General features: G+C 36.7%; 3 protein-coding genes across 3 annotated transcripts; 1 reads left to right on the forward strand and 2 right to left on the reverse strand.

Moving 5' to 3' along the window:
- On the reverse strand, positions 962-11,471 carry LOC18792410 (probable E3 ubiquitin-protein ligase ARI7). Its single transcript, XM_007221935.2, has 15 exons — positions 10,970-11,471; positions 8,874-8,998; positions 8,441-8,546; positions 8,231-8,321; positions 7,683-7,855; positions 6,809-6,913; positions 6,627-6,715; positions 4,725-4,832; positions 4,434-4,524; positions 4,229-4,318; positions 3,709-3,756; positions 2,772-2,843; positions 2,529-2,628; positions 2,314-2,440; positions 962-1,554 (listed from the first exon to the last, which is right to left on the reverse strand). The coding sequence occupies exons 1-15, from the start codon at positions 11,141-11,143 to the stop codon at positions 1,290-1,292; spliced, it is 1,764 nt and encodes a 587-aa protein (XP_007221997.1). The 5' UTR covers positions 11,144-11,471; the 3' UTR covers positions 962-1,289.
- On the forward strand, positions 27,691-31,178 carry LOC109947641 (protein farnesyltransferase/geranylgeranyltransferase type-1 subunit alpha). The gene is made up of 5 exons (XM_020558293.1): positions 27,691-27,997; positions 28,530-28,639; positions 29,124-29,244; positions 29,428-29,523; positions 30,475-31,178. The coding sequence occupies exons 1-5, from the start codon at positions 27,764-27,766 to the stop codon at positions 30,907-30,909; spliced, it is 996 nt and encodes a 331-aa protein (XP_020413882.1). The 5' UTR covers positions 27,691-27,763; the 3' UTR covers positions 30,910-31,178.
- Positions 44,902-50,188, reverse strand: LOC18788521 (endonuclease III homolog 1, chloroplastic). Its single transcript, XM_020558103.1, has 10 exons — positions 49,952-50,188; positions 49,684-49,805; positions 48,997-49,060; positions 47,616-47,743; positions 47,202-47,268; positions 46,648-46,739; positions 46,185-46,322; positions 46,006-46,110; positions 45,779-45,862; positions 44,902-45,340 (listed from the first exon to the last, which is right to left on the reverse strand). The coding sequence occupies exons 1-10, from the start codon at positions 50,085-50,087 to the stop codon at positions 45,197-45,199; spliced, it is 1,080 nt and encodes a 359-aa protein (XP_020413692.1). The 5' UTR covers positions 50,088-50,188; the 3' UTR covers positions 44,902-45,196.

Below are 61,244 nucleotides of genomic sequence, written 5' to 3' on the forward strand. Positions count from 1 at the left end.
TCTGTCAACACTACTACTATATTCCCTTCTTCGGGTCGTGTTTTTGCACTCTCTCCCCCACCATGAGCCGAAAGTGGGAGAGAGGTTCATTTGACCCTCTCTTCCTACCGGTAGTTCCATTTACAAGATGGCATAGATCACCGTCGAGTTTGTCCCTAACCCTAATAGGGGGAGATTTTTGGGAAAAATCAAAGGTGGGTACAAAAATACCTGAGTTTTATAAATCCCCAGTCGGGACGGGGAAATATCAAAGTGACTTTTGAATCAGGAAAAGGCGAGGGCAGTCATGCTGATAAGAAGGGTTTAAACATTGGGGATGTTTCATAGTGACTAGGCCATAATTTTGAGTAATTAGAGTTCGATTGCTGTAGCATTAAGGCTGGATTTTATTTATGCTCCTCTTGTGGCAGTCATGGTGATATGCAGCTGTTAAATGAGAACAATTTTGAGGGCAGTTATGATGATGAGTTTGAGCATGAAAATACTGTAAGACGTTGAAGCCAGATAGGGCGATGATGATGACACGACTTTGGCGAATTATGAATCAGTTAGTCAACCTTACCTTGTTGATTTGGATTACTTTTTTCTTGATTCACTTGTATCATGTTACCATCTAAAGGTCAAGCAATTAAATCATCTGGTTTTCGACAATTTTGCTGAATTGGGACAGAGAAGAATTAAGGTTTCAAAGGGAATGCAGAGAGCTGGGTAGGTCGTTTTAGAGGACCATTTCAAAAATTACTTTCACCAGTTTCGTTTGGTTTTCTTGCCAAAACTAAAAAATAAAACAGAAAAAACCGCACCCAACCGGACTGGACAATAAGGTTCGGCTCGGTTTTCTGGTTTTGCAGTTCAAATTGTCCAACCCTACCTTCAAATAGACTGCCTTCACCTAGTGTGCCGCAAGGTTGGTTCAAGAATAGATCCAAACAAAAACATTATTAAATTCGATACTACAGTATGACAAATGAGCATATTTGCATTCACAATAGACAACTATAATATATGATAATCAAACAATAGGTAACAAAAGCAGGTCATAGAACCCCGAATTCGTAAGGACATCGATATTATATACAGTGAACAATAATCACATGTTTCCACCAAAACACAAGAATACCAAGAGGCAAACCTACTTTTTCCCCTAACAAATCTGTCTTCATTTTTTTCCTTTGATTTTACACCTTATCATTTTCATACCAAGAGAGCCACTTCCATTATACTCTTGTTCTCAACTTGCCTGCAGTTAATTTTAACTACAAGGACAGAGATCAGGAAGCAAAGAATATTCACCGTCGCTGGTGGTGGCACATGTGGCATGTGGTGGAATGCTTCGAATTTGCATACGTACAGTACTCACAGGTCCACATACCTGTGCTGTCTACATTTTTGCTGGAGCCACCAGCTCGACTAGTTCCCTTTCCCTTTCCACCTTTCGCTTTGCTGCTTCCTCCATTTTTTGAGCTTGATCCACTGCAAGTTGCTTGAGAGTCCACATCTGATAGGCCGTTCTCTAATGCGCTTACCAGGTTCTCAAAGTAATTTTTAGTCACCCTGTCACAGTAGAGCAAATGGATGAGAAGATTCAATCAGGCACTGCATTGAACTCAACTGACTCGAAGGCCCAGACTGGTTATTGCACATCACAAGAAAAGGGTATATGGATGAGCGTGTCTGTGAAACATTCCTAGTATAACATAATCACATTGCTAGAATGTCAATGGTGCAACACAATTACAGATCTATTCTAGAAAACTAAAAATCCCACAAATTAATACTTGATAAATAACCTGATTTACTATTTTGTCATCACAGGCTTACAGCCAAAAAGAATGTGCACTTTTAAGGTCAAGTCAGTAAAATACATTCTTCCACGCTTACTCCTGTCCTTTTCTCATCCCCCAAATGGAGACTTGTTTTCTTTGCAGTTCCTATACTAATGAACCATTCACTCTATTTTCCTTCACTGCATTTTCTTTACTTATCATTTTGCATTCAGTGGTAAAAGCAAACTTGGAAGTGATCAAGGAAACTTCACACACACACACACACACACACACACATATACACACAAACATACACAGGAAATATCAAGTGTGGAGTATGAGGCCTTTGCACTGCCTGGCGTCTGGCAGTGTCTGTGAGAGTCAACAAGCAGTGCAATACAGACACAGCCACACTGCAAAAGTTCATAGCACATGTGGGTACATATACATGTATATGTATGTATGTATATGTATATATATATAAATGGTTAACCACACGTGTGGTTAACTGTATCAGAGAGTTGCTCTATATTTATTAAGTGTTTACCCGGTCAGTCCAGCTAGCTTTGTGTGGAAATCAATAAATTCTTTCGATGGGCCATCCGCACTAAGGAATTGCTGTAGCTCCTTCTCTGCACACTGATGAAGCCTTTCCAAACCAGATTCAGCCTCACCTGAATAAAAAAGCAGAATTGCATATTTCTGAAAACACAAAAGACAATTCCTAACTAGTTGCCACTAATATACACACAGAGTTTATACCTTGCAAGTACTCAAAAAATTGCCTCTTTGCATGCTCATGCTCAGGCAGGTAATACCCATAAGCATAAGTCCATTTCAGCACTCTCCTACACTCAACAATCTACGAACACGGAAGACAGGCAAAACATAATTTGCCAGCATGTCATAGCAAAACAATAATTTGATGTTCACTAGAATAAGTCCTTCCATATCTTTCAAAGAAAATAAATCTTTATATATCTCATAAAAATTATAGTAGTTCACCTGCTGCCAGGCATCAGTTATGAACTTGAGCTGAGACTCAGGTTCACGCTGTATGTCACTAAGCTTCTCCATCTGAGAAAAAAATAGCCAGTATATCAATAAGGTAAATACAGAGCACTTCATACAATTCCATGATAGCCAGGAAAGTAACACAGGTACGATGAAAACAGACAATCCTACCAAACATCTTGTAGCAATCACACTATTTTTATTTCAATAACACAAACAATTTTTTTTTTTTTTTTTGGAACTGATGAAACACAAGAAGTAAAAGTTTCTTGGACAAGAAGTCCATAAAATAATCCACCCAAAACTTCCCCAAATCAAGATAAAGTACAACAAAAAGGGTTTAGGAATCCTAGTCAGATGAGGCTTGTAAGCCACAGCCTATTCTCTATTGATAAACAAAAAGAAGCACACGAGTAGATAGCCGAACGAGTGATAGAGATCTAAAACTAGGGCGTGTGGATTAGCATAGGGATTTATAAAATGATGCCTTTGCTAACTTCTTATAAAGACAAGTAACGGTATGCTGTTGATTTTTTGTGAGGGCAATTTTTTAATTGACTCCGTCAAGGCTATCATTTCACATGAAGGGGTTACCATACAACCACAACTACACCTCTATATTCTGAAATCTAAAGGTCAAAAGTGATAACACCTAAAACCTTTTGTTCATGTTGTTAACGCTAAACTAAAGTTAATTTGTAGCATTGCATCTATTTATAATATTCCAAATCTGCAAAAGTTTTAAATATGGTTTTAGTTCTACAATACAGTAGAAAGATGAGTACTAAGATCATATATGTTTTGAACACATTTGCTATCAGCAACTCCATTGAAGAATGAACATAGCAAACACATGAACCCGTCTCTATGTATAAAGAATATGTATGTACGTGAGCATGTACGAATTTCTGTAAGTACAGATACTTACATGCACAGTACGCATTTGATGCAAATCCGCAAGAGCTTTTTGCCTCGACTGCCAAGGAAGTACAAAAAGATTTTAGTGAATAATTAAAGAAGAATAATATAGCTCCACCAAAAGCAACATTAAGGCTTAGACAATTAAATCCAAGAAACAGAAGACCAATGCACAGAAAAATCTTGACTACAAATTCTGGAGGCTTCCAGCCTTTCTTTCGATGCAAACCATGCAAAAAGTCATGCACAGGTGTCGTCCACCTGCCTACTACTGTTTACACAACATATTCTATGAAAATTGTAATAAAGCCCAGCAAGTATTGAAAGAAATTGTCAAGAACTAAGCTTTCAGAAAATTAGGCTCTTCATTGGTCATTGCCCAGCCAGATATAAAGACACAAGATAAAGAGTTCACTGAAAAAAAAAAAAAATACATGCCAGGGAACTATAACAGTATGAAAAGAAATGCATGAATTCAAAGCATAGCAGAACAAACACAGAGGAAAATTTGAAAAGAGAATTCTGAATACCAATTGATTGCTAGCCCAACGTTCATAATAATGAGTGTATCTCTCCAGCGAATTCTTTGCCATTTCTCTTCTTCTCTCAGTTTCATCATACTACAAACAACAATACAAACTCTTAGAACAGAAGAAAAAGAAAACTAGTCTTCCAAAAGGCAAATAAGAAGAACAAATTCTCAGAATCAGCAAAAAGAAACAGTAAAATCCTTACAACTCCCTCTTGCTTAGCTGCTTCATAGCGGTTACAAGCATAGAAACCACCTGTCCTCTCACCATGATCTGACCATGCACCAAGGCACAGCCTGCATGATACATATAATTCATTTAGAACCAGATAACCAAACTTAACAGTATAAGAACATAAGCAAAAGAAAAGTTCCTCCAACAATATTTCTATTCTCAATCTGAATGATACAATGCTATTCTTCATTAATCAGATATGTTTTCAAACAGCTATCAATTTCCATGAAAGGAAATAAAAAAATGGAAGCAGAAAGCATACCAGCAAAATTCAAATTTGCAAGGTGGTGTGCACGTCATGTGCATGCACCCTTGGTTTTTTTCAATAGGCCGCTTACACTTTGGACATGGCTTGGAATTGGCTAGTATCCTGAGTGCCATCAACAAAAGTTAGGACAGAACAACAGATATATGAAGTAACAAGAATCCACTCAATTCCCATAAATATGTTAAGAAACGGTTGTCTTTAAAAGTGTATCACAAATTACTGGACACCAAGCATGCTTGCACTTTGCACCACTTGATTCAACATTATTCATGAATATACATTCGTATTTATGAATGCAATTTTTTTTTTTTAAAGCCACCAAGAAAAAGATTACTGGACACTGATCATGCTTGCACTTTGCACCACTCAATTCAACATTATTAATGAATATACATTCGTATTTTTTCATATACCCTATTAATGCAATTCAAAAAATATATATATATTCCACCAAGAAAAAGATTACTAATACTAATAAATAAAAATAACGATAATAATAAATCTGTTACTTTGAAAAAAAAATAAAAATATTAATATTAATATGAATAATAGCTAAAAAATGAGTACTCTAATTTCAAATCCTATTAACAAGCTAGTTTACTTTAATCTGCCGCAACCTGCCATAACCAAATAGTCAAAATTCTCTGGGGTAGTCTGATGCAGGCAGTGGTTTGGAACCTATGGCTGGAACGTAACAGGAGAATTTTTGAGGATTATAAGGGAGTGGGAGTGGCAGAATTATGGGATAGAGTGAAGTTTTGGGCTGCCCTTTGGGCATCAACTTCCCTTGCCTTTAAGGATGACCCTATCCTACCATTATGCGCAATCTGCTGGCCGTAGTATCTTAAGGGGTTGTTTTATGTTTGGTTGGTTAGATATGTGTTGAGTGGCCTTGTGTCTGTTTCACTGGCTAGTGTTTTTTCTTTTTATCTGCGTTCTAAATGCCCTTGTTTTGATCCTTACAATTTGAATAAAAATGTTTCTATTCAAAAAAAAAAAACATACTTCTCAGTGGCCTTTACATGCATATCCAATATTTCAAAAAAGAATCCAAATCTTCAAAATAAAATTTCAATGTAAACCTTAAAAAATGATGGAATCAGTCCACTGACTTCAGTCTGTTCAAAGACTCGACAAAAATAAATTATGTTCAAATGGGCCCCAATTCTCAACATGCAAACACTGCATGGATCGGTTTTACAAAGTTGTTTCATGTGCCACTAGTCAAAGACCATGCAGGAAGACTTAATGATAGATATGACAAAACCCGTAGGAACAAACTCTAAGAGAAAAACTTTGATAGGTCTTCAGATGCTAGACACACTAACCTATGTAAACACATGTACCTCACACCATGTGATAAAGCCTATTTTTTATCAAAGAAAATAGTCTGAAGAAGTGAAATAAAGAAACCACTACGGTAGCTAATAAGGTTCATGCAAACATCCTTTTCCAAATGCAACAAAAGGTAGGTTTTCCACCATATTGCATTCTCAAAAATTTCAGGCACATGGTTTACTTCCTTAACTTTACCCCAGGAATAATGAAAGAGTTCACTTGAAAAAGATATATAGAAGATAATCACATCAATATCATTGCATGTCAAAAGCAGTTGCAGTGATCAACACAGTACACCAAAATAAATAAAAATATAAGGATGTAGTTGATGAATACGAAGGTTAGAGAGACTTCATGGAAAAAAAATAATAGTACACCCTAATTGATAGGCACATAATAAAGCAGTACGCTAGTCAGTTACCAACTATAAATTGTTTAAAAGAATGCAGCATAAAACATACCATGCAAACAATCAGAAAGCCAATGCATATATCAAAAGAGAAATCCACGATGTGAACCCACAAGATAGAATTTTAGTTGCTAAAAGAAAATACAAACCAGTTCATGTTTTCAGACTCAGCACTGTTCTTCATAATCCACTTTGACACAGTGCTACAGTCCACAGGACGATGAGCTTCCTCCGTACACTGCAGATCCAACACAAACCGTGACTCATCTGGTATATACAAGTTTTCGCTAAGGTATCAATCAAATACTAAAAATTACAATAAATAACTTACATTCCAGCAAAAGCCATAGGAACAGAGGCAAGAAACATCATAATTTTCATCATCACCAACAAAATTAACAGCATATTCACAACCCGGAGCAGGACACCACTTGGTCTAGCAACAAGAAGAAGAATTAAAAGAAAAGGTGAGAAGAATGGTAATTATCAAAGGAAAACATGATATTCATATAGTTCTTCACTCCACCACACATGACTAATGGACTGGACACACCATCGTACCATAAAAATGCAAGCGTAATAGACAGAACATGCAGACACGCACACGAGGAGTAATTGAAAGGAAAGAAAACATTAATTCGTTTCTCAAATTGAGTATAAGAATTGAAATCATCAATCTTCACACATACTGAGAACCACACACAGGTATCACCATTTTTAATATGACTCTTTTATCATGATAACAAAGTATTCCAAGCCAAAAGACATTAATAATTAGAGATGAAAATTTCAAAAAGTTGATCTATTAAGATGTACTCGATGATACTATTATGAAAAATATAATCTTGCAAGGACGTTTATGAATGTTTATATTGTCAACAATCAAAATTATTTCAAATCTTGCATAAAATAAAACAGTTTCAGATTTATTGTACAACTTTAGGTTTTCATTTATCTGTTCATCTCTATATACACAAAAGAAAAACTGCTTTTGAAACTTTTATAAACTTAAAACTACAGCTAAAGAAGTGAAAGAACACAGGCAAGACAATACAAAAACTCCACATCACTCCTCTAGACTTACGAAATTTCAAAGAATATACAAAAGTACTCCAACTTTTGGTCGTCTAATACTAGTAATATGAAGTCCACAGAATTAAAGGCTGATTAATGCTCCATATATCATAATCAATTGCAACATATACCTTCTTGTTGTTTTCTATATAAGACCGAAGAAGGTACCGAGAGTACTTCCGGTTATCTTCATCAGAGACCAACATAGTGATCATGTCTTGACCGACAGCAGCACCACATGATGGATCAGGACATCTCAGTATTAAACATCCAGGACCATCGCCAATGGACGTTCTAATGTAGCCTATGACAAGAACAACAAAAAATCATATCCTGAAAACCATAAAGCATGGCAATGGAAAGAAAGAAAGATAATCATAACAAGAAACACATTAGCATGGGATTAAAAAATTATGGATGTTCAGAAAATGGTGGAAAGAATGGCAAAAAAGTAGTTGTAAGAAATAATTTTTTTATACAAAATAATCGGTGTTACTTTTTGTGGAGGGGGAGAGGGGTTAAGGGAAATTTTCTAAAACTAAACAAATAAAGACAGCTTAAAACGTGAAGGAGACTTGCAATTCCAAGGTCACATTCTACATATTCAGAGCTTAAGATGCAAGTTTCTTGTATCTCAGTCAGAAACTGGGTTTTTTAAAAAATAGCATATGTAACAAACCTTCCCAGCATGCACAACAAAAAGGATGACCACATGCAGCTGATCTGATGCTACCGCGGTGAAAGGCTTCAAAACAGATCCCACAGGTAAGCTGCACAACAAGATTTTTAGTTATATGATGGTGTACAAAGACATGAACAGATCAAAAACAAATCAGTTACCAGAAAAACAAAAAAACTCTAATTTCCAAATGCTTATATTACAGCTTACTTCTCTTGAACTGGTGAGCTGAATCACTGGCTTTTTTAACAAGCCAAAAGTTTTTCGCACTTTATCTTCATCAGCAAACCATGCTTCATGCACTTCACTAACACTCCTGCCATACCAAACCTTTTTCAGATAAATAACTTACAAAAGAAGGGGAGAAGGTGACATCAATGGTCCTATCAATTTCAGAAACTCTTATTTTCTTTTCAACCAAAGAGTGATGATGTGCCATATAGAATGGGACGAAGTTTTACCCTCCTCTTTTGGAGAGAGGGTGCCAATTGGCTAGGATCCCCAGTAATAGCTCACATGTTACTGTATTCACTCCGAACACAACATAAAGTTCTAAAGAACTGTTCAATTAAAAATTACAACTCTACATATCATGAGAAACTAAGCATATCAAAAGAGATAAATGAGTAAAAAAATGTAATACCAATTATAGTAACGAAGTAAAATGCTTGAAGCAGCTCTTGATATGGAAAGCACAGTAGATACACTTGTAATATCTTCTTCCTGACGCTGCTTTATATCTGATTCCTTCAAGATGATAAAATTATTCTGGAGAAAAAAAAAAAGGACAAACATTTCACTTGGATGAAATCAATAAGAGCACTATAAATAAGCAACAGAACCACAGCTCCACCACAACTTGATTTCAAGTTTACACGATATGCATATAAAAGCTCCTCAAATTGAATGGACGAATCTCTTCCAACTACAAGATTTTATATTCAATTTCATATTGCATACATACACATCTGAAAAAGTGGTTCCTTGGAAACAATGAAGTAAGAATTCAGTTCATCAAGAATGCCTCTTGTTCAGAGACAAAAGGCTTCAGCATGAGGCGGACAAAGTGGATTCAAGAATGCTTAAAATCTGTAAATCTCCCAGTAATGATCTTAAGACAAGGCAGCCACTTTTTGATCTCTTTACTGGCGTTGCAGGGTTAAATGGTATCAAGTGGTGAGGATGAGCCGATATTCTTTAATTGGCTATTAGTAGTGAAAATCATTTTGTGTTTTATCAGGATTGGAGGTTAACCGGCTAAGAGTTCAATTGCGTGGATTATTCACAAGATAATAAATTGGAATAGTCAGCAAATAGTTCGGGTGTAGAGTAGGGGTCTGGCCTTTAAATTATGTGTCTATCACTGGGTGGAGAGCCTCAAGTGGTGGGAAGCTTATAATAGTGCAGTCTATTTTGGAAAGCTTATCAACTTATTATTCGTCTCTTTCTAAAATCATGGAGGGGTAGGATTGATTATTAATTTTTCCTTTGTCCTAATATTTAAGTTATCGGCTTCCTTTCTACTTGCCAGTTATTTAAAGGGGCAAGAGAACCAATTCTTAAAGGAGAAACAGCAATAGCGCTACAACCTCAAATTGCTCAACTAAATCATTGGCAACACTAAAGAATACTGTGTCTTACCATGTTATCAAAAAGCTGCAACCAACTTAAAGATAAGCAACCAGATAAAACTACATACACTAGCTACTTGTCAAGCAAAGGTTTCTCTACTATGTTGGTAACACAAACCTATGTATAGATTGATAGCAGAAACTAGACAAGTTACGCCAATAAATCATTCACATTCTCTCAAGCTATAATACAAAAACCAGTAAAACTGACATAAACAATTATATGCAATCTTGGAGGACAAAAAAAACCAAAATTATTATTATATCTACTGCAAGCGATGGAGCACAAATGCAGCTCCCCGATCTTTCTTTTTTCCTTGATGAGAAACAATACTTTCATTGAAAAACAATATTTGAAATTACACAGAAAGGGGACAAAAGCAGCTCCCAAATCAGAATGAAGGACCAAAAGAAAAGAATTATATTTAAATTTAGCAATTAGTGAAGCCCAAACAATAAAACCCTGCAACCTAAACATTCAGATAAGACCTATGCTAAATCCCCCTCATCCCTATTCCATCAAAGCCAACTGCTCAGTGTCCTGCTAGGTCCAAAGTCAGAATTAAATCTGTATCAACTACCTAAGCCCAAACAATGAAAAGTACACACCACTTGCTGGAAAGGAAAAAGGCAGTCAGAAATTGCTATCAATATTACTCAGTCGTATGACAACCTGAAGGATAGCGACCAAGAGAATCATATACGTAAATTTTTTCAGCTTTCCTCTACTACTCTACAAAGCCAACCGACAGACAAAAGTATCCTTACTCAAGCTCAGAAGTACAAACACAGGTTACTTCAGCTCAATTGGGCAAAAGTTATCACCGTTTAGTCAAGGGTAAAACAGGCAAGACTTAATCTTTTAGTTTATATTGTTAGCTTAACTAAGCTGCGGACTCCAACTTTAAACAAAAAGAAAGAAAATTCAGAACCCAATTCCCATTAGTTTCCTATATTCACAAAACCCAAACGATCAAAGCATCTAATTTTCTTACCTAACCATTCCAAAGCTTTCTCAGCTCGCAAACAGAGCAAAGGCAAACAAATTTCAATAAATTCACAAATTTTGCGAGGACATTAAGACAGAAAGCGATGTAGTCGGACAAACCTCAGCTCGACTAGCCTCGATCCTCTTGATTCCCTCATTATCCTCGCCGAAATCGACATCGACGTCGTCGTCGCTGCCGTAGTAGTCCATGCCCATCTCGTCGCTGTAAAAGCCCTCGTCGTCATCCATGGACTCGACGTCGTTGGCGTCGTGCATATCGTCCTCGGAGTCCATCGTCCCAAACAAACCCTAAGGGCGGGAGGAGTGTTTGGCTGGCGAGAAAGCGAGGAGAGTCGGTGCAAAACTGAACAGGAAATCGGAGAATCACAGGGTAATTTGCCGGTTTTAAGTTACTAATTGATCAAATAAAAAAGATATTTTTTTCTCCACCCTTTTCTCTCTCTATATCTATCTGTCTGCCTGCCTTGCTTTGGATATTTATATAAAAATATTTTTAAAGCAAAACTACAGAAGAAGAAGGAGAGCGAGACGGAGTTGAAGAAGGAAAGCGTTGAGTGCGTGCGTCTGACGTCAGAACAGAGTTGTGTTGAGAGGGAGAGAGAGAGAATAGGACTAGAAAGGGGGCGTTCTATTATCAACCCTCAATTTGCTAACTACACCCCATTCTACACGTAAATTCTAGGGAAATAGCTCTAAATGCCACCATTTTTATAATAATAACTGAAAATACCATCTTTTTTAAAAAAATTTGGAACTATAACCTATAAATATATATTTATTGTCCCCTTATTGCACACATATCACTTTTGCTGAAGTTCTCTATCAGTTTTGCTGAAGTTCTCTCTCAACTCTCTCTCTTGGCTCCGTCTCTCAGTTTCTCTTCACTCTCTTGTCGCTTTACTCTCACTCTCTCATCTCTTGTCGATCAGCTCTCACTCTCTCGTCGCTCAGCTCTCAATCTCTCGTCGCTCAGCTCTGACTCTCTCTTCTCTCTTCTCTCTTCCTCTCCCAGCGAAATCTGTTCATCGAAGCTCAACTCTATCGTTCACCTTGAACAGGTACTATTCATCGTCATTTTCTTACAGTTTAAGGGTTTCTCTGAAGTTGGTTTAGGGTTTATGCATTTCTATGAAATTGGTTGAGGGGTTTGTTCGAAATTGGTTGAAGGTTTAGGAGTTTCTCTGAAATTGGTTTAAGGGTTTCACTGAAATTTGTTTTGGGGTTTCTCTGAAATGATCTTAGTATGATGATTCCTTGTTTGAAACAGTGAATGGGTTTGTCCTTTGTGGATTGATGCTTGCACTGCTGTTGTTTTGCTGTTGCTATTGATGTCGTATTGTTATTTTTTTGCTAGTGTATTGCTAATGTAATGATGTTGTGTTGGCATTTTAGTGTTGTTGTATTTTTAGTTTAGTATGGTTTTATTATGGTTTTTGTAGCAGTTATTGATTGGTATTTGGTGGCTTACTATGGGTCTTTATGACCATTGCATTTAACCTTCTTACAAGTCTAATCGGTATCTATTTTCTTTGTTGAAGATGATATCTAAAGTCTAAGACAATTAACCTGTGTATATCATTTTGAACTTGTAAACTCCCAACCATATCATACTTTTTGTTTGAGAATAATGCTTGTTAATTTGACATATTTTTTTATAACTATGTTTACTAACTTTAGGGCTTGCATATTGGATATGGATAAGTTTTCTTTAGAACTATATGTGGTGTAATATGAGTTCTTTAAAAGTTTGCTCTTTTATGCTTGATCATTGTCTGCTTAAGCGGAAAATGAGTGAAGATGGGAACCTACCACCAGCAGGTGTGGTTTAGAGAAATGGAGACATTGATTTTGCTATAAGCTAACTCTTTAAGCTTATGCTTTTCTTGTTTGTGTATGGATACTTAGAGAACTTTGTTTCTGAGGAAAACTTATAATTTTGTAATTGTACATATCTTACAAACATTTTATACAGTTTTGATGGTTTATTTATTAATTTATCTTTGATATCGATAAAGCAGAGAATACATACAGACCTCTTATTTTGTTAAGAAAAAACTGAAGGGATGGTGCCAATTTCATTCATTTTCTTACATTTGAAAGGAGGGCCATAGTGGAGTCATTATTGTGGTTGCCACTAATTCATAGGATGTTCCATTACATTATACCTTGAAGTCAATCAATTCTTTCCCGATGTCTTCTTGTTTTTTAAACTCTTTCTAGTCAGATAGATTTCTATCGTTAGTCTTGAATTGTTCTCAATTAGGCTTGTGCTACCGCACATTCCCATTCTAGCTGAAGCTGTCTCATGATTATCTGGTGTGTTGAGATGTGTCTTTAGATATTATATTATGCAGGAGTGGTAGAGTACTGGGTGTCTTGAGACGTGGCTTTGAGCTATTGAATTAGTAGGTCAGCTGTAAATAGCTGGGGTTTTGTGTATGCTCTGTATTTTTTGTTTATTTGTCACTTAATATCCTATAATAAGCTGTTGATAAGCGCTGACTGTTTATTGCTTGTTATTGTCTAGATTGCAACGGACTGAATTTCTTCTTCAACATATCTGGGACATTGAAGGGTTTAGCAAATAAGTTTGGGTTGGCGGTGGTTGTTACCAACCAAGTGGTGGATTTTATTAGGCCACATGATAAAGTGAATGGGGTGAGGTTGGGAAACTTGGAGTCCCTGGACACTTCTGGCAGACGGGTGAGTCCAGCTTTGGGACTGGCTTGGGCACATTGCATAAATTCAAGAGTGTTCTTGGCAAGACATGAGCAATCTATTGAGGTTAACATTCGTAATGCTCCTTCAACAAGTATATGTAGTCAAACACATAGGATATTTCACCTTGTATTTGCCCCACATCTGGCCTATGCATCGGCCGAATTTGTAATCAGAAAAGAAGGTATAGTCGGAGTATCACAGTAACTGTGTAATATAGGAATTCTAAGAACTTTAATGTTTTGGATCCATTTGGAATTACATTCAAGTCCCTTTAATTTCGCACTCAAATTATAATAGCAATCTGGAAGCAATACCAGTACAATAAAAGTTCAATATAATAGCAATCTGTCAGCAATACAGCATGCTGTAGCAATGCAACCCAAATTATGCAAATTTAAAAGAATTCTCATTCAACATAACACGAAACCCACCACAAATGAAAGTAGAGTTTACATGACCTGCCAAAGCAACACGAATCATATTGTCTAAGATACATTGCGCAATGGAATATTGTTTTTACAAGAGACTTGCACCTTAAATTCAAAGTGGCCTCTTAATGCCGTCAACCGTAACTCCGTCAACAATGTTTTCTTACTAGAGAAAATTTGCCCAACTGTAATTTTCGGATTCCAATCACTTCATGAAAACCCGCTGTCCAAATATGCTTCTTCATCATTTACACCGGCAGCATTGTACAGATTTTGTTCACCCATTTGACTCTAATAATGTTGACGAGTGGGTTCAGATTCTCCTCCTAAACGCATTATTGGCAACTGGGCAACTGTGTTCAAGCAGCCCAAATTAGGGGGGGCAGAGTACACTGACACTTCATTTCTTTCAGTACCATTATCACCACCATGCATCTCCTCCACCTCGCTAAAATCAATCATATCCATAAAATCTGTCCCTACTTCACCTCCCACATCAGTGACATTTGTATTATTCCAAGTTACTTCATTGCTTTCAACAATAGCAACTAAAGAATGACCCATCCGACTACTATCTGTCGTGATATGCATACTGTGAACTACATCATTTGTCAGTCTTTTATCTTCTATACTCACGAGTAAGGGAGCTAGTTTTGAAGGTGTTACCTCGGAATTGTACTTCATAAAAAAATTGACATCATCATCGTCCTCAATCTTTATGTGCTTCCACTCATTCGAGGCCACCAAAATTGAGAATTTTAAGCAAACCTTGTCTTCCCTGTTGTTTGTATTACCAATCTGATGCACACGGTCCAACAATTCAGCAAATTTTATGGTTCGTGGAACTATTAAGCCTTTTGAGTCACCCCCTTCGTATTTGCACATCTTCTTCGAGGTGACCCATTTTCCATTGTAGCACACGAGAATAACAATTGTCTCTATTTCTGACCATGACAAAACAACATTTCATTAACACAATATAACCACAATAACCATACAATACAATAGCAATATAACCACAATATAACAGCAATATAGCAGCAATATATAAGCAATATAATGGCAATATAACAGCAATACGACTGTAAAATAAGAGGAACACAACAACAGTACACCAGTAACACATCAGAATCACACTATACAGATCTACTACATCAAATGGAAAATCCCAAGTGTCAAGATTCACATATCCAGACCAATCTAAATGCAATTGGTACAAATCCAGATGAATGAGCATGAATATTCAACAAAACCTAACCCAAAGAAATTAAAGCCAAAACGAATTTAACACAAACCCAAACAATCAAACTATAACCCATTTCACATAATCCCACTGATATTAAGAAAATAACGATCAACACTACCTTTTCGAGGTCGGCAATCCACTAGAGCTTCAAGGTTGCAAGCAGCTATTCAGAAGACATAGCTAAAGGGAGGGGTTCGCGATTCCAAACAGAGAGCAAGAGATCGAATAGGGGAGAAAGAGACATAACGAAGCTAGAGAGAGAAACAGCTGTGCTATGAGAAAGAGAGCAAAGAGAGAGAGACAGAGAGTTGTGCTAGAGAGAGAGAGAGCCAAGAGAGACACAGAGAGCTGTGATAGACAGATACCACAGAGAAAGAGAGGTGTGCTAGAGAGAGAGAGAGCTGTGTGAGCTAAGAGAGAACAAAATTTTTGAACTTGTGAAAAATCAGCAATAAGTGGATAATAATTTTATATTTATAGGTGATAGTTGTACAAAAATTGGGAAGGGTGGTATTTTTGGTTAAAATTATGAAATGGGTGTCATTTTAAGCTATTTCCCTAAATTATATACCGACCCTTTATTTGACGACGACTACACCCCATCAAGGCACGCACCATCCAATTCGATTCGGTTTCCTCTCGAATTGGAATAGAAACTGGAACTTACATACAGTCTAGTTCGGTTCAATTTTTACAGAAAGTGTCTAAAAGAATCATACTAAACTGGACCTATGCGATTCCAGTTCAGTTTGGTCGACTTTTCGGTTTGGAAAGAAAAATATAAAGATGTGAAGAAGAATAAAATATGATGTATAGAAAAATAGAAAGAAGAGAAAAACATGTACAATTGATAAAATAAGAGAGAAAGAGGTGAAGAGATAAATATGGAGTGAAATAAAAAGAAAGATGTGAAAAAAAAGAGAAAACGGAAGTGCAACAAGAACGGATATTATTCACTTAAAAGAAAAAGAAATTGGGTTGTAGTTATTTAGATGAGTATAAATTGGAACTAAGCCAATTGGGTTGGGTTAAAATATCTATATATTACTTGGAGTTAATAATATTTTTTAATATTATCTAGGCTTACTAATAATTTTGGATATAAATAAATAAGTAAACTTAACATAACCGGTCTGGTTTGGTTTATATCAATTTTTCCAAGACAAGAATCGGGACAAGATCCAAAGCGATCCAATTCAGTTTTTGAGCATTGATTGACTTTTTTGATTAACATAAAAACCCACCTCTAATCATGCTCCCTATGTAGCTCCTAAAATAGAGAGATCTCTAAGAGCTCATAAATCTGAGAAGAGAGAAAAGGCTTCTAGTGACTCCCTAGAATTAAATGTTACTATATTTTATTATTATTTTAAACATTTATTTAATGATGTCTTTAATTTTATCATTTTTTTCCTGCATTTTATTTAATGATAATCAATATTCAACAGATGACATGGCCAATCAACCTATAAACAAAGAGTTGCAAACTCAATCAGCCAACAACAACAAAAAAAGCAACGATCTCGCAACTTCACAACGAAAGAAGACAATCTTCTTGTATCAGCTTGGCTCAACTAGGAGTGGCAATTTCGGGCACAATTCGTTACACGACTCGAAACCCGCACAAGAATTTAGCGGGTTCAACCCGCACGATTAAAATTCGGGTCATTTTTGGGTCAACCCTCCTTGACCCGTTTAATAAACTGGTGGGTTTCAGGTCAACCCGCCAATCCGCTAAAATACATATTTAACCCGTTTAACAAAACGGGTCGTGGCGGGTCAACCCACCAACCTGCTAAAATACCTATTAACCCGCTAAAATACATATGTAACCTGCCAACCCACTAAAATATATGTGTAACTCGCCAACCCACTAACCCGTTTATGTTTTTATTCTTCATTTTTCTAATTATTTTTAATGTCTTTTAGTTGTTACTACTTAGTAGGTCAACCCGACACGACCCGAAACCCGCACGAGAACTTAATGGGTCAACCCGTGCATGACACATTTATTAAACGGGTTGGGTTTGGGTTGAGCATTCCTAACACGTATATAATCTTGACACGATACGACCCATTGTCAGCCCTAAGCTCAACGTTAGCTTAGATGCGGTACAAGAAAATGAGCAAAAAAGTGGAACATATTGAAAGAGAATTGGGAATACTTCCATGAATACAAAAACTTTGTAGGTGACTGGACTGCCAATTTTTTAATGCACCATTGGTCAACAATTCAACTTGCTGTGAATAAGTTTTGTGGATGGTATGCTCAAATTGAACAAAGACAGCATAATGGTCTCAATGAACAAGATATATATTTATATTTATATTTATTTATTTATTTATTTATTATTTCATTTTATAATTCAGTTAGTTTTTTTTTTTATATACTTTTACAGATCTTACAAGCCAAAAAAATGTATGAGAAAATAGTTGATCAATCATTCACATTTCTGCATTGTTGACATGAATTGAAGCACCATCCTAAATGGTTGGTAGATTATTCCAAGAGAAAGTTAGAAAGTGCTACAACAACTTTTCCATCCACTCCAATATTAGTAGAAGAAGACAATTTGACTCAAAACCTTTGTCAATTTGGAGAGGCCTTTAGGTAAAATGGCTGAAAAGGAACGATTGAAAAAGAAAAAGGGAAAAGACTGTTGTAAAAGAATAAAAGAATAAACATGTGGAGCTCACTACTATTCATTACTGTTCATTTTTGATAGAGTTTGTCTGTCACGGGTGAACAGTGATTACTGTTCATTTTTGATAGAGTTTGTCTGTCACGGGTGAACAGTGATTACTGTTCATTACTGTTCATTGACGGCTTTGATAGAGTTTGTCTGTCACGGGTGAACAGTGATGAATAGTGATGAATAGTGATTATTTCAGCCTATAAATAAGAAGAGAAACGGAAAGAAGAAGAGAAGAAAAAAGAGAAAGAAAGAAGAAGAGAAGAAAAAAGAGAAAGAAAAAAGAAGAGAAGAAAAAAGAGAAAGAAAGAAGAAGAGAAGAAAAAAGAGAAAGGAAGAGAAGGAAGAAAGAGGAAAGAGAGAGCAGAGAGAAATTCTCCTAGAGAGAAAATTCAGTGAGCCACATATATTGTAAACACTAAACTTGTAGCCCTATTATTTTACATAGTGGAAAAGTTACTGCTGCTGCTCTCCGAGGACGTAGGCATAGCCGAACCTCGTTAAATGCTGTGTCTCATCTACTTTACGTGCAGCTCTGAATTATCGCACATATCCCAGGTTATTTTATAACAAAGACCAAATTTATGACAATATGACTACGCCTACTTTATTGCTCTTAGAAAAATACATAGAAGAGAAAAAAGAAATGGAGAGCAAGAGAATGGAATTTCAAGAACGAATTATTATTCAAGAGCAAGAAAAGATTACCATTGAGCAAGCTAAAATTTGACAAAGAGATGAGCAAAGGGAAGAAAGGATAATGTCACAAGATACAATTGGGATGCCTCAAATGCTAGAAAATTATTATAAGGGACGTCAAATGGAAATTCTTGCAAAACGAATGGGGAGTTAAATTTAAACAAAAATTAGGTACTAGACACAAAAATCTTTACAAATTAGGATTTGAGACATATAGTATTTCTGTTTGGGTTTTGATACATAGGAATCAAATTTTGTTTTAGATTTGGCCACAAAGGAGGCCCAGATTCATTGTGCCTGTCTAAATTATAAAGAATTAGCAAAGGACCCACTAGTGTAGTGGTTTGGAGTAATTACTCCCTCAGGCAAGGTCCTGAGTTCGAGTCCTAGCATCCATTTTGTATGTGTAAGTTTAATATGCTATCGCCCCTTTCAATTTGAAAGGTCATCAAAAAAAAAATAAAGAATTAAAATACAATTTTACCCCTTTTTATTTAAAAGCCCAAAATCAAATCTCTCTATCTCTCTATCTCTCTCTCTCTCTCTCTCTCTTTCTAGAATGTCAAGCCGAAAGCTCTCTGTCTTTTCTTCCTCACTCTGAAAGCAATGCAGTAAATCTTAGCATCGTCCAAAGAGCTCTCTCTCTTCTTCCTCACGACAAGTCTACTCCAAAGTAAAGCCCCCATCATCGAAAACCAAACTAAACCAGGGACCACACTAGACTCACCGATCAAAGTGCCACCCGGTTCTTTGCTAAAAGCCTTAGCTTGGCCGTAGCAAGAAGCCCTAGCAGGGCTCCTCTAGGCTCGACTTCGAAGATAGACTCATTTTTCGGTGACGACAAAGTGCTGTGAATCCGTACGGTGTGTCATTGGTGATGGCTAGTTCCGACGAAGGAGGGTTAATTCCGGAGATTAGAGGAGTGCAATTCTCTCTGTCAATGTAAACACCATAAAGAGCAAATATAATTCCACTCCCAATATTTAGTGGTACTTCCTATACTCTGCTTATTTTATTTTTATAACACGTTATCATCACGATAGTCTCTCCTTTTTATTTCTAAATCTTTCCCAGCTCAACACTATGTAGTTATTTCTCTGTCTCCTCTCTGTCATATATCTCTTCTCACTTTACTACTACGACGACATGCAAACTTTCTTTTTTGTGTTCTCACAACTTTTATGTTGTTTCATCCATGCTTGTTTAATTTACTTCTTTGTAATGTAATTTGGAATGATGCTGTTTTATACCCTATCCTGTTATTTTATGGTTGTGTAATTTTTATTACCCATCGCGTTGTAACACAAATTATCATAATAAAATGATGGTGTGATCTTAAAACCCATCTATTATATCTTAAACAGCGGCACAGTTATATTGCCCACAATATATAATATGTTATATACTTCATATGGTGGTGGTTTTTGACAGACCTGACCCAAATTCCACTTTGAAATCCGAGCTGAACTCTATGCGTGTCCGACACCTGGCCGGTGCCGAGCACAAATGACATAAATGCCCTTCTAACGAAATTTCAGTTTAATAACAAGCTTGACTTCTACCGAAAATTCGGCAGAGTCTCTCCTGTAATTTGATCAATCCCCAAATTTACACCTGTCAAAATAAGCATATATATACAATCCAACTTCCAGCATGCGTATATATACATTCCAACAGTAAAATCTAAGTTCTAAGGCAGGTTATCAAAGCAACACTAAGTGCCCGTTTGATATTGCTTATTTGGGGTGATAAGTGATTTTTAAAAAAATTTGGGAAGCCTAACCTGTTTGGTAAACTGTGAGAAAATCACTTATTGTTAAAAATTACTGTGAGAGAAAGCTATAAGGAAAAGCAGCTATTGTGGTGCTTTCATTTTCTGATTATGCAGGAATCAATTTCGAAGAGGAGTTGAGTTTAATGATTAATTGTCAATCATTTTTTGATTATGAGTAAAATCAATACCAACAACACTTCTAACAAAAATTTTACCAAACGCCCAACTACTTTCTCTCACAGTTGATTTCTCTCACAGTAAATTTGACATCGATTATTTTCACAGCACAGCAATGTCAAACTAGCCCTAAGAATTTACAAAAGAAGTCTGCTCAATTTCATGAAAGCCCTACATCAAAATGGGGGAAGCGCGGAAAGTAGGAAATGGCCCTGTGGTGGATCACTGTGCACGCCTACTGCCTGGGGGCGCAAAACATTGAAAACGTGAGTGGACCAAAAACAAAGTTCAGAAAATAGCATATGAACATACTAATCCCACTTGTAAAACAGTTATAAAAACTGAATCAGTATCCTCATACTGAACTCATGCATTCATATTTATACATATAACACCAAACAATATTCCTGCTGGAAGATATTGAAGTAAAACTCAACCTATCATATAGGTATACTTATTTATTCTTGCCAAAACCTTTATTTACTATTTATTCCTCGTGTCACTGTGGTGACACCGCCTCGTAGGACTCAGGTTAGCATGATCCGCCCTTCTTGCAAAACTTAAGGGACGCTAAGCCCACCTGAGCTGCATTTCTCACTCTCACAGTTCGAATATCCCTAAGTCTCGTGGTGCCAAAGTCAAGCATGCTGACTTAACTAAAGACTCTACCTAAACATAAATAAAAGTATCTCCTCTCATCTTAAAACTCTGCCGTCATCCTAACCGATTTCTAAAGTTCTTACCTTTACTATACTCAGGTACTATCATCTCGGCAGCAAGTAAATAAAATACTTAACCTTAGCAATACATGCCAAAAAGCCCTTGATCAAATGCATACTTTTACAGATCAAATTATGAATATAAATTGTATAAAATCATTTAAAAAGCAAAGGTCCACTCACCCTTGATCCGAGCTAGTTGGACCTCTTGAAGGTCCTTCCTGCGGGTCGGTCCGTGCCCGTCTGCCAGATTAAAACATCATGAATATCTAATTATTAAAATTGCTCGGTCTAAGCATTTAAATAAAACCTTGACCCCCATATCCTAGAAGTGCGTGCACTAACTTAGAAATATTTCGTATGCCCACAAAAGCTTTCCTTACATTTGGGATGGTTGAGAAGTACCTCGGGACTCAAAAAGAGCTAAAGTCCTAAAAAGTCAACCGAGACCCCGTGGGCCCACAACCTCACAATTCTAATCCGAAAGCTCCTAGAAGTTTTAATATACCTAGGACACAAGTCCCAAGAGTTTCATCTCGATCGGACGGTCGAAATGACCACAATCGTACTATTGGATAATTATTGTAAATCGAACCCTAGGGTTGGCTTTTTCGCAGTATTCGAGACTCCGATTTACGATCCGTCGACTCCTATATGATCTTGAAATTATCTAGATCAACATATCTGAAAATGACTACGATCCAAGGGCTCTAACGTATCGAACCCAGAAATCGCACAATGGGCAAGATCCGTTCGGGGTTCAAACGTTATCCGAATTGAAACCCGCAAGTACTTACACGCTCGTGAGGACCAAGGGATTATTCTAGGACTGAATGTGGTCCCCACCACATTGCCCACGAGCTTGATAAATTCCTGGTGGCCGGAAAAACTCCAAACCGCCTTCCCAAACTCCTACCCTAGGTAAAACATCCTATTTGAAACCACTTTTGTTCTTGGACCTACCCCAAAAACTAGCCGGAATTACTATCCCAAAACCGGCTGAACCCTAACTCGAAAATTAACATGCCAAACCTAGAAATTTCTCAAATCCTACCTAACCATCAGCTAGAGCATGAAAAATAGTCAAAAATCCATACCTAAATCGACTGATTTGGTGGCCAGAGGAGAGAGAAATCACCGACAATAAACCTGTTGAAAATCTGGTGGTTTTCGGCTCGTTCCGGTGAGATTCGACGGATGCGAGGGCGGAAGCTGGCCGGAAAAGGAAGGGGAAGAGGTGGCAATGCTATCCGGTCCGGTCCGGTGGGCTAGGTTGCGGTGTGGTGGCGGCTGGGCGGTGAGGCAGTGATCGGCTGGTGGCTTTTCAAAGGGGGGTTTCGCGATCGGGAGGAGAGAGAGAGAGAGAGAGAGAGAGAGAGAGAGAGAGAGAGAGAGAGAGAATATGATTTTTTGGCAATTTACGATTTTACCCCTCATCGTAATTTGATCGTATTTTCTTCAATATGACTCAGATTTGAGTCCACTACGTGTCTACGAACTCATTTCGTCGCGTTCCACGTAACGGTGCAAGCTAAAATCCCAAATTCCCTCCCGGTCAAAAAGTCAACTTTTCCTTATTAATTTATTATAAGGGCAAAATTGTCTGTCTCCCTAATAAATTAATAATTAAATATTATTTTAAGGACCAGGTTGTTATAGTTTTATCCCCACATTTATTTTATTTACGGTATGGAGTAGGTTTATTACCCATACGGCAATATTTATTTAAAAGTGTGGCGCGGGTTTATCGTCCACACAACTGCATTTACTTTTCATTTAAAAGTATAGTGTCGAATTAGTGCCCATACCAGTATGTTTACTTTATCGCACATTTACTTTTACTTAAAGTATGATGTGGAATTAACCCTCATACTTTCTGAATTTACTTTACCATACTTTACTTTTATTTAAAGTATGGTGCGGAATTAATGTCCATACAACAAGCAATTTACTTTATGAATTTACTTTATCGCACATTTACTTTTATTTAAAGTATGATACAGAATTAACATCTATACAACAAACAATTTGCTTTATGAATTTACTTTACCGCACATTTACTTTTATTTAAAGTATGGTGCGGAATTAACATCCACACAACAAGCAATTTACTTTATGAATTTACTTTACCGCACATTTACTTTTATTTAAAGTATGGTGCGGAATTAACGTCCATACAACAAGAAATTTACTTTATTGCACATTTACTTTCATTTAAAGTATGGTGCAGGAAATTTATAATACTTTATTTTTATCATTAATTAATATATATGAATAATGAGGGCCTGAAGTTTCTCAAACAATTATAGGGCATGAAGTTCTTATTAATAAATGGCTTAATGTCCCGGATCCCAAGCCTAAAGTTTCGGATAAAATATGCAAGATATTTTTGGTCTGAAGTTTAAAAATATATTAAGCCAGAAGATTATTGTAAATTCTAATGCATCTCTTTTTTTTTTTTTGAATATGGCAAATTTAGCAAAACTGGAGTTTGCTGCCTTGAACATTTCTGGAGACAACTATTTATCATGGGTCCTAGGCCAAAATCCATCTATGTGCCAATGGCCTTAAAAAACAAAAATTGTAGATGAGAGCGATGCTTCACCCGAAGAAAATGCAAAAGCCATGATTTTTCTTCATTGCTACATCCATGAGGCACTAGAAAGAGAATATGTGGTGGTTGATGAACCGTTGGTTCTATGGAAAGCTCTAGGTGAAAGATACGATCACCAGAATTTGGTGACCCTCCCAAGAGATAGATACGAATGGACTCACTTGAGACTTGAGATTTCAAGATTTCAAGACAGTGGCCGAGTACAACTCTGCTATGCACAGAATTACCTCCTTGATAAGGCTATGTGGTGAAAGTATATCTGAGGAGGATATGCTCAAAAAAAAACTTTGAGCACTTTTCATACTTCAGATGTCCTTATGTAGCAACAATACAGTCATAGTGGTTTCAAGAAGTACTCGAAACTTGTATCTTGCGTCTTGCTAGCTGAGCAGTATAATGAGCTCTTATTGAAGAACCATCAATCTTGCGCAATGGGCTCAGCACCACTTCCTGAAGTAAATGCTGCATCTTGAGAAGTGAATGCCACTTCATTTCGTGGCAGTGTCCACAAACGTGGGTTAGGAGGCAAGCGTGGCCGCTGGCAAGGGAGCAGGAGAGATCGTGGTGTTCACTCATATGGTTTGGGTCTAAGGGGCAATCCATCTACGAATGGCAAAAATGCATCATGTAATAAGGGGAAGACACAAACAAGCCATGCGCCTAGAAATGTTGAAAGCACTTGTCACAGATGTGGTGCAAAGGGACATTAGATGAGTACATGTCGTACGCCGAAGCATTTGGCGGATCTTTATCAAGCTTCACTTAAGAACAAGAAAGTGGAGATAAATTACATTGATCATGATCAACCAAATTCGCCAGCTACAGATGGCTCATCAGAAATATCACGTCAGTTAGACAAGACGCATTTGGATGTTTCTGATTTTGTTACTGAAAGAGGGGAATGAAGCTTATGGGTCCGAATTAGATTAAATTTCTTAATGTACCATTTGTATTATCTGAAGTTTTATTTTTAGTTTTCGTTTCAATCCAATAAAAGTGGCAATGTTTTCTTATTTATTGATTCAGCTTACTTTGTTTATTTGAAGGCATGGATGTAAATTATGGATGCCCTCAAAACAAAGGCTGTGGCAAAGATATTTGTTTCGCAGACAGCGCGACTACTCATACAATCCTTGGAGATCGAAAGTATTTCTCAAAATTAATGCTTACAAAAGCAAAGGTAACAACCATATCAGGTATTGCATATCTGATTGAAGGCTCAGGAATAGCCCAAATTATGTTACCAAATGGAACAATACTGTCCATTCACGATACTTTGTATTCATCTAACTCCAGAAGAAATCTGTTGAGTTTCAAATATATACGTTTGAATAGCTACCATGTTGAAAAAAGGAATGAGAAAAACATGGAATATCTTTGCATTACCTCTAGTGATACCCAAAAGCGTATACTAGAGAAGCTTTGTGCGCTCTCATCAGGGTTGTACTATACAGCCATACGGACAATTGAGGCACATAGTGTCATAGACCAAGAGTCCTTTGACTCAAATGCTTTTAAGCTTTGGCATGACCGGTTGGGTCATCCTAGATCCACCATGATGCGTAGGATCATCACCAACTCTAAAAGACATCCCTTATTGACAAAACACATTATTATATTAAGTGACAGCTTTTGCCATGCTTGTTCATAAGGGAAGTTGGTGATTAGACCATCATAACCAAAGGTTGATGTTGAGTCCCCATCATTTTTGCGAAGAATCCAAGGGGACATTTGTGAGCCTATTCATCGTCCTTATGGACCATTTCGGTACTTTATGGTCTTAGTGGATGCATTTACCCGATAGTCACATGTTTGCCTTTTGTCCACTTGAAATATGGCATTTGCTAGGCTCTTGGCTCAAATAATTAAATTACGAGCCCAATTCCCAGATTATCCCATTAAGTCCATCAGACTCGATAATGCTGGTGAATTTACATCTCAGACTTTTAATGATTACTGCATGTCACTAGGCATTGATATTGAATATCCTGTTCCCCATGTTCATACTTAAAATGGCTTGGTAGAAGTTTTAATTAAGCATCTTCAATTGATAGCACGCACTTTGCTAATGAAAAAAAAGTTGCCAGTTTCTGCTTGGGGATATGCCATTTTACATGCAGCTTAACTGGTGTAGTTGAGGCCCGTAGCCAACAATCAATATTCTCCAATACAACTCGTATATAGTAATCAACCAAACACTTCCCATTTAAGAGTTTTGGGTGTGCAATATATGTGCCCATTGCACCACCGCAACGTACTAAGATGGGCCCTTAACGCATATTGAGAATTTATGTTAGTTTTAATTCGCCATCTATCATCAGATATCTAGAGCCCCTGACGGGTGATATCTTTACCGCTCGATTTAAGGATTGTCATTTTGATGAGACAATCTTTCCACTATTAGGGGGAGAAAAATATGTTCCTAAAGAACAACAAGGCAAACTCATTCCTGAAGAACGACGTGAATTATCGTGGGACGTACCCACTTTGTCTCATCTCGATTCTCGTACCGCCCAATGCGAAAACAAAGTGAGAAGGATCATTCACCTCCAAAGTATTGCAAATCAGATGCCAGATGCATTTAATGATGCAACAAAGGTGATGAAATCACATATCCTCGCTGCAAATGCACCTGCAAGGATTGATGTCCACAATGGACAAAGCAATGTGCCAGCAAATGGTTCATCTATTTCATGCCTGAAGCGTGGCAGACCACTAGGTTCAAAGGATTCAGTTCCCCAAAAGAGGAAGTTGATGGCCAAAATGAATCCAAATGAAATAAATGGAGAGCCCACAATTCATAATTCAAATGCCCCCCCAAGAGGGACAGGTACTTCCTGAAAAGGAAAATGTCCTTGGTGAGACAAGTGCCCCTAGAGTGGCAACTGTACCTGAAAGTCAAGAAATCTCCATAAATTATACGTCCACTGATAAATTGTGGAATAGAAACGAGATGATCATCGATGATATATTTGCATTCTCAGTGGCTACAGGGATCATAAAAGATGATGATATTGAGCCTTGCTCCATTGATGAATGTACACAGAGACAAGATTGGCCTAAGTGAAAAGATGCAATCTAGGCAGAATTGAATTCTTTGGAAAAAAAGGAGTGTCTTTGGACCTATTGTTTCAACTCCACCCAATGTGAACTCTGTAGGTTACAAGTAGGTATTTACAAGAAAGCGCAATGAGAAAAATGAGCAAGGTATAAAGTGCGACTTGTTGCACAAGGTTTTTCATAAATGTCTGGAATTGATTATACAGAAACATATTCTCCAGTAATGGATGCAATTACGTTCCTTTACTTAATAAGTTTGATGGTTTCAGAAAAACTTGAAATGAGACTTATGGATGTTATTACTGCATATCTATATAGAGAATTGGATACAGATATATACATGAAAGTTCCAGAAAAACTTAAGCTGCCTGAAGCAGCTAGGAATAAACCACGGGGCATGTTCTCAATTAAATTGAGAAGATCATTATATGTACTAAAACAATCTGGGCGAATGTGGTACTTAGGCTTACAGATTGAGCACAGTGCTAATGAGATTTTGGTGCATCAATCAACTTATATTGAAAAAGTATTAAAGCGATTTGGCATTGGAAATTACTGCAACCAATTTGGGGATGCACTTTTTTGGACCTATATCAAATTAGGTATCTCCCCGTGCCCGACCCGTTTTTCCAACTCTCATCCGGGTTTTTAACTCTTTTACTAGTCCAGAAAGGAAGGCTCAAAGATACATCTCTCTCTCTCTCTCTCTCTCTCTCTCTCTCTCTTCATCGACTCAAAGGAAAGGAAGAAGCTACGGGAGAGATGGACTCGGACGAAGAACAAGAGTGGGTCCCGTTGAAGAATAGACCGGAGTGGTCGGACGTCGTTCCGGTTGAGCAAGACGACGGCCCGAACCCGGTTGTCCCCATAGCCTACAAGGAAGAGTTCACAGAGACCATGAACTACTTCCGAGCCCTCTACAGAGCCGATGAGCGATCCCCTCGTGCCCTTCAGCTCACCACGGAAGCCATCAAATTGAACTCAGGAAACTACACTGTGAGCTTCGTCTTTGAATCCCAATCTCTGCATCTTTTTCCGCTTTCCAGTTTTTTGAGATTTGTTTGGGTGGGGCAGTGAAGGGTTACTCTGTTTGGTTGCTCAGAAAATCTGGGAAAGTGAGATTTTGTGTATGCTGACATTAATAGTGTTAGTTTCTCTACTTGAAAGTCTATCTTGAAGTACCCAAAAACTTTTACTGAGGATTTTTCTTTTCTATTTTAAATCGTTGGAGGTTTTCTTTTTCTTTTTCCTTTTATGCTTTGTTTAATTGCTGATAAATACTAGGAAAGTGTGAAAGGAAGGTACTTATTGAGGTTTATTATCTTGTCATTCATTAGGAGTTGATCATAATTCAAAATCCCATAGTTTTAGTAGGCTTTTCCATTTTTGTTTCTTTGGTTGATGAGAAATCTGGAAACTGAAAAAGATAACTCTACTAAGTAGTTTGGCATAAGGGGATGTTGGGTAGTTGCGAAATACGGACAAAATTCGTAGTGCAGTGTTCAAATTGTCTTTTTCTTCTGTGCAGGTTTGGCATTTCAGGCGTTTAATACTGAAGGCGCTTAGTGCTGATTTACAGAATGAACTTGATTTCACTGAAGATATTGCAAGGGCTAACTCAAAAAATTATCAGTTATGGTGAGCTACAAGTCTTTCTATACTTTGTTGTCATTGAATTTCAGCTGGATAGTTGTTCTATCTCCAATATGTGTGTCTGTGTGCATATGGTGTTCGAGTTTTCAACTATACTTCTGTTTCAAGTTTACATGGGTATGATATTGATCTTTAATAAAGTCTATGTGGCATATGCATGAGCCCTCCAACAGGCCAGAGATTTCTGGCAAAGAGCCTTGGTTACATTGATGTTGGACAGTTTAGGTTGTAACTTTAAGCAATTTGAACTTACCATTGCAGTTGCTTGTAGCTGCTGATTATGAAATCTTCAAGGAATATGGACAACGATTATTGTCATGTTTCATACCTCAGTATTTAGTAGTTTCTGATGTCAGTATTTTTATTTTCTTTCTTTACAGGTTCTATTAAGTTATGTAGTCATCAAATATTTCCTTAAAACATCTATGAGTTTACTAGTACTCCATTAATTTATGAAAGATACTTGTAGGCATCATAGACGGTGGGTTGCTGAGATATTGGGAACTAATGCTACAACCCAGGAACTTGAGTTCACCAAGAAGATACTTTCCCATGATGCTAAACATTATCATGCTTGGTCTCATAGGCAGGTATGTTTCTTCCTTTGACCCCATTGTGCTGAATGCAAGACATCAGGATCTTCCTTGTATTTGTTTTTAGACCTGATTATTGTTAACGGATGAGCACTTTGAGCACCATTGCTCTTAGTGTATACTTGGCATTTGGGTTTTACAAACAGGAGTTTATTTTCATTTTGTTTGTTTGTTATACAGTGGGTTCTTCAGGAGCTTGGAGGGTGGGAGGATGAACTTGACTATTGTCATGAGCTCCTTGAAGAAGACGTCTTTAACAATTCTGCTTGGAATCAGGTATGCACAGATTATAGATATTCTTTACCTGTCATTTGGTTCTAAGCCTCTAACCATGTAAACACAGAAAATCAAGTTATAGCCTTGCTAGAATGTGGAGCGTTACGATAACTGCACATATATGCATGTTAGATCTATATTTTTTTTTTAAAGAAGAAACGAAGAAGGGTTAAAAAACCCAACAAACTAATCAGTCAACAGCAGGCTGCCGGTCAAGTAGAATGGATGGTAAAGGAACATCCCTAAATTCTGATGAAATTGATGCCCAAAGAGAAGAAAGAGCCGTCACTCTTTCCCAGAGCTCCTCAATGTCCACGCCCCTATAACCATCAAAATTCCTTTTGTTTCTCTCTGACCAAATTACCTACAAAAGAGCGAACCTACAACACCCCCACTACAGTCGAGACTTTTTCCCTTTGCCAAAAGCTTCAGTATTCTCACTCAGTAAAGAGTAACAGTCTGCAGGGATCTCCCAACTTAACCTTGCTTCCCGAAATAAAGCATATCACAACTGTAATGGTATTGGACAATGAACAAAAAGATGATCAGCAGTCTCCCCCTTCAATATTTGATGATTGATCTATTGCATTGTTACGTTCTTCATTAGGAGATACTGCAGGCATCGAAGGATGTAATCTAGAACCTTCTAATCTTTTCAGATTTTCTTGAAAAAAAAAAAAAAAAGCTTGTGGCCAATATAGTCATTAGTCTAACTAGAAACAGCATTGCTGTGCATCTTCCCACTGGAATTTGCTACCCGTAAACAGTAAAGAAATGCCTTCATGTAACCGACGAAATGCCCCTTCTAAGTCTTATAAATACTGCATTATGGCCTTCTGCTCTTGTTCAAGTGCTTTTGAGGTTTGAACAGTAATTATCTGTATGTTCACTTTGCTTTGTGTGTATTTGTGCATGTTTCTTCTTTGACCCGGATATGCTTGTCTATAACAGAGAAATTTTGTCATTACAAGATCTCCATTCCTGGGAGGCCTAAAAGCTATGAGAGAATCTGAAGTGTCTTATACTCTGAAGGCCATTGTAGCCCACCCTGAGAATGAAAGTTCATGGAGATACCTTCGGGGGCTTTACAAAAATGACAATCAGTCTTGGATGAAGAATACTCAAATATCTTCAGTATGCTTGAAGATTTTAATTGCCAAAACCGACTGTATCTTTGCTTTAAGCACACTTTTGGATCTCATATGCCATGGTTTCCAAGCAAGCCAAGAGTTCAGAGATGCCGTGGATGCCCTAAGAAATTCAGACTTGGAACAAGCAGAATCTGACTTGGCCAAAACTATTTGCTCTCTCTTGGAAACGGTCGATCCAATAAGAGTCAACTATTGGAAGTGGCGTAAGAGCATGCTTTGCCAAGATGCTAATTAATAGAATTGTGACGGAATAACGTGACTTTTGCCGCACATCCATCCATTAATTAAAGATTCTAGTCGAAGTTGAGTGCAATCTCATGTGTTTTCATGGATATATATGTTGTAATAGTAGAAAAACCTTGTGTTGCAATCTGATCTTCTTTTGACACCAAAATCTAATTTTAAATTGTGGAATGATTGTGATAATGTACATGATGCATATTTATCCCAATGGGAGCTTATTTGTATCGATAAGGTGTCTATATCATTGTGAATATTGATACATTCCAATAGCTACCATGATAGGAATCGATAAGGTGTCTATGTCATTGTGAATATTGATATTCTAATAGCTACCATGATAGGAATCGCTACGGAAGCCAAAAGTAGACTTTTTTTCTTTTCTTTTTACATAGATTCCAAACTAAGACCTGCTACTTTCCCGCACTCCAAGCCAATGTTACTGGAGCAATAATTCATAAGCATAATTGAGGATTGTTATAAAATGACCTGGAATATGTGCGAATATTGAGCTGCACGTAAAGTAGATGAGACACATTATTTAACGAGGTTCGGCTATGCCTACGTCCCCGGAGAGCAGCAGTAGTAACTTTTCCACTATGTAAAATAATAGGGCTACAACTTTAGAGTTTACAATATGTAAGGCTCACTAAATTTTCTCTCTGCTCACTCACCCTATTTCTTCCTTCTCTTCCTCTTCTCTGCCTGACTCTCTTTCCTCTTTTCTTTCCTCCTTTCCCTTTCCTCTTCTCTTTCCTTCTTTCCTTTTCTTCTCTCTTTCCTCCTTTCCTTTTCTTCTCTCTTTCCTTCTTTCCTTTTCTTCTCTCCGTTTCCTTTTTCTTTGTTTTCTTTCCTCTTCTTTTTTTTTCTCTTCTCTTTCCGTTTCTCTTCTTATTTATAGGCTGAAATAATCATTATTCATCACTATTCACTATTCACCCGTGACAGACAAACTCTACCAAAAGTCTCCAAATGAATAGTAATGAATAGTTAGTGGGCTCCACATGTTTATTCTTTTACAACACTCCCCCTTGGAGACCACTAATGATATGTCGGTTGTATCATTAAAGACTTGCTTGGAGAAAACCTAGTAAGGTAGAGAACTGATGGAAAGAAGAGTACAACAATCTGTATAGCATACTTCTGGATGCTCCCCCTGATTAATATCTCCCCCTGATGTCTTCATGACTATCTTTTGGATTGAGAATCTTTCTGAGTGAGTGAATGATGTAGCCACCAACAATTCATATAGTAAATATATTTCCAGTAAGCTATCTCTATGGAAATCATAAAAATTTTCAGAGTCCGCGTTTCCAACAAAACCTGGGCTATTTGTAAGATCATATGAAAGAATATGCCCATACATGGTGTTATGCGGAGATAGCATCAAATATACCTCACATCATCCCAAAATGATGGTGATGGAGTTGAGCCTTATCTGGAAAATATGATGTCCGGTCCAATATACTTCCGGAAAATCCTTAAAGTGCCCAACGGATAATCCTCATAATAATGCTTCAATACTTTCTCAGTATAAGCAAGAATCTCGTTGGCATAATGCTCGATTTTTAAGTCGAGATAAATATTTCTTGAATTCTGCAGAATCTTTAATGTGTTGCAATCACATCAATGTACTCACTGAGGTCATTTATGCATATTAATATTGAGTACAAATTTTGTGCTTCAAGCACATGTCCTTTAGGGACTTGCTTTATGCAATGTCAATCCTCTCAACGGATTTTGTTTAAAAGGGATTAAACTTTATGACACATTATATAGCTTTAACCCAGCTATTTATACATCTTTAGGGAATCAGTTCAGGTGATATGCTCTGTGCATTTAATAACTCTTAAAGATAATATGTTGGTTTCCGTAATTGGGTAATAAGGGGGGCACAATTGAATCTGTAAATATGGAGAAAACCCAACATTCCTTGTTTCTGCCAGAAACATTGTGTCATACAAAGTAAGTATATTCCCTTTTATTCCGAACACCCAAGTATAACTTTCAGTATTGACAAATTTGGGGTTCGTACTGTGGGTTTGTTCTTTCACGTTCATTCTCATTTACAATGGAATTACCTCGTTCCATTTTGGCCAATAATATTGTCGACATTTAATAATTGAACGTGGTTCCAATCAACACAGCCCATTGATGATTTGAGCAGCTACTCCAAAATCAAAAATTGTCATTCATCAATTCATGATCTCACCATTCTCATGTGCATGCGCATGCATCAATTATAAGCATTTCTTTGCTTTTGGGTACCCAAGCCACTTCAGAGGGCTTTTATTATGTGAGAATGTGGATTATAACCTCCAATGGAGCGTTATTTTATAGTAGGGCGTGGATAATCTCCATTTAGGGAGTTGGAACATTTAGAACCCATATATCTGTCATGCTGCAGGCATGCCATAGATTAATACATACATGTCAATTAATTTATGGGACTTTAACCCATATTATGGGACTTTAACCCATATAATTTGCTACGCATTAGGCGTGCATAATATCAATATTGACATGTCAAAGGATTGTCCTTTCGGGACTTCAATCCATATCATTTGCTACGCAACAGGCGTGCATCATATTGATCACTGCTATACCCATATTCTGTTCTTATGGGACTTTAATCTGTGCAGTGTATTATCAATGTATCCAACTTGCAATCTGTAAAATTTGCGTTAATAATTCATGGATACATACAAGCCATTCTTTTGGAACGGACTTATCTCCCAATTTGGTTACCTTTCAAGATAAAATATCAAATAGGTATATAAGCATAAAATAACACAAGTATTGCTTACATCCTTAGGTGGGAGAAACTTTTCTCAAGTATCATTCAAGCTCGTATCGGCCCAGTAAATATAAAGTATCGCTTGATGATCTTGTTATATCCTGCAAGAGCAAAAATCACAATTCTCTTCTCTGTCAAAAACAAATAACTCTCAGAGTTAGGATCACTGCATGGATTCATTCTTCAGATGTTCATTCTAAAGAAATAAAATCTCTTATGAACAGAGAGTTATAAAAAGAAAGAAAAGATACAAAAATTGTGATATTGATTGCAAGGTAAGGTAAGCAATCAGGAAGGAAGCTGGTGGGAGCAAACAACAAGCTCTCATTTCTCCTAGTCTAGAAAGACCTCAGGAGATTGGAGCATAAGGTCACCTTCACAGTTCCCTAATGCAGCGGAAACGTGATCAGGGATAGTCTCGCTTCCTGAATGGATGATCAGAGATAGTCTTGCTTCTCGGGCATATTGAGTGCTCACTGATGAGAAAAACAAGTAGATATCGCATCACTAGGTATGGAGAAAACTAGATGTCTTCTGCAAAGAAAATTTCGTTAGTAACACATTTATACACAAATACAATGAATAGGTAGAACCGGTGAATTTCAAATTAACCATAGGAAAATTGCGAGATTCTCGGGATGCTTTTGAAAAAGTAGCTCCGTGAAATCCGTAAAGCAAGATCGGCTTTGAAAATAATACTTGAAAACGCCGAAAGTGCCGACAGGCATTATTAGAGGCCACGTGAAGTTTTGGACTCTGGGAAAGAAAAAGATAATATGGGGATTCGAGAAGATATTGGGGTCCTAAAAAACAGTAGCCATATTTCCTCCTATAGATATGGCCTTTGCAAAACTTGATTGGAGCAACTGCGTTTCAACTCAAATTTCTTCATTTTCTGAAACTTTAGTTTTCCTGAGACTGTCTTCGAAACCTTCTTAAAAATGGCTTCCTCTTCTTCCTGCCCAAATTATTTCAATTTAAATGATGCTCCCACAACTACCAATGATGCCCAAGTTTGGCGTCCATCCTTTGTATCCCAAAATCGTCATCTCACAGTTAATGATTCTGTGATGATGAATGATGCTACTGCTGTCATAGTAGCTAGGAATTTCATTACTCCAATGGATGAAATGCTGTTAACAGGGAGGTCTGAGGAAGAGGCTATTGATGACTCAATGGCTTTTAGCATTCAGAGTGCTGCTTCTGTTTCTAACATGGGTGATCGTTTGCGTGCTAGAGCAAACGAGGTTGAGAAGCTGACAACTGAAAATTCGTCTCTTCAAAGAATGCTTCATGAGTCTCAACAGGAGGTTGAGAAACTTAAAGGAGAGAATAATTCCTTGTTGAAACTGGTGAGTTCGTACTCCGTTGATACACTGAGAAGGCTAGACATGCTGCAGGTCTCCAATGAAAGAATTTTGGGAGACCACGAGAAGCTCATGGCCAAGCTTAAGAGGCGCCGTACTCTTCCTTCAGAGGTTTCCAGAACATAATGTAATTTTATAGATTTTACAAGGCCTGCACCTTCATTGCAGGTAGAAAAAAAAATCTATCTGTTGTATGTTCCTGTAATAATAATTGCGCACATTCTTAAACTTGCACCTGTGGTTTTTACGTCTTTTCAAAATGACGGTTTGGAACATTGTGCCTTATAGGTTCAAATAACCACATTGTCTCTCCCAAATTGCATGGTAGCCCGGAACTTTTGGCCTGGGCACAAACTCAGAATTTATTTGCCCTTTTCAAATGGACATGAAATGTGAATTGAGTAAAAGCCATGATAATATCGCAATATAGTAGTGAAGAGCATTAACTACTATATACCCACAACTTCAAGTTTAGGATCTCTCATATATTTGGATCCATGGGCTTCCGGCCCAGATATAACAAAATATGTGGGGAGCCTCAATTCATTATTTGAGGTTTATATTGATATTATCCATTTCGCGGTGTATTCTTAACAACCGGAATTCACAAAATATATTTCTTCCTTGAGGTGTCGATTATAACAAAATCGAACTTTAAATTCATCATCTTCTTATGCCAAAGAAATATGTGGCATACCACAATTTGCAATAATACATCAAGGGTTGTCCATTTAATTGTTGGAACTTCAGGTTCTCAACACTGTTAAATTTTGAACTTCAGGCCAAAGCCACATATTCTCATGGTATGGACATTTTTACAATTTTCTGTACATATTTCGGGACTTCAAGCCCTTACATAATTGTCCATATTTTGAGGAACTTCTGGCATCTCATTTAATTGCTCATCCATGAGTTTAAGGAACTGCAGGTTCCCTTTTGTATATAGTGACGGTTTACCCAAAATGGTTCATATTTATGCATACGTCACTATTCATGTGAATAGTACTATTCATCAAGTCATGAATACGTATCTATTCATCTGCCAGTACAGTTATCATCAATGTGTACGGCACTATGAAACTGCAGGTTCCCTTTTGTATATAGTGACGGTTTACCCAAAATGGTTCATATTTATGCATACGTCACTATTCATGTGAATAGTACTATTCATCAAGTCATGAATACGTATCTATTCATCTGCCAGTACAGTTATCATCAATGTGTACGGCACTATGAACCAATACGGTACTGTTACATCATTAAGGAACTCTAGGTCCTTATTTACATGTCAGGGATCAAGGACCCTTAATTTCGATCACATGTTTACAAATACAGTACCGGAGAGACTGCCAGCTCTCATATTAATATCATCATCAAGGATCTTTAAGTCCTGATGTAATTGTATGATGAGGATCAAGGAACTTCTGGTCCTGATCTGCATACTGTAAAAACTCATCATACAGCACAATTAATCCATAAAAAAAATTACTGATAAATAAATTACTGGTATGGACGATAAACCCGCACCATACATTTAAATAAAAGTAAAGGCGTGGACGATAAACCCGCACCACCCTTTTAAATAAATGTAAATGTGCAGTAAATTAAATTCATAAATTAAATTGCTTGCTGTATGGACGTTAATCTCGCACCATACCTTAAATAAATTAAAAACTTGCTGTATGGACGTTAATCCCGCACCATACCTTAAATAAAATTAAATGTGCGATAAAGTAAACGTGCTTGTATGGGCACTAATTCTGCTCCATACATTTAAATAAAAGCAAAGGCGTGGGCGATAAACCCGCACCACCCTTTTAAATAAATATTGTTGTATGGGTAATAAACCTACACCATACAGTAAATAAAATAAATGTGGGAATAAAAACCACCACTGAACAAGATAAGGAAAGTGTTAGTATTAGTAACGGTCTCCCACTGATAATATGTTTAGTATTACCAAGGGTCCATTTTTGTTAATGGTTAGTAATAGAAAAGCAGATAAATATAGTATATTATATTACCATCAACTTTTCATATATATAATATATATATATATATTGTACTGATATATTAGTAGAAAGCTAGATGCGTTAGCTTTTCTTCTTTACATCAACATAATGGTTAGTAGTATAAATAATAGTGCAGCACAAAAATTATACCTGAGAGCTTCTCGTGCTGATAACGTGTTATAAAATGACCTGGAATATGTGCGAATATTGAGCTGCACGTAAAGTAGATGAGACACAGTATTTAACGAGGTTCGGCTATGCCTACGTCCCCGGAGAGCAGCAGTAGTAACTTTTCCACTATGTAAAATAATAGGGCTACAACTTTAGAGTTTACAATATGTAAGGCTCACTGAATTTTCTCTCTGCTCACTCACCCTATTTCTTCCTTCTCTTCCTCTTCTCTGCCTGACTCTCTTTCCTCTTTTCTTTCCTCCTTTCCCTTTCCTCTTCTCTTTCCTTCTTTCCTTTTCTTCTCTCTTTCCTTCTTTCCTTTTCTTCTCTCTTTCCTTCTTTCCTTTTCTTCTCTCCGTTTCCTTTTTCTTTGTTTTCTTTCCTCTTCTTTTTTTTCTCTTCTCTTTCCGTTTCTCTTCTTATTTATAGGCTGAAATAATCACTATTCATCACTATTCACTATTCACCCGTGACAGAAAAACTCTACCAAAAGTCTCCAAATGAATAGTAATGAATAGTTAGTGGGCTCCACATGTTTATTCTTTTACAACAAGGATCAATAAGAGAAAAATGAGGGACAAATAATGTTGTCTGTTATAAAAATAACCTGGAATATGTACGAATATTGAGCTGCACGTAAAGTAGATGAGACACAGCATTTAACGAGGTTCGGCTATGCCTACGTCCTCGGAGAGCAGCAGCAGTAACTTTTCACTAATATGGCTACAACTTTTAGTGTTTACAATATGTGTGCTCACTGAATTTTCGCTCTAGGAGAATTTCTCTCTGCTCTCTCTTTCCTCTTTCTTCCTTCTCTTCCTCTTGTCTCTTTCCTTTTCTCTCTTTCCTCTTCTCTCTTTCCTCTCTTCTCTTTCCTCTCTTTGTTTCTTTCCGTTTCCCTTTCTCTTCTTTTCTCTTTTCACTTCTTTCTTTCCTCTTTTCTCTTCTCTTCTATCTCTATCTTCTTTCTCTGATGTGGTATTATTTATAGGCTGAGAAAGGATACCCGTGAGTGTACCCGTGAGTGTGCAGGTGATAAGCTTCCAAAATATTTTGCTTAATTTCTTTGTGGGCCCCATACATGTGGGCTCCACATGTTTATTCTTTACAACACTCCCTCTTGGAGACCACATGTCTCTAGATTGGTTGCCTCATTAAAATCTTGCTTGGAGAAAACCTAGTAAGGTAGAGAACTGATGGAAGGAAGAAAGAAGAGTACAACAATCTGTATAGCATACTTCTGGATGCTCCCCCTGATTAATATCTCCCCCTGATGTCTTCATGACTATCTTTTGGAGTGAGAATCTTTCGGAGTGAGTGGAGGATGTAGCCATTAACAATTCTCGTAGTTGAGTAAATAAATATATTTCCAGTGAGCTATCTCTATGTAAATCATAGAAATTTTCAGAGTCCGTGTTTCTAACAAAACTTGGGCTATTTGTAAGTTCACTTGAAAGAATATGCCCGTACAAGGTGTTATGCGGAGATAGCATTAAATATACCTTACATCATTCCAAAATGATGGTGATGGAGTTGAGCCCTATCTGAAAAATATGATGTCCGGTCGAATATACTTCCGGAAAATTATTAAAGTGTCCAACGGATAATCCTCATAAAAATGCTTCAATACTTTCTTAGTATAAGCAAGAATCTTGTTGGCATAATGCTCGATCCTTAAGTCGAGACAAATATTTCTTGAACTCTTGAGAAGCTTTAATGTGTTGCAAACACATTATAATCAATATACTCACTGATGTAATTTATGTACATTAATATTGAGTACAAATTTTGTGCTTCAGGCACATGTCATTCAGGGACTTGCTTCATGCAATTTCAATCCTTTCAAGGATTTTGTTTAAAGGGATTAAACTTTATGACACATTATATAGCTTTAACCCAGCTATTTATACATCTTTAGGGAATCACTTCAGGTGATATGCTCTGTGCATTTAATAACCCTTAAAGATAACATGTTGGTCTCCGTAAATGTGCAATAAAGCGGCACAATTGAATCTATAAATATGGAGAAAACCCAACATTCCTTGTTTCTGCCTGAAACATTGTGTCATACAAAGTAGGTATATTCCCTTTTATTCCGAACACCCAAGTATAACATTCAGTATTAACAAATTTTGGGGTTCGTACTGTGGGTTGTTCCTTCACGTTCATTCTTATCTATAATGGAATTACCTCATTCCATTTTGGCCAATGATATTGTCGACATTTAATAATTGAACATGGTTCCAATCAATACAGCCCATTGATGATTTGAGTAGCTACTCCAAAATCAAAATTTTTCTTTCATCAATTTATGATCCCACCATTCTCATTTGCATGCGCATACATCAATTATAAGCATTTCTTTGCTTTTGGGTACCCAAGCCACTGCAGGGGGCTTTTATTATGTGAGAATGTGGATTATAACCTCCAATGGAGCGTTATTTTATAGTAGGGCGTGGATAATCTCCATTTAGGGAGTTGGAACATTTAGAACTCATATATCTGTCATGCTGCAGGCATGCCACAGATTAATACATATATGTCAATTAATTTATGGGACTTTAACCCATACAATTTGCTACGCATTAGGCGTGCACAATATTAATATTGACATGTCAAAGGATTGTCCTTTCGGGACTTCAATCCACACCACTTGCTACGCAACAGGCGTGCATCATATTGATCACTGCTATACCCATATTCTGTTCTTATGGGACTTTAATCTGTGCAGTGTATTATCAATGTATCCAACTTGCAGTCTGTAAAATTTGCGTTAATAATTCATGGATACATACAAGCCATTCTTTTGGAACGGACTTATCTCCCCATTTGGTTACCTTTCAAGATAAAATATCAAATAGGTATATAAGCATAAAATAATACAAGTATTGCTTACATCCTTAGGTGGGAGAAACTTTTCTCAAGTATCATTCAAGCTCATATCGGCCCAGTAAATATAATGTAGCGCTTGATGATCTAGTTATATCCTGCAAGAGCAAAAATCACAACTCTTTTGCCTCTGTCAAAACAAATAACCCTCATAGTTAGGATTACTTCATGGATTCATTCTTCAGATGTTCATTCTAAAGAAATAAAATCTCTTATGAACAGAGAGTTATAAAAAGAGAAAAAATGCAAAAATAATGTGATATTGATTGCAAGAGAAGGTAAGCAATCAAGGAAGGAAGCTGGTGGGAGCAGACAATAAGCTCTCATATCTCCTAGTCTAGAAGGACTTCCTGAGATTAGAGCATAAGATCGCCTTCACAGTTTCCTGATGTAGCGGAAACGTGATCAGGGATAGTCTTGCTTCCTGAATGGATGATCAAAGATAGTCTTGCTTCTCGGGCATATTGAGTGCTCACTGATAAGAAAAATGAGTAGATATCGCATCACTAGGTATGGAGTAAACTGGATGTCTTCTGCAAAGAAAATTTCATTAGTAACACATTTATACACAAATACAATGAATAGGTAGAACCGGTGAATTTCAAATTAATCATAGGAAAATTGCGAGATTCTCGGGATACTTTTGAAAAAGTAGCTCCGTGAAATCCGTAAAGCAAGATCGGCTTTGATGAAAATAATACTTGAAAACGCCGAAAGTGCCGACAGGCATTATTAGAGGCCACGTGAAGTTTTGGACTCTGGGAAAGAAAAAGATAATATGGGGATTCGAGAAGATATTGGAATCCTGAAGATATTGCCATATTTTCGTCTATAGATATTGCCCTTGCAAAACTTGATTGGAGCAATTGCGTTTCAACTTAACTTCCTTCATTTTCTGAAACTTTAGTTTTCCTAAGGCTTTCTTCGAAACCTTCTTAAAAATGGCTTCCTCTTCTTCCTGCCCAAATTATTTCAATTTAAATGATGCTCCCACAACAACCAGTGACGCCAAAGTTTGGCGTCCATCCTTTGTATCCCAAAATCGTCATCTCACAGTTAATGATTCTGTGATGATGAATGATGCTACTGCTGTCATAGTAGCTAGGAATTTCATTACTCCAATGGATGAAATGCTGTTAACAGGGAGGTCTGAGGAAGAGGCTATTGATGACTCAATGGCTTTTAGCATTCAGAGTGCTGCTTCTGTTTCTAACATGGCTGATCGTTTGCGTGCTAGAGCAAACGAGGTTCATAGGCTAACAACTGAAAATTCGTCTCTTCAAAGAATGCTTCATGAGTCTCAACAGGAGGTTGAGAAACTTAAAGGAGAGAATAATTCCTTGTTGAAACTGGTGAGTTCGTACTCTGTTGATACACTGAGAAGGCTAGACATGCTACAGGTCTCCAATGAAAGAATTTTGGGAGACCACGAGAAGCTCATGGCTAAGCTTAAGAGGCGCCGTCCTCTTCCTTCAGAGGCTTCCAGAACATAATGTAATTTTATAGATTTTACAGGGCCTGCACCTTCATTGCAGGTGGAAAAAATCTATCTGTTATATGCTCCTTTCCTATTATAATAATTGCGCACATTCTTAAACTTACACCTGTGGTTTTTACGTCTTTTCAAAATGACGGTTTGGAACCTTATGCCTTATAGGTTCAAATAACCACATTGTCTCTCCCAAATTTCATATTTTATCGCATGGTAGCCTGGAACTTTTGGCCTGAGCTAAACACAAACTCAGAATTTATTTGCCCTTTTCAAATGGACATGAAATATGAATTGAGTAAAAGCCACGATAATATCGCAATATAGTAGTGAAGAGCATTAACTACTATATACCCACAACTTCAAATTTAGGATATCTCATATATTTGGATCCATGGGCTTTCGGCCCAGATATAACAAAATATGTGGGGAGCCTCAATTCATTATTTGAGGTTTATATTAATATTATCCATTTCGCGGTGTATTCTTAACAACCGGAATTCACAAAATATATTTCTTCCTTGAGGTGTCGATTATAACAAAATCGAACTTTATTAAATTCATCATCTTCTTATGCCAAAGAAATATGTGGCATACCACAATTTGCAATAATACCTCAAGGGTTGTCCATTTAATTGTTGGAACTTCAGGTTCTCAACATTGTTAAATTTTGAACTTCAGGCCAAAGCCACATATTCTCATGGTATGGACATTTTTACAATTTTCTGTACACATTTCGGGACTTCAAGCCCTTACATAATTGTCCATATTTTGAGGAACTTCTGGCATCTCATTTAATTGCTCATTCATGAGTTTAAGGAACTACAGGTTCCCTTTTGTATATAGTGACGGTTTACCCAAAATGGTTAATATTTATGCATACGTCACTATTCATGTGAATAGTACTATTCATCAAGTCATGAATACGTATCTATTCATGTGTACAGTACATCTGCCAGTACAGTTATCATCCATGTGTACGGCACTATGAACCAATACGGTACTGTTACATCATTAAGGAACTCTAGGTCCTTATTTACATGTCAGGGATCAAGGACCCTTAAGTCCAATCACATGTTTACAAATACAGTACCGGAGAGACTGTCAGCTCTCATATTAATATCATCATCAAGGATCTTCAAGTCCTGATGTAATTGTATGATGAGGATCAAAGAACTTCTGGTCCTGATCTGCATACTGTAAAAACTCATCATACAGCACAATTAATCCATAAAATAAATTGCTGATAAATAAATTACTGGTATGGACGATAAACCCGCACCATACTTTAAATAAATGTAAATGTGCGGTAAAATAAATTCATAAATTAAATTGCTTGCTGTATGGACGTTAATCCCGCACCATACCTTAAATAAAATTAAATGTGCGGTAAATTAAATTCGTAAAGTAAACGTGCTTGTATGGGCACTAATTATGCTCCATACATTTAAATAAAAGCAAAGGCGTGGACGATAAACCCGCACCACCCTTTAAATAAATATTGCCGTATGGGTAATAAACCTACACCATACCATAAATAATACTTTAAGTAAAAGTAAATTTGCGATAAAGTAAACGTGCTTGTATGGGCACTAATTCTGCTCCATACATTTAAATAAAAGCAAAGGCGTGGACGATAAACCCGCACCACTCTTTAAATAAATATTGCTGTATGGGTAATAAACCTACACCATATCATAAATAAAATAAATGTGGGGATAAAAACCTCCACCTAATATATATGAAGTGCATAATATATTATATAGTGTGGGCAATATAACTGCGCCACTATTCAAGATATAATAGATGGGTTTTAAGATCACACCATCATTTTATTACAATAATTTGTATTACAACGCGATGGGTAAAAAAATACACCACCATAAAATAACAGGACTGATTAAACAACATAGAAATTACAAATTACGTTACAAAGAAGTAAATTAAACAAGCATGGATTAAACAACATAGAAATTGTGAGAACACAAAAAAGAAAGTTTGCATGTCGTTGTAGTAGTAAAGTGAGAGTAGACATATGACAAAGAGGAGACAGAGAAGTAACCACATAGTGTTGAGTTGAAAGATTTCAGAAATAAAAGGAGAGACTATCGTGCTGATAACGTGTTATAAAAATAACCTGGAATATGTACGAATATTGAGCTGCACGTAAAGTAGATGAGACACAGCATTTAACGAGGTTCGGCTATGCCTACGTCCTCGGAGAGCAGCAGCAGTAACTTTTCACTATATAAAATAATATGGCTACAACTTTTAGCGTTTACAATATGTGTGCTCACTGAATTTTCTCTCTAGGAGAATTTCTCTCTGCTCTCTCTTTCCTCTTTCTTCCTTCTCTTCCTCTTGTCTCTTTCCTTTTCTCTCTTTCCTCTTCTCTCTTTCCTCTCTTTGTTTCTTTCCGTTTCCCTTTCTCTTCTTTTCTCTTTTCCCTTCTTTCTTTCCTCTTTTCTCTTCTCTTCTATCTCTATCTTCTTTCTCTGATGTGGTCTTATTTATAGGCTGAGAAAGGATACCCGTGAGTGTACCCGTGAGTGTACAGGTGATAAGCTTCCAAAATATTTTGCTTAATTTCTTTGTGGGCCCCATACATGTGGGCTCCACATGTTTATTCTTTACAACATCGTCAAATTTTTCTAAGAGGGAATAATTGAGCGCTTTCTTACGAAGTTTACAATATCGATCTAAATTCTAATGGCACATGATAAAAGTTGAAAATAAATTCCTGTGAAGCCTTTGGACTCATTTAACAGGAAAAATTGCTCCAACTGAAACAGTTATAAATCCATATCATTTCACATCTCTAGGTTTGATGTCAACTTTGCCGTCAGAAAAGTGTGCCTTCAATGATTTTTTAAAATAATATTTCATATGTCGTCCCCATTTAGGTTTGAAGAACCAGACATTAGTATTAATTATTTTTTATTATACTTTTTTTTTTAGTTTTAATTATTAAAATCATACTTTTTTCCAATACGAGTTAAGCATATTATTAAATTGCCACGTAAACCTTCAAATTTTATATTTGACGTCTCCCTTAGAGATGCTCAAACACACGTCAACAAGTGTGTTTTTTTTCCTAGCTTATTGTCTTTTGCCATTGCTGAGTGCTGACAAGCAGGTTTCAATTTCATCCTTGAATATAGAGTTGTAGGGCAAAGCTCAGGTGTCTGTTTTCTGTTTGAAAACCCTCCATCTGTTTAAATAATGCTTTTTAGCAAGACTGGAAATGATATAGGCATCTTACTTCTGCTACCAAAATCACTTATCATGATCTTCCAATTATACTTCAATGAAAATTATATAGATCTTGACCACCTGAATTTGTTATACAATGCCCCAAAAACTATGCCACAAAAACTCTCCCAATTGACACCCTTTCCCAATTTGCTTTCCCCTTTTGCCTAAGTACATGAGGTGGTAAGACACAAAATTTTACCTTGGCAATCCAGGAATCCATGAAATTGTTTAGGGTTGAGATATATGTACAAAAAGGCAGACAGAAGAAGACATAAACTGATTCCCCTCTGAGATTCAATTTGTCAAAGCTTCTTGCTCAAACCAGACTTCTTTGACTTGGATGATGGGCTTGAGGCCTCTTTGAATGCAGATGGGCAAAACTTGCTCACATTGCACACGCCACAATGAGGTCTGAGCGGAGTGCAAACTGTCTGTCCAAATCCCACCTGTTGATATTAAAATAAAGAAGAAAATGCATTATTGTATAATATAACTACCCGTCAATGGTGCATATTTGTGACGATAGAATAGAAGAACAAAGAAACAAAAGGTTATAGATAGACAGCATTCAGTTCACTGGAAATGGTTTATTGCTCAGCATAAAAGCACTAGTAAAAAATGGTGAAGTAATAACTTCACATCAAAGACTCAGGAATGACCCCTTCTTAACCCATTTCTAGCAGAGGGTATGCTGTGGTACAGGAAGGGATGCCACCAGTTCAACAAATGCAAACACGCGTTCACACATCAACACACACGCAGTCAACATGTATGTATCATGAGTACAAACTTGTGTCTGTGTGCCTACACTAGTATTAAGGGGAAGTAATTTGTAAAATTTGTGTTTAAACATGTCATGGTATTGAGAAGTGAGCTATGCATACCAAAAGAGGGTTTATGGGGTCCCATTCTTCCTTCGGAAGCCACAATTGCAATGCCTCTCTTGTTTCCTCAGGATTTGAAGTTTTCTAGAAAAGAGATTAAAAATTATACATTGATGCAGTGTATTTCAGTATAGAAAACAATATGCAAAATTTTGGAAGATCTTATTTATGAGAATGAATAAAGTTCAGTACACATGTGTGATGCTATCACAAAAGATGCATAGTACCTGTTTTCTGCCTTCCCGTGACACCCACCCAAGCCGATTGCTAATGCGGTGCACATGAGTATCTACACAAATTCCTTGGACATTGTTCCAACCCACATTCATAACCTAAGCACCCCACATCAGAAAACTTAAGAACCGAAGATGGCAAGCTAATTTAAATAAGTACAAACCAGCCCTACCAAATGAGCCATCTTAGGACCTATTCCTGGTAGTGAAAGTAGTTCGTCCAACGAGCTAGGTATATCTCCATCATACTTTGTGAGACAAATTTTTGCAATTTTCTTTAAGTTAGTAGCCTTTCTGGTATAAAACCCAACCTGCATTTAAGAATTTTAATGACATGGTGAAAATTTCATAAAATCGTTGAGCAAATTGAAAAAAATTAAAATTTGACTTTGCGAAGGTAGTAATTATGGTGTTCACCCCCAATTTTGGACTAATTCTGGCCAAATGCGAAGGTTTCTTTCTACACCATTTGCTCAAGCGGAATTGAAAGAACATACCGGGTAAATTGAAAAAATTAAAATTTGACTTTGCGAAGGTAGTAATTATGGTGGTTCACCCCCAATTTTGGACTAATTCTGGCCAAATGCGAAGGTTTCTTTCTACACCATTTGCTCAAGCGGAATTGAAAGAACATACCGGGTAAATCAAGCTTTTAATGGTTGCTTCTTCAGCTTTGTCAATGGAATCAGCAGCAAGCAGATTATTTTGAAGTAGACGCTGAATTGCTCCTACACCCCAAAGAGACCATATAGTGGCAGAAATATAACTGTAAGTAAGATGCAGAGCAACAATAACTGAGAAGACTCTGCTGAGCAGAAGATGAGTAACATGCACACTTTTGGGACCAATAGATTATAAAGTTCTATAACATTTAGATTCCCAAGTTATGCTTGATAGATTCAGTACTAGCCATTAGTCAACTATGTCATGTAAAAGTGAAAATGGAAAAGCTTTCCAGGCAGTCAGATAGGACATGTGTCAGCATGAAAACAAACAGTGGCGTAAAATAAGATATCTATTCTTTTTTTATTTTTTTATTTGTTGATTCTTTGTAGCAAGAATGTGACACCTTTCACCTTTTTTCCTCCCGTCCACATACAAAATTTGTTCATCAAGGCTTTTTGTCAATGACAATGAACTTAAAATTGCAAAGAACTTGCATATCAAAAGACAAAAGTATACAAACCTACCATGAGTAACATGATCCTTTGTTTGGCTTGATAAGAGAGAAGACACCAAGACAGCAAATCTTCTTTCCTGATTTTATATTGTTTTTCATAGCATAACATAAATATTTCATGGAATAAAAAAGCAATGATAATACGAAATCTATCAGAAGGCATTTTATCATGAAGTAAATGTTTGAAACAATCAAGATTAGGAATTGACAAGGGTAAAGCTATAGCTCTGGACTTTGCTAGATGTTAGGATCATGGCTATCAAGGGGTTACTTTATCAATACCTTCTTTAATATTATTTGAAGCCAATATGTATCACCATGAAATAGAAAGAAAGATTTTAATCCAGTAAGTTGAAATCTTCCATAATCCTACCCAACCTGATTTCATTCAAATTTTTATGTACGGAAGTGAAGAGAGTTATACCTTAGGAGGAAGAGCACTTCCAGCTTTCTCACAACCCATACTGTCTACTGGTGCATCTTCAGAAGACCTCATTTTACGGATCCCTTCAAGGACTTTCTCCCAGTTAGCAGGTGGTTTACCTGTGTCAACTGAAATGAACTTAAGCTTATTTACACTGACATGTAAGAAAGATATTTAAATCAGAAAACCAGTTGATTGATAGTTCATCTTCCTCCTACTAGAGGCAGACATTGTCCTTCTCTTCTACAATTAGGTTAGCTTTATGTGAAATTATTCAAATTCAAAAATCCTCTTCATCATATGCCATTCTTGGAAAGTATACATAATATATTTTGATGGTAAACCTATTGGTTAGCATGACCAAAGGAGGTTATCAAAAAGAAAAGAGTAATAATGTCCCACTCAAATCATTCGTCATCAATCCTAACGTTAACAACTAGTGACAATTTTTATTTTTTTTGGTGAGAGAGCCACTAGTCACTGTTTGTTAATCCTGATATAGTTGTGATTTCATGCTTCATCAATACATACAAGTCAACATTTAGTAAGAGTGTTGGCCCAAATAAAAGATGTTGCACATATGTATACTGCATGCCAAACTTCCGAAAAACGGCAAACATATTTTTACTAGTGCAAAAGGAATAATTAAGGAAAAGAGATTGTCTCAAAATCTAACATGGCAAAAACATAATTGACGTTCTTTTTATCTTACAAGGGTGGTGGAGGGAGAAGTAAATTTGTACAAAGGCCCAAGTTTTTACCTATATAGTTTCTTTCACTTATCCAAAGAAAAGGTTCTTTGTCTGCCTTTGTAATTATTGTCATTATAGGGAGAGCCCCCTCACAACCAATCATACAGCATACTTCACAGTTAATTCTTTATTTCTTTCATGATAAAAAAGATTAAAACTGAAAGAATAAAAGAACCACTGGGTTAAATTTGCAGATGTATTTCTTAAGATGAAACCTCATCATGAAAGGTGCAAAGAGATTCCCACTAGTAAAAAATTCTGACAGAAACATAAAGTTCTTCCTTAACAAAAAAAAAATAGAGTGCTAAAAATTCGTCAAAGTACTTAGTCCTGTAATAACGAAGGCAAGACGAGATGAAATGCTCAAGAAAGAAGAGAACACATGCAATAAGCAACGCATTCAGTGTATCAATTTGAAATGATAAATGCACAAGGACTGCTAAAAAAAACAACAATATTTTTTAGCTAGGACAGAGTTTAATTCATAAACTATATCTTAATGAATGGAATCCACTGGTATGAACGGAAGGCACTTCATAACTATTTTCATCTTGTCATCTATAAGCAAGAGCTCATTTCACCAGGAAACTAAATACACCTAATCATGTGTCGTGAAAAGAGGTACTTACTTGAATTTGTAGATGCACTCACTTTTGTATATGCGAATTCTTCAATGTCAGGTGGGGAAGCGAGCTGCATGGAAGGAACTGATGATGTGAATTATGACTACTCCTTGCTTAAAAACTATGCAAGATTAGCTTAAAGGTTGCGCCATACATCATTGATCCAATTAATGCTACTCAACCTTAAGCAGTTGGTTATGGTTTTAGTTTAGCTCCACATTTTCTATATTGACTAAAAGTAAGTTTATTTAGTCCAACTAGACGCAAGATGAAACCAATTAGCCAGTAACATGTGCATTAACTCACATACCATTTCATACAAAATGTAATAATTTATAGCTTAAACTTCATTACTATAAAGTGAGGCTCCTTTTCCGGATGCAGAATATCATAGTCAAAATAAAATGGTTATTAGGTGTAAATAAATTGAAACCAAGTGTCAAAAGAAGAGAGGGGAGAAAATGAGGAAATGAACTTGTGGAGTGGGAGAACTGTATGCATTGCACATATATGTATCCATCTAAAATCAGAATCCATGTAACTGCTAGTATCAACTTTCAAGTAACAAATCAAGGATACAAACAATTAACACTTTCTAAAATGAAAGAACCCATGTATCCAGATAACGTTATTATATATGGAGCAATTAAAGAACACCCATTTCTTGATTTATTAAAAAGTAAAAATTCTCACTTTTGGGGCATGAGGTTGTACTTCAAGATGTATTTTTTGAACTTCTTCTGTCTTTTTAAATCTCTTTCTCCTTGCAAATACACGAAGCTCGGGAGATGAACCATCGTTGGAACCTTCAGAACCTGAAATTTTCACAAATAAAAGAATCCAACATTAAAACAAAAAGAAATGAAATTGGAATAACCCAAAACTAGTATTAAAAGGTAGACAATGAAAGCAATGGAGGGCAGCAGAGAGAGAATGTGAGGAAACTGCAGTTTGGTCTGACCTGGGTTTGGCTCTGAAGTGGGTATCTCTGTTTTCGATTGAATGGCAGAGAATCTTGTTTTGGGCATTCTGTTGAATTGGATTCGACCAATTGCAAAAGCAACCGTGGAGGGGCTACTCACACGAATTTGGAACATTTTGGACGTGGAAGGACTATGGAGGATGTCATTAAGTAATTTTGTTTTTCTTTCAATTTCATTACGGACTTGGAACTGGAAAGGTTTACCTTGGATTTCAAATGATAGATTCCCACCTGAATTTTTAGGCATATAATAGATTCCTACCTGAATTTTTAAGTTTTATTATTAACTACTTAATTATATAAAGTGTTGCAATTTACTACATGCGTCAACTTTTGTTCAATTCTCCATGAAAATGTATCACTGCCCAGTGAGGAACCGAGGATCTGAATCTCGTAGGGTCATAGTGTAAATGTTCCAAACAAAATTTAAGAATGGATTATTTTTCTTATCTATTTTTTCTCTTCCAAATTTTATTTCTTTCTTGGAAAAATATACTTTGAATGATTTCAATTTGTCATTTTTTTTATGTATGTTTTTGAGTGATTTCAATTCGTAAAATTTCAAAGCAAACCTATGTCAATTAACCAAAAAACAAAGAAACCACAACCACCTAATCAACAAATAAGCAAAAACTTCATCCAACAAATCAAACCAATACATATAAATAGTAAATTTCATCCAAGCAATTAGAAATTTGATTTCCATTAAATTAAAAACATCATACATCATCCTTATTTTGATTTTAAGATTTAGAACTTACTTGAAATGAGAAATATCACAATAATAGTAGGTGGGGATTGGGGAGCTTGGGTTTAGGATTTAAGAAAAGAATAATAGCAATTGGGAGATGGGGTTTAAGGGTTTTTGGGATGGGAAGATTGGCTGGGTCGGGTGGGAGAGTGGAGGGATAAGGAAGGGTTTTTTATTTTCAAAATTTGCCTGGGCCAAAACGACGTCGTTTTGCCCAGGGTGTTTTAAAAAAAAAATAGAAGCGTGTTGCGCTGCTTCTTCTTCCTCATGCGCGGGGCTTTCTCCCTCTTCTTGTCAGGCAAAACATTAAGCAATTGGAGAGAAATCCAAGGGGTCTCACAGCCAGCTCAAGTGGACCTCCAAGCCTATTTTCATGGCTTCCATAGAGTCATTTGACCCCAGTGACCCCACTGTGGGTCTGTCCCTGCACGTGCCTCTCTTGCATGGAGGGATATTTTAATCCATCTACATATTAGGTCTAAGGGCTCGTTTAGTCCTAAAATATCCCTTCACGTAAGGAGTACGTGATACATTCTGATCAAAAATTGTAGTTTAGTATTATTGTTATTATTTTTAAAAAAAATTGTTATGGCAATGCACTGATAGTGAGCGAAAGATATCTCTCCCAGAGTGGTTAACATATGTACGTGTTATAAATATTCGTAACATATTTCTCACTTATTTTGTTGAACATTGAAATTCATTTTCTACATATTTCATAGTTTTGCAATTTTAAGTGAAAATGACAAAAATGCCCATGTATGTTTCATTATTTATCTATTTTCAAAAATAATAGTTTTATGCTCTAAATGCTAATAAAACATGTTTCTCATATATTTGTGAATGTAGAATTAACACGTGCAAGATTTGCACAACATCTAACCATCAAGTCACCCCAATTTTGTCCCCTAACTAGTACTTAGCAAAAGCAAACCTAGTTCAAATGAAACCAAATCCTAGCCTATAAATACAGCCTTTTGCTCTCAGACTTTCTAAGCATTCACACAAAGCTTTTGCTCACAAATCTGTTATAAGTTAAAAAGAGAGACTTAGCACAAGTACTTTTTTTTTTTTTTTTTATCACAAACACTTTCTTACACTTTCATACTTTGGAGATCCAACTGAGGTTCCAAAACTCTTCAATTCACATCCAACGCATTTGTTGTAAGTGTATGAATACCTTTTTATAGTTCTTTGCCTTAAGAATTAGATTAAACAAGAAGAACCCAAAAATGCTTTTCAACATCATGTATGTAACTCAAGTAATTTCATACGTATTTTCTATGATATTGCTTAAACCAGTTGTACCATCACAATCTACATGAGAAATGCTTCAATTTAGGTTTTTGAATCACACCAAAAAAAAAAAAAAGTTTAGAAATGATGAAGTTATAGCTAAAACAAAATTGATACAAAATATGGAAAATCCCAAATCACAAGAAGTTCTTGAGTTGTTCTTATGAAATTCTTAGCTTTAAAGCTTATGAGATTAACTTGAATTTTTGGAGATTTTGGTGAATATATGAGTAACATGCTGAGAGATAGTGCACTATTATACTCAATAGAGGTTTGGTGATGACTCATATATTTCTGTGACTTGTACTTATTGGTCTAGTATGACTCATGATGCTACACCTTTGCTATTTTCAAGTAATGAGTATATGCATGGGGATTGGGATGGTCTCTACTTAATATCAATATAATTAAGTTTTAGTACTTTATCTTTACCTTTAAAAAATACAAGTGACTTGCACTATCATTTCGGTACTGTAAAAGTTTATGTATGAATAATTCGTTCTTGATCATGAATAAAAGTTTGTATTTAAAAATAACTACAATGATTTTTTGTTTTAAATGGGAATTTTTTTTTGGGGGGGGGGGGGGGGGGGGGGAAAGGGAAAAAAAAAAGAAGGGGGGAAAAATTGCCCCTCCCCCCACCCCCCTCCTTTTTCTTTTTTTTTCCTTTGGTAGTGATAGTCCACTGAGCGATTAGTGATGAAAGGCTACACACTTCTCATCTACAAACTGGTGCTTTCTGTATAGGGGTCGCTTCTCACACGCACGTGAGGAGAGCTTAGCAATATTTTTTAGGGTTAGGGTTTCTTCTTGCTTCGTGGTGTTGTTGTTGTCATGACTCTCTCATGCCTACATCAGACTCCAAGCGCTAGTATCTTATCTCACCAATGGTCGTCGGTGCCTCTTCATCCCCCTTCATGTCTCATCCTGTTAAGATTTGCCTCGTTGTGGTTTTGGTTCGCTCGCATGGAGAGCCAAAAGTGTCAACTAGGTTTTCTTGGTTCATGTTTTATTTTATCTATAAGGCTATCTGAGAGCAGGTCTAATATGCCTAGGGTCTTCTGTGGCATTCTGCGGTTTCGATACTTGGACAAGAGGGTTGTGGAAGACAGGTTTTTGGTGGCTGGTAGTGGTGGTGGTTGGCTCCTGGGTTTTCGTGGGGTCATATGGATCTCTTGCTACATCGGATCTCTGTTTTCAATCCTTCTATTCTCGGCGTTGGGCATGGCTTGAAGGAAACATTAAAATTTTAGTTATATTTAGGTAAAGAAAGCTTTAAAATTAAATCTTTGAGCTTTAGCACAACTAACCCAAGTATCTTTAGGCTTGGTTTAGATTGTTCCTCTCCTAGACATTCTAGACTAAGAGAAAGAGAGAGTAGAAACTTTACCCTTGAAACACCTTATGTGTTTCACCTTATGGAAAATAGTTGACATCCTTTGAGTTGATCAACTTATGGAAGGCCTTCTTGATTCATCAAATCACTAATGGAGATGCTCTATAAAGGATATGATGCAACCTATGAAGGAGAGGATGCTAGTACTCACTTCCTAGGGTGACCGATTTTGGCTAGGTGGAAGGAGCTTGATGGTGTTCTTACTCCTCTCTTAGAAACTAGCTCAAAAACCTTAACTCGTCTTCAAGAGACAAAGTTGTCTTATATAGACACACAAGGAGACCAAAGTCTTCCCTTGGTAAAACTGGCCATGGGGTGTTACTTGGGCTTGTTGGACTTAAGTGGTTATCCTACTATGCCCGCACCGCATGTCTTAACTAACCCAATGGGTCCAAAGGCAATGAGCCTTGAACCCGATTTTATGGTTTAGGCCCAAACTACCCCTTTTCGCATTCTCTTAATTAATTCAATCTCTATTAAATTAATAAGTCTATGCACATCATATTTGTTTCCTTTCATTTAAATTTATCGGTGTGTGATCCATTAGGTTTTAATTGGCAAGGTAGTGGGCGATCCAAAACTCTTTATTGATCTATTGTGAATTAAAACTCCATTTTAATTCTCCCTTTATGAGAACTCGATTATATCTTGCTCTCAAGGTGCCCTCAAACCGTGAGTGACGGCTATCAACATGTCACGGTTACCCAAGTCAATATAGAATGGGTTGTGAACTTATTCAATTGAAATTGTCGTGTAGTACAGTCATTCTCTAATTCAATGCTCATGTCAAGCCCTTAGTGATTCATTAGAACATGATCATAATCTCTATTATGATTCAGTTAATTGCTTTGGCCAAAGACATTTGAGTCACATATTCTTAGCAATCTTCTCCTTTACTAAAGGTAGAGATCCCTTGTTGTACACTCATATGTCTCCATGAATTAATCATGAACCCTAGCCATATCTTTGGGTTATGCCCAAAGGAACACAATGCTTGAACATGTCTAAGGGCCCACGACACTTCCATGAGACAACTTGACAACTTGTGGTGCCTCAGGTCAAGGACTAATTTATGTTATTCCAATTTGAGATATCTTGATTGACATGTAAGTAAAACTTCCATCTAAGTTCCCTATATTGATCGCGTTCAGTGAATTCATTCTTAATTGAACACTCATACACTTATCTTAATGTCTCCACATGAATGACTCAAGACCAGTCTGTTAGATATATGCCCTAGAAGCCATTATAAAATGGATAATTCTAATAAAATAATATATAATAATCAAAGGGGCAAAAACATTGCTTTAGGTACATAACGTACACAAAGTAACAAGTCCATGGATTAAGATATAAATGGAAAGTAGTCTAAAGAAGTTAGATGCACGAGACCTTTTCATACATATAAATATCGTATCCTAAAATGTTCCTGGTCATAGGATCACCAATTGGACAATGGTGACTCTTAAAGACTGGTACATATTTAATTGGGAGGATGACTAGTCAAAAGTCATTCGTGTAGAGACACTGAGGTAGATGTGTATGTGCTCTATAGAAGATAGAGTCCACTGAATGCGATCAACTCTAGAATTCTTGTATGGAAGTCTTACTCACAAGTGTCAAACAAAGAATTCTAAGTTGTGATAATGCAAATTAATCCTTAGACCTGAAACATCATAGTTGTCTTATGTATATGTTGTTTCTCTTTGAGAGCACTATACGGTCGTATCAAAATGATATGACTTAAAGCTGTTCCTCAGGATTCTCAGCGTATATGCAGAGACAGGTGAATGTACAACAAGGAATCTCTGCTCTTAGTAAGAAGAGAGAATACTCTAAAGATATGATTCATGAATCTTTGGCCAAAGTATTGGCAGGAAATAAACAAGAACGTTTGCAATTTCATCAAATTGAATCATATAATCTAGAGATGTCATATTAGGAATTTTGACACAAGTTTACCATATCCCGAGAATATGACATAGAGTACTGAATTAGAGAAAGATTGAATTGCATTGTAATCACAAACTGACTAGGTTCTCTAAATGAATTCTTTTTAGCTTGGTAACCATAACATACTACTAGGTGTCACTCATGGCTTGTGGAAGCCCTGTAAGGACTAATTATAATTGGCCTTCGTCAAGAAGGAGAATTGTATGGAGGGATACAATTCACACTTGATTCAGAGTGAATCATTCATACCCACTGCCTTGCTAATTAGAACCTATAAGATTGTACACCGAAAAGGAATCAATTGGGAAATTATGAAGAGAATGAATAATTTTGTAACTTGGTCAAAGTCAATATGATAGTGAAAGGTCAAAGTCAAAAGTCAAAGGTCAAAGGTCAAATGATTGACCCAACACTTGACACGGTCAACTAAGGAAGACCGGGACCAACGGTCGTTAGACAAGTGAGTCATTGAATTAGTCAAGTCACTAGAGTAATTAAATTAATTAGATTAATTAAATTATTCAATTAAAGTTATGAAACTTTAATTAAAGGTCCCATATGACTTGGAAATTCAAAAGAGATTTGACCATATGGACTTAGACACATATGTGACACATTATAGGATAATGCGTTGGACCAAAATAGCAAAAGATGACACACAAAGGGATGGAGGTGTGGCCACACTAGGGTTTAGGGGCATTTTTGTCACTCTTGTGACATTTTTATTGTATAAGTGTGTAGCTATGGAATCCTATCATCTTAGGGTTTTCAAGTTGGTGAAATTGAAAGAGAGAAAACATCATATGGTAGCCATAAGCTCTCTCTCCCTAACCCCTTCAATCTATCACATCTAGTGAGGGTACTAGCACCACTCTTCACTTGTTGTCTACTCATTCCCTCATCCCATTCAATCCTTTGTAAAGATCTTTGGGAAGGTGCATATGTTTGTACCTATTTGGAGAGCTACAAGATGGAGAATCAACATCAAAGGGAGAGACAACAATAAAGAGACCACTCCCTCTACTTGAACACCATTCTTGGTTTTAAGATTCACTCCAAGGGTTTCAAGATTCGTTCCAAGGGTATGAACATCTTACATTTCTCTCGAATAGGATTTAGAGAGTCTTTGGTGCACACTTTCATAGACTTATAAAGATTGAGACCAAATAAGACTTGCATGAATCCCTAGTTTATTTAATGCTTCCGCTCTTACTTTGATTTCATATTAGATATGGCTAGCTAGGTGATTTATACTCTCAAAGTTTGGTTGTAGAGTTTTTAGAAATCTCTACAACCAAACTTTGAGAGTATCCCCACAATATTCCCTTCACCGTCATCCTTCTAATTGAGTAGATATAGTGCATGATGGTCTTTGCGGATAAAAAATGCCCAGTTGATTATCCTATGATTACGAAGTCTTTAGGATGTGGACATGGTACAAAAAGGTCTCATGAACTTAACTTCTTTAAGTCACTTTCTACGTCTTTGGATCCATGGACTCGTTGGTTAAATAAATAACTAAGATTATTACTCAAAACAACATTATGCCTTTAATTAATTAAGTGAAATATCTTTATAGTTTACATCTCATGATTGGCTCTAGGGCATACTTCTAACATGGCTTTTAGAAGTTAGGGCTATTGGGTGCCATCTCTTTGTTTGGTTTTTCTGCTATAAGGTTCGCGGATTAGGGTGGTGTTATCATGGATTCTTCTAATGAGCGTAGAATTTGTCTCGAAGCCTGTCTTGAGAAAGGGACGGAGATCAGCCTAGAGGGGTTACCCCAGTTTCCCTGATGTGTTCATTGGAATGTTAATGGGCTTGGCATCTAATAAACGTTCCTACTTTGATGATCTTCTATTGGAAATTCTTCATGCTAAGCGGCCAATCTTAGTCCCACATGCATTGTCGGTTAGGGGTTTGGATTAAGAAATAAGGAGATGGTTTTCGGTGCTTCTGTGTACAAAGAATTATGTTCTGCATAAGAGGTTTTTCTTTGACAATTTTATATTGTGGTGGGATGCTCTTTGGTGAGATTGTAGTTGTACTTTGTTTTGTCTGGCATTGGGGGAGATGATGTTTGATGCTTATGCTGGTTCTGTTTCTAACACTCACGACACATTTTCGGTATTGTACAAAGAACTATGCAAGTATGGAAGTTCTTCTTTGACAATATTACGCTGTTGTGGATGTTCTTTGTTGATGTTGTAGTTGTGCTCTCTACTATTTCATTTTGGTCTTTGTTTTAGACTCTCTTGTAGTCCAATGCATGTGTGACACTCTTTCTCCTACCCCAGGGTTTCCCATGTAGTTTTCCCTTGGAAGGTTTTAATGAGGTTGCGTTCCTACGTGCATATTCTATTGTATTTTTTCAGGAGTATTAATGGAATTTCTCTTCTTAAAAAAAGTCCACTCATGAGTTTTGAATTAGAAGCCCCTTGTGGTGATTTCTTCTGAGCCATGCTCAGATTGAAGTTCCCCATCACCCCTTTTAGGCTATGTTCTCAATCAATTCCTTTTTCCAAAACCCGCTATCTATCGTTGCTCATATTCTCTAAATTTGGTTATACATCGTCTTTGATAGAAGTTGCTACAAATCACCCAATTGTTCTTCGGCATTTTTTGTTTGTTTATTTGTTTGCTCTTATGCGCAGGTAGATCACTGGAAATTATATTTTCCCCAACTATGTTACGGATGTGGTGGTTGGTGTGGCCGTGATGACGCTTCTTCATGTGGTGATGGTAAAGTTCATATAAGCTGAACAATTACTGCTGTAGGAAAAATAGAACAAAAGAAGAGTCGCAGATGTAGAGATCAAAATGAGGAAAACAAAGTAAAATAAAGAATTGAATAATTTCTGCTGCAGAACTAAAAAGAACTCGAAGGAGAGAGAGAGAGAGAGAGAGAGAGAGAAAATTTAATAAAATTTACTGCTGAACTATTCACCACATGCTACTCTCTGAGTTTCTCGGGGAGTATTTATTGTATCCATTTTGGTGATGTAATTTATAGTTATTATTGAAAGTTGGAAAAACAAATAGTAAAAATTGGTCCATATTCAGCTTTAGCATCTCCAAGCTGTAATACCAAACACACTATGGTTGATGTATTGTCCCAATTGTTATTTGAGACAGTTTTCAGTATTCCATAACATTAATAAAAATTGATTATATTAGTACATAGTGCTAACTATTTTGTTTTTGTTTTTTTATTTTTGTTGTAGTGTAAGGCTTTCTAGTAAACACTATTTCCAAAATTTACAAAGATATGGATAATGTCAATATGGATTGGGTGGCAAATGAGGAAGCTCAAAGAATGTTTGTAGAAATTCATCAACGAGCAAAGACCTTGGCCGACAACATCACTATAGATGTCAATGAAAGAAATCCCAACATCGATGTAAACTTTAAGACAACCAAAACACACTTATATGCAAGTAGGGGGCATTAATGTATGGAAAAAGATTAAGTGAATCTTAGGGGATCAATAATATGCAAAGGTCTTGAAAGAAGTAGTCATAACTAATGGGAAATTAAGGCTCTGAATCAAACAACCCCACACTACAAACTACTAGCCCAATTTGAAGAGTCAGTAAATGCTAATTATATTATTGAATATGAGGTTTCCAGCATCCCCTGCTATACTCCTCGTGAAACCATGTTTAAGCCTACAGCTCGAATAAGTGTTCTTGCACCTTTTCTAGGATTTATCCTTCATGCAAGTTTTCTTTCTAGAACTATAGGGAACCTTTACGCAAAGAACCTAACATAATTTTCATACTTATAAAGGTAAGCCACCTCGCCAACCTTCTCAAAGATATTAAACAAACCAATGAACATCAAGCTTAGCTTTTCTTTCTTTCCAAATCTCATAACTCCCTTCATTGGAGCAACCTTGAGAAATACCTTGTCACCTATCACAAATTCCCTATCCTTTTTTTTTTTTGAGTTAGAATAACTTTTTTTTCGACTTTGGGCAACCTTCATCTTTTCTCTTATTGACTTAGTCACCTTACTAGCTTGTTGAACAATCTCGGAGCCTAAGATTTTCCTTTCTCCAACATCATCTCAATGTACGGGCAACCAACACTTTCTTTCATACAAAGCTTCATAAAGAGCCATATTTTGCATGGTAGTTGTTATCATATGAGAACTCGATCAAAGACACAAACTTATCCAAACTGCCCTTAAAGTCTAAAACACAGGCTTGTAACATGTCTTCTAAAGTCTATATTCCTTTCTGATTACCCATCAGTTTAAGGATGAAAAACCATACTAAAATTAAGCATTGTACTCGTTGCTTTGTATAGGCTCTTCCAAAACGTGGAAGTAAACCTTTGGTCTCTGTCATACTTGATTAACACTGGCATACCATGTAACCTTATGATTTCATCTACATATAACTTTGTCAATCGATCCATAGAGTATGTATTACTTGTTGGGAGAAAATGGGCAGACTTACTCAATCGATCCACAACTTATTTTTCTTAAAAACCTTTAGAACCTTCGTTTTTTGTCTTTCATGTTCCTCTTGAGTCTTAAAGTAAACCAAAATGTCATCGATGAATATGATAACAAACTTTTCTAAGTACCTTCTTGAGTACTTTATTCATGAGATCCATTAAAGCTGAAGGAGCATTCATTTGCCCAAACGACATCACCAGAAACTAGTAATATTAGCACCGCTTTTGAAACAATGTATTAGGGACATTCTCCCTTCTAACTTTCAACTGATGGTATCCATATCGAAGATTGATCTTTGAAATACACTTGCTCCTAGTAGCTAATCGTACAATTCTTCAATTCTCAAAAGTGGGTACTTCTTCTTTATGGTAACTCGGTTGAGTTCTCGATAGTTGATACACAATCCCATTGTCCCATCTTTCTTCTTAACAAACAGCACCAACACTCCCCACAGCAGTCTAATAAATCCCTTATCACACAAGTCTTATAACTGCACCTTCAAATCTTTATGTTTTCCTCATGCCAATTAGTAAGTGGGTTTGGATATGAGGGTGACACCCGGTAATAGTTCAATCGTGAACTCACTCTCACGATCCGATGTTAGCATATGTAAGTAGTCTAGAAACATATGCATAAAGTTTGTGACTATAGGAACATATAGCCCTTCCTTCTTGGCAATCACTCTAGTCAAGAAACCCACACATCATGTTCGTAGCAATTTCTTTGCATGCAAAGGTGATATCACATGGGTCACATGTTGGAAGTTTTTTTTTTCTCAATGCCATCAATTCTTGGGCTTCTTCCCTTCTTAATTGTGATTATCAAACATTTCTTGTGGTTCTTTTTTCATGGCCTCTTTCAATAAAAGCCTTGTCCCCAGTCCTGCGTTTCAGCAACCACAGTCAGCTTCTCGAGATTATCTAGGATTTATGCCTTCCTTAGCAAGGCACCATAAGTTTGAAGGTCTAAAATTTTGATAACCCTTATTATATTAACCCTCAAGCCTCTCTCAAACCTCGTCACCTTATGTTCTTCAATATCCACCAAATATGATGCAAATCTCATCAACTCTTTATACTTCCGCTCATACTTTATCACAAATACGGATCCCTTAGTGAGTTGGACAAACTCATAATCCTAATATCTCCTTGAACATATCCCACACAATAGGGTTGTTGGCAATGTCACAAATATATTCCCACCAGTGTCTTGCCCTCTTCTTGAACATATAGGTTGCACAAGTTACCTTCTGTGCACTAAGGCAGTCAATGTAGGCAAAGATGTCCTCCAACTTACTAATCCACTCTTCCAATGTGAGAAGATCGCCTTCACCTTATAATATCAACAACATTAGAATAAAAGTCAACAACATAGCACGATGATTTCTCTATTCATACTTGGTACAGAAAAAG

This window comes from Prunus persica, chromosome G1 (genome assembly GCF_000346465.2).
Source record: "Prunus persica cultivar Lovell chromosome G1, Prunus_persica_NCBIv2, whole genome shotgun sequence".
Lineage (NCBI taxonomy): Eukaryota > Viridiplantae > Streptophyta > Magnoliopsida > Rosales > Rosaceae > Prunus > Prunus persica.

What these genes read in the sequence shown, in the direction of transcription:
- LOC18792410 (XM_007221935.2), bottom strand. Translation starts at nt 11,143, where the DNA reads ATGGACTCCGAGGACGATATGCACGACGCCAACGACGTCGAGTCCATG. An exon ending in GAGTCTGAAAACATGAACTG is followed by an intron (nt 4,833 to 6,626) that starts GTTTGTATTTTC and finishes GATGGCACTCAG; the next exon opens with GATACTAGCCAATTCCAAGC. An exon ending in TAACTGATGCCTGGCAGCAG is followed by an intron (nt 2,629 to 2,771) that starts GTGAACTACTAT and finishes CCGTGTTCGTAG; the next exon opens with ATTGTTGAGTGTAGGAGAGT.
- LOC109947641 (XM_020558293.1), top strand. Translation starts at nt 27,764, where the DNA reads ATGGACTCGGACGAAGAACAAGAGTGGGTCCCGTTGAAGAATAGACCG. An exon ending in TCAAAAAATTATCAGTTATG is followed by an intron (nt 28,640 to 29,123) that starts GTGAGCTACAAG and finishes AGATACTTGTAG; the next exon opens with GCATCATAGACGGTGGGTTG. An exon ending in ACAATTCTGCTTGGAATCAG is followed by an intron (nt 29,524 to 30,474) that starts GTATGCACAGAT and finishes TGTCTATAACAG; the next exon opens with AGAAATTTTGTCATTACAAG.
- LOC18788521 (XM_020558103.1), bottom strand. Translation starts at nt 50,087, where the DNA reads ATGTTCCAAATTCGTGTGAGTAGCCCCTCCACGGTTGCTTTTGCAATT. An exon ending in GAGTGCATCTACAAATTCAA is followed by an intron (nt 47,744 to 48,996) that starts GTAAGTACCTCT and finishes AGTTCATTTCAG; the next exon opens with TTGACACAGGTAAACCACCT. An exon ending in GTCCTAAGATGGCTCATTTG is followed by an intron (nt 46,111 to 46,184) that starts GTAGGGCTGGTT and finishes TGGGGTGCTTAG; the next exon opens with GTTATGAATGTGGGTTGGAA.